The sequence below is a fragment of the Hordeum vulgare genome, chromosome 4H, assembly GCF_904849725.1.
Source record: "Hordeum vulgare subsp. vulgare chromosome 4H, MorexV3_pseudomolecules_assembly, whole genome shotgun sequence".
NCBI lineage: Eukaryota > Viridiplantae > Streptophyta > Magnoliopsida > Poales > Poaceae > Hordeum > Hordeum vulgare.
The window spans coordinates 516,881,708-516,953,796 of NC_058521.1; the positions used below are offsets into that span (position 1 = coordinate 516,881,708).

The window sequence follows — 72,089 nt, forward strand, 5'->3', positions numbered from 1 at the left end:
TGTTGGAAATATGCCCTAGAGGCAATAATAAATTGGTTATTATTATATTTCCATGTTCATGATAATCGTTTATTATCAATGCTAGAATTGTATTGATTGGAAACTCAAATACATGTGTGGATACATAGACAACACACTGTCCCTAGTGAGCCTCTAGTTGACTAGCCCGTTGATCAAATATGGTCAAGGTTTCCTGGCCATAGACAAGTGTTGTCACTTGATAACGGGATCACATCATTAGGAGAATGATGTGATGGACAAGACCCAAACTATGAACGTAGCATATGATCGTGTCAGTTTATTGCTATTGTTTTCTGCATGTCAATGTATCTGTTCCTATGACCATGAGATCATGCAACTCCCGGACACCGGAGGAATACCTTGTGTGTACAAAATGTCACAACGTTACTGGGTGACTATAAAGGTGCTATACAGGTATCTCTGAAGGTGTCTGTTGGGTTGTCATGGATCAAGACTGGGATTTGTCACTCTGTGTGACGGAGAGGTATCTCGGGGCCCACTCGGTAATACAACATCACAACAAGCCTTGCAAGCAATGTGACTAAGGATTTAGTCACGGGATCTTGTATTACGGAACAAGTAAAGAGACTTGCTGATAACGAGATTGAATTAGGTATAGAGATACCGACGATCGAATCTCGATCACGTAACATACTGAGCGACAAACGGAAGAGCATACGGGATTAACTGAATCGTTGACATAGAGGTTCAACCGATAGAGATATTCATAGAATATGTAGGAGCCAATATGGACATCCAAGTCCCGCTATTGGTTATTGATCGGGGAGTGTCTCAGTTCATTTCTACATAGTTCTCGAACCCGCACGGTCTGCACACTTAAGGTTGAGTGGCATTTCGGTATAGTTGAGTTACAGGTGTTGGTGACCAAAGGTTTCTCGAAGTCCCAGATGAGATCCTGAATGTCACGAGGAGCTCCGTCATGGTCCATATGTAAATAATGATATATAGAAAGTCCTGTTTTGGTCACCGAAAAAGTTTCGGGCTCATCCGTAGTGTACGGGAGTGCCGGGAAGGTGTGAGGAACCACCAGGAGGGGTGTGACAGCCTAAGAGCCTTATGGGCTGTGAGAGGAGGTGGACGAGCCCCTGGTGGGCTGGCCTAAGCCTCTCTCAAAAGCCCATGCGTCTAGGAGTGGAGATAAAAGGCAAAAGTCCTTTAAAAGGAAAGGAAGGAGGAGTCCTCCCAAAGTAGCCCCACCTCCCTTGTGGGAAGGTGGACTCTTCCTTTAGGGTTCGGCCGACCCCTTCTCCATGGAGTAGGGGCCAAGGCTGCCTCCTCTCCCCTCCTCCTATATATACTATAGGTTTTGAGGGTTTTGAAACACATAAATTAACCACGGCTACCTCTCTCTCTCTAGATCTGTTTCTCCTCTAGTCTAGTTCGGTAGTGCTTAGGCGAAGCCCTGATGGATTGGACACCACAACCACCACACCACCGTGCTGGAGAACTCATCTACTTCTCCGCCCCTCTTGTTGGATTAAGAAGGCGGAGATCTCATGGAGCTGTACGTGTGTTGAACGCGGAGGTGCCGTTCGTTCGGCACTAGATCGGGATGGATCGTGATGGGATCGGGGGACTGATCGCGATGAGATCGCGGGACGGGCTGCGATTTGGATCGCGAAGATGTTCCACTACATCAACCGCGTTACATATGCTTCCGCTTAGCGATCTACAAGGGTATGTAGATTCACTCTCCCCTCCCGTAGATGATCATCACCATGGATAGGTATTGCGTGTGCGTAGGAATTTTTTTGTTTCCCATGCAACATTCCCCAACAGTGGTATCAGAGCTAGGTTCATGCATATATGATATCTCGAGTAGAACACAAAAGAGCTTGTGTGTGTTGATGTTCAATTTGCTTCCCTCCTTAGTATTTTCTTGATTCAGCAATATTTTTGGATTGAAGCGGCCCGGACCAACATTACTCGTACGCTTACGAGAGACCAGCTTCATTGACTAACATGCAACTTGTTGCATAAAGATGACTGGCAGGTGTCTGTTTCTTTAACTTTAGTTGAATCAGATTTGACCAAGGAGGTCCTTGGAGAAGTTTAAATAGCAACTTGCATATCACCGTTGTGATTTTTCGTAAGTAAGATGTGATCATACTAGATACCCATAGCAGCCATGTAAAACATGCAACAACAAATTAGAGGACGCTAACTTGTTTTTGCAGGGCATGCTTGTGATATGATATGGCCAATGACATGATATGATATATTGGATGTATGAGATGATCATGTTGTAATAGTTAAATATCGACTTGCACGTCGATGCTACGGCAACCAACAGGAGCCATAGGGTTGTCTTTAAATTATTTTGTGCTTGCACATGCTATTGATATATCGCTAGGCAGTAGCTTTAGTAGTAACAACACAGATAGTGCGATAACCTCGATGGCAGCACGATGATGGAGATCATGATAATGGAGATCATGTTGCGGCGCCGGTGACGATGAAGATCATGCCGGTGCTTTGGTGATGGAGATCAAGAAGCACAAGTTCATGGCCATATCATGTCACTTATGATTTGCATGTGATGTTAATCCTTTTATGCACCTTATTTTTCTTAGGACGACGGTAGCATTATAAGGTGATGCCTCACTAAAATTTCAAGGTAAAAATGTGTTCTCCCTGACTGTGTACCATTGCGACAGGTCGTCATTTCGATACACCACGTGATGATCGGGTGTGATAGACTCAACGTTCACATACAACGGGTGTAAAATAGTTGCACACGTGGAACACTCGGGTTAAACTTGACGAGCCTAGCATGTACAGACATGGCCTCGGAACACAAGAGACCGAAAGGTCGAGCATGAATCATATAGTTGATATGATCAACATGGAGATGTTCACCATTGAAACTAATCTCAACTCACGTGATGATCGGACTTGAGTTAGTGGATTTGGATCATGCACCACTCGAATGACTAGAGGAATGTCTAATTGAGTGGGAGTTCTTAAGTAATATGATTAATTGAACTCATTATCATGAACATAGTCAAAAGTTCTTTGCAAATTATGTTGTAGCTTGCGTTGTAGCTCTACTATTTGAAATATGTTCCTAGAGGAAATTTAGTTGAAAGTTGATAGTAGCAGTTATGCGGACCGGGTCCGTAAACTGAGGACTGTCCTCATTGTTGTGCAGAAGGTTTATCTCCTTAATGCACCGCTTGGTGTGCTGAACCTCGAGCGGCGTCTGTGGATGTTGCGAACATCTGACATACACGTTTTTTATGACTATGTGATAGTTCGGTGTGTAATGCTTAACGGCTTAGAGTTGAGGCGCCGAAGACGTTTTGAACGTCACGGAACATATGAGATGTTCCAAGAGATGAAATTGGGATTTCATGCTCGTGCCCTTGTTGAGAGGTATGAGACCTCCGACAAGATTCTTTGTCTACAAAGTAAGGGGGGAAACCTCAATCGTTGAGCATGTGCTCAGATTGTCTGAGTGCTACAATCGCTTGAATCAAGTGGGAGTTAATCTTCCAGATGAGATAGTGATGGTTCTCCAAAGTCACTGTCACCAAGCTACTAGAGCTTTGTGATGAACTATAACATATCAGGGATAGATATGATGATCCTTGAGCTATTCGCGATGTTTGGCACCGTGAAAGTAGAAATCAAAAAGGAGCATCAATTATTGATGGTTAGTAAAACTACTAGTTTCAAGAAGGGCAAGGGAAAGAAGGGATACTTCATGAAACGGCAAACTAGTTGCTGCTCTAGTGAAGAGACCCAAGGTTGAAGCCAAACTCGAGACTAAGTGCTTCTGTAATGAGGGGAATAGTCACTGAAGAGGAACTACCCTAGATACTTGGTAGATGAGAAGGCAGGCAAAGTCGACAAATGTATATTGGATATACATGATATTGATGTGTACTTTACTAGTACTCCTAGTAGCACCAGGGTATTATATATCAGCTCGGTTGCTAAGTGTTAGTAACTCGAAATAAAAGCTACGGAATAAACGGAGACTAGCTAAAGGCGAGGTGACGATATGTGTTGGAAGTGTTTCCAAGGTTGATGTGATCAAATATCGCACACTTCCTCTACCATCGGGATTAGTGTTAAACCTAAATAATTGTTATTTGGTGTTTGCGTTGAGCATAGACATGATTAGATTGTGTTTATTGCAACACAATTATTCATTTAAAGAGAATAATGCTTACTCTGTTTATTTGAATAGTACCTTCAATGGTCTTGCACCTAAAATGAATGGTTTATTTAATCTCGATCATAGTGATACACATGTTCATAATATTGTTGCCAAAATATACAAAGTAGTAATGATAGTACCACTTACTTGTGGCACTGCCGCTTGAGTCATATTGGTGTAAAACGCATGAAGAAGCTCCATACTGATGGATCTTTGGACTCACTCGTTTTTGAATCGTTTGAGACATGAGACCATGCCTATTAGTGTAAACGCATGAAGAAACTCCATGCAGATGGATTGTTTAGACTCACTTGATTTTTAATCACTTGAGACATGCAAATCATGCCACTCAGGCAAGATGACCGAAGGCCTCGTTTTCAGTGAGATGGAACAAGAAAGTAACTTATTGGAAGTAATACATTTTGATGTATGCAGTCCAATGAGTACTGAGGCACATAGTGGATATTGTTATGATCTAACTTCACAGATGAATTGAGTAGATACTAGTGTATTTGCTTGATAAAACGCATGTCTGAATTATTGAAAGTTTCAAGTAATTTCCTAGTGAAGTTGAAGATCGTCGTGACAAGAGGATAAATGTCTATGATATGATCATAGAGATGAATATCTGAGTAGCGAGTTGATACGTCTCCAACGTATCTATAATTTTTGATGGTTCCATGCTATTATCATGTCAACTTTGGATGTTTTGTATGCATGAATATGCTATTTTATATCTTTTTTGGGCCTAACCTATTAACTTAGTGCCAAGTGCCAGTTTCTGTTTTTCCGTGTTTTTGACCTTTTTTAGAGGAGAATATTAAACGGAGTCCAAACGGAATAAAACCTGCGGAATGATTTTTTCCATAATAGAAGATGCGCACGAGACTTGAGAACCAAGGCAAAGGACCTCGGGGGAGGTCACAAGCCCCCTAGCCCCGACCTAGGGGGGGGCCTAGCAGTCTTGTGGGCTCCCCGTGGCTCCTCTGCCCTACTTCTTCCGCCTATAACTTCTCTAAAAATCCAAAACCACCAGAGAGAGCCACGAAAATACTTTTCCGCCGCCGCAAGCTTCTGTCTCCGCAAGATCCCATATGGGGACCATTCTGGTGCCCTGTCGGAGGGGGGATTCGGACACGGAGGGCTTCTTCATCAACACCATTGCCTCTCCGATGATGCGTGAGTAGTTCACCACAGACCTTCGGGTCCATAGCTAGTAGCTAGATGGCTTCTTCTCTCTCTTGGATCTTCAATACAAAGTTCTCCATGATCTTCATGGAGATCTATCCGATGTAACCTTCTTTTGCGGTGTGTTTGTCGAGATCCGATGAATTGTGGATTTATGATCACATTATCTATGAATATTATTTGAGTCTCCTCTGATCTCTTATATGCATGATTTCGTATCCTTGTAATTCTCTTCGAGTTGTGGGTCTCGTTTGGCCAACTTGATCTATAATTCTTGCAATGGGAGAAGTGCTTGGTTTTGGGTTCATACCGTGTGGTGTCCTCACCTAGTGACAGAAGTGGTAGCAAGGCACGCATCGTGTTGTTGCCATCAAGGGTAAAAAGATGGGGATTATATCATATTGCATGAATTTATCGCTCTACATCATGTCATCTTGCTCAAGGCGTTACTCCGTTTGTTATGAACTTAATACACTAGATGCATGCTGGATAGCGATCGATGTGTGGAGTAATAGTAGTAGATGCAGACAATATCGGTCTACTTGTCTCGGACGTGATGCCTATATGTATGATCATTGCCTTAGATATCATCATGACTTTGCGCGGTTCTATAAATTGCTCGACAGTAATTCGTTCACCCACCGTAATACTTGTTATCATGAGAGAAGCCTCTAGTGAGCACTATGGCCCCCGGGTCTAGTTCACATCATATTTTCAGATCTACACTTTTACTTTGTTGCACTTTCCACCTTCAGATCTCACCTTGCAAATAATCGTGAAGGGATTGACAACCCCTTTATAGCGTTGGGTGCAAGTTTGTTTGTTTTTGCGCAGGTACATTGGTGCCTCATCTTGATACTCCTACTGGATTGATACCTTGGTTCTCAAACTGAGGGAAATACTTACTGCTATTGTGCTGCATAACCCTTTCCTCTTCAAGGGAAAAAACCAATGCAAGTTCCAGAGGTAGCAAGAAGAATTTCTGGCGCCGTTACCGGGGAGTATCAAGTCAAGAATAGTCTCCCGTCAACGTGCCAATTTCTGGCGCCATTGTCGGGGAGTATTCTAAGTGAAGCATATCCAAGTAACTATCGCAAACTCATCTCTTGCATTTTCCTTTTTTTTGCCTTTTGGCTCTCATTTTCCTCTCCCCCACTTCTGAAAAACAAAAAATACAAAAATATTTGCCTTTTTCGTTCGCCCTTTTCTTTCACTTGCTTTCTGTTCGCTTGTGTGCTTGTCTGCTTGCTGAGTCACCGTGACTGAAAACACCAAATTGTGATACTTCTCAAATACTAATAATAATGATTTTATTAGTACTCCGATTGCTCCTGCCACTAGTGCAGAATCATATGAAATCAATGCTGCCTTGATGAATCTTGTTATGAAAGAGCAATTTTCCAGCCTTCCTAGTGAAGATGCCACATCCCATTTTAATACCTTCATTGAGTTATGCGATATGCAAAAGAAGAAAGATGTGGATAATGATGTGATTAAATTGAAGCTATTTCCGTTCTCACTACGAGATCGAGCAAAAACTTGGTTTTCATCTTTACCCAAAAATAGCATTGATTCTTGGAACAAGTGTAAAGATGCTTATATATCCAAGTATTTTCCACCGGCTAAGATTATCTCTCTCCGTGATGATATCATGAATTTTAAGCAACTATATCATGAACATGTTGCACAATCTTGGGAGAGAATGAAATTGATGATTAGAAATCGTCCCGCTCATGGCTTGAGTCTTTGGATGATTATACAAATCTTCTATGTTGGTTTGAATTTTGCTTCTAGAAATATCTTGGATTCCGCCTCCGGTGGAACTTTCATGGAAATAACATTAGGAGAAGCCACAAAACTCCTAGATAATATCATGACAAACTATTCTCAATGGCACACTAAAAGGTCACCTACTAGTAAAAAAGTGCATGCTATAGAAGAAATTAACTCTTTGAGTGCTAAGATGGATGAGTTAATGAAATTGTTTGCTAGTAAAGGTGCTCCTCTAGATCCAAATGATATGCCTTTGTCTTCCTTGATTGAGAATAGCAATGAGAGCTTGGATGTTAATTTTGTTGGTAGGAATAATTTTGGCAACAACAATGCTTATAGAGGTAACTTTATTCCTAGGCCTTTTCCTAGTAATCCCTCTAATAACTTTGGCAATTCCTACAACAATGCTCATGGAAATTACAATAAATTACCTCTGGTCTTGAGAGTAATATTAAAGAGTTTATCAACTCGCAAAAGATTTTCAATGCGTCCATAGAAGAAAAACTGCTCAAAATTGATGACTTGGCTAGGACCGTTGATAGAATGTCTCTTGATATTGATGCTTTGAAATTGAGATGTGCTCCTCCCAAGATTAATATGGATGAAACTTTGAAAGCTATGCGTGTTTCCATGAATGAGAGTAAAGAAAGAACCGCCCAAATTCGTGCTAGACATGAATGGCTTAAGAAGGCGTGTTCTCGTGATGAGAATCACGAAGATCTTAAAGTGCTTGGTGTGACTCCCATTGAATCCTTGTTTCCTAATGTCAATCCTAATGATGATGGGGCTGGATATGAATCCACTTTGATTGATAAACTCCCCAATGATTTAGAGTCTATTTGTCTTGATGCTAAAAGCACTAGAAGTGGAGTAGAGGATATCAAAACTTTGAGTAGTGATGAAATTACTACTTTGGATTTCAAGGAATTCAATTATGATAGTTTCTCTTTGATTGAATGTATTTCCTTGATGCAATCCATGCTAAACTCTCCACACGCTTATAGCCAAAATAAGGCCTTTACCGATCATATCGTTGATGCTATGATGAAATATCTTGAAGAGAAACTTGAGTTGGAGATATCTATTCCTAGAAAACTTCATGATGAGTGGGAACCTACTATCAAAATCAAGATTAAAAAATATGAATGCAATGCTTTGTGTGATTTGGGTGCTAGTGTTTCCGCTATTCCAAAGTCTTTAATAGGGCACCACGTAATTCTATTGAGATGACACTGTATGAACTATGGTATGGTGAAACCTAAGCTGTCGTTTCTTAAAAGTTTGGGCAGCGACGCTTATGTGAAAAAGTTTCAGCGTGATAAGATCGAACCCAAAGGGAATAAATGCATCTTCATAGGATACCCAAAACAGTTGGGTACATCTCCTATCTCAGATCCGGAAGCAAAGTGTTTGTTTCTTGAAACGGGTCCTTTCTCGAGAAATTGTTTCTCTCGAATGAATTGAGTGGGATCATGGTGGAAACTTGATGAGGTTATTGAACCGTCACTTCAACCGGTGTGTAGCAGGGCGCAGGATGTTGTTCCTATGGCGCCTACGCCAATTGAAGTGGAAGCTGATGATAGTGATCATGAACCTTCGTCTCAAGTTACTACAAACCTCATAGGTCGACAAGGTCATGTATTGCTTCAGAGTGGTACAGTAACCCTGTCTTGGAGGTCATGTTGTCGGACAACAATGAACCTACAAACTATGGAGAAGTGATGGTGGGCCCAGATTCCGACAAATGGGTGGAGGCCATGAAATCCGGGAGAGGATCCATATATGAAAACAAAGTGTAGTCTTTGGAAGAACTACTTGATGGTCGCAAGACTGTTAAGTACAAATGGATCTTTAAAAGGAAGACACATGATGATGGTGAAAAGTCACCATTAAGAAAGCTCGACTTGTCGCAAAGATGTTTCCAACAAGTTCAAAGACTTTACTATGATGAGACTTTCTCACTCGTAGCGATGCTAAAAGTCTGTTGGAATTATGTTAGCAGTTGTTGCATTATTTATGAACTCTTGCAGGTAGGATGTCAAAACATTGTTTCCTCAATGGTTTCCTTGAGGAAAGGTTGTATGTGATACAACCAAAAGGTTTTGTCGATCCTAAGGATGCTAACAAGCATGCAAGCTCCAGCGATCCTTCTATGGACCGGAGCAAGCATCTCAGAGTTGGAATATATGCTTTGATGAGATGATCAAAGATTTTGGGTTTATACAAGGTTTGTGAGAAACTTGTATTTCCAAAGAAGTGAGTGGGAGCACTATATAATTTCTGATTAGAATATGTGATTGACATATTGTTGATCGAAAATATTGTAGATTTTCTGGAAAGCATAAAGGGTTGTTTGAAAGGAGTTGTTCAAAGGAAAACCTGGATAGAGCTACTTGAACATTGAGCATCAGGATCTATAGAGATAGATCAAAATGCTTAATAGAACTTTAAATGAAATGAATGCCTTGATAAGTTTTTGAAGGAGTTCAAAATAGATTAGTAAAGGAGTTCTTAGCTGTGTTGTAAGGTGTGAATTGGAGTAAGACTCAAAGCCCGACCACGGTAGAAGAAAGATAAAGGACGAAGGTCGTCCCGTATGCATTAGCCGTAGGCTATGCTGTGTACCGCACCTGATGTGTGCCTTGCCAATGAATCTATCAAGGGGGTACAAAAGTGATCGAGGAGTGGATTACTGGACAGCGCTCAAAGGTTATCCTTAGTAACTAGTGGACTAAGGAATTTTTCTCAATTATGGAGGTGATAAAAGAGTTCGTCGTAAAGGGTTACGTCGAATCAAGCTTTGACACTAATCCGGATGACTCTGAGTAGTAAACCACATTCGTATGGTGGAGCAGTCATTTGGAATAGTTCCAAATGGCGCGTGGTAGCAACATTTATAGGATCACATAGAGATTTGTAAAGAACACTTGGATCTGAAAGGTTCGGACCCGTTGACTAAAAACCTCTCTCACAAGCAAGACATGATCGAACCCCAGAACTGTATGGGTGTTAGATTCATTACAATCACATAGTGATGTCAAATAGAATATTGACTCTAGTGCAAGTGGGAGACTGTTGGAAATATGCCCTAGAGGCAATAATAAATTGGTTACTATTATATTTCCTTGTTCATGATAATCGTTTATTATCCATGCTAGAATTGTATTGATTGGAAACTCAAATACATGTGTGGATACATAGACAACACACTGTCCCTAGTGAGCCTCTAGTTGACTAGCTCGTTGATCGAAGATGGTCAAGGTTTCCTGACCATAGACAAGTGTTGTCACTTGATAAAGGGATCACATCATTAGGACAATGATGTGATGGACAAGACCCAAACTATGAACGTAGCATATGATCGTGTCAGTTTATTGCTACTGTTTTCTGTATGTCAATGTATCTGTTCCTATGACCATGAGATCATGCAACTCCCAGACACCGGAGGAATACCTTGTGTGTATAAAACATCGCAACGTTACTGGGTGACTATAAAGTTTCTCTACAGGTATCTCTGAAGGTGTATGTTGGGTTGGCGTGGATCAAGACTGGGGTTTATCACTCCGTGTGACAGAGAGGTATCTTGGGGCCCACTATGTAATACAACATCACAACAAGCCTTGCAAGCAATGTGACTAAGGAGTTAGTCACGGGATCTTGTATTACAGAACGATTAAAGAGACTTTCCATTAATGAGATTGAACTAGGTATAGAGGTACCGACGATCGAATCTCGGGCAAGTAACATACCGAAGAACAAACGGAACAACATACGGGATTAACTGAATCCTTGACATAGAGGTTCAACCAATAGAGATCTTCGTAGAATATGTAGGATCCAATATGGACATCCAGGTCCCGCTATTGGTTATTGACCGGGGAGTGTCTCAGGTCATGTCTACATAGTTCTCAAACCCGTTGGGTCTGCACACTTAAGGTTCGGTGGCATTTCAGTGTAGTTGAGTTATAGGTGTTGGTGAACAAAGGTTGTTTAGAGTCCCGGATGAGATCTTGGATGTCACGAGGAGCTCTGGAATGGTCCGGAGGTAAAGATTGATATATAGGAAGTCCTGTTTTGGTCATCGGAAAAGTTTCGGGCTCATCGGTAGTGTACCGGGAGTGCCGAGGGACCACCGGGATGGGTGTGACGACCCAAGAGCCTTATGGGCTGTGAGAGGAGGTGGACCAGGCCCTGGTGGGCTGTCCGAAGCCTCTCTCAAAAGCCCATGCGGCTAGGAGTGAAGATAAAAGGCAAAAGTCCTTTAAAAGGAAAGGAAGGAGGAGTCCTCCCAAAGTAGTCCACCTCCCTTGTGGGAAGGTGGACTCTTCCTTTAGGTTGGACCGACCCCTTCTCCTTGGAGTAGGGGCCAAGTCTGCCTTCTCTCCCCTCCTCCTATATATAATAAAGGTTTTGAGGGTTTTGAGACACAGAAATTAGCCACGGCTGCCTCTCTCTTTAGATATGTTTCTCCTCTAGTCTAGTTTGGCAGTGCTTAGGTGAAGCCCTGCTGGATTAGTTCACCACCACAAGCACCACACCGTCGTGCTGGAGAACTCATCTACTTCTCCGCCCCTCTTACTGGATCAAGAAGGCGAATGTCGTCATCGAGTTGTACGTGTGCTGAACGAGGAGGTGTCGTCCGTTCGGCACTAGATCGGGATGGATTGTGATGGGATCGTGGGACGGATCGTGATGAGATCGTGGGACGGGCTGCGATTTGGATCGCGAAGATGTTCCACTACATCAACCGCGATATATACGCTTTCGCTTAGCAATCTACAAGGGTATGTAGATTCACTCTCCCCTCGCGTAGATGATCATCACCATGGATAGGTATTGCGTGTGCATAGGAAATTTTTTGTTTCCCATGCAACGTTCCCCAACACATATATCTTCCTCAAAATAGCTACCATACCTACCTATCATAGCATTTCCATAGACATTCCAAGATATATTGCCATGCAACTTCCACCATGATAATCCCCAAGTGCAAGGAATCATTATAGCACTTTCCAAATATGGAAGTGATAAGTATGGAGTGTCGAACCCACAAGAAGCTAAAAGCTAAGATCAATATTCTCTTGAGTCTTATATGCCATTGATATGACTCTACATACACCAACCGTCTGCTTCTATCTAGTAATGACAATTAAAACTGCGTTGTGGGTATACAGAGGAAGTAATGACAAATAACTAGATAGAACATGCATAATCTAGTAATTGTGAAGAGGATAGCTTCGTCTTCACAATCGATCAACCACAATATTCACAATACTTCACAATTCTTCACAATTACTAAATTGTGAAGTATAGGGAAGTATTTTGAATATTGATCTAGTAATTGTGAAGAATTGTGAAGAGGATAGCTTCGCATGATATCTAGTATGCAGAACGTCTGCACAATTCTTCACAATTGTCGAACCCAAAATTCTATCTAGTTAATCGAGCGTGTTGGGTCAGTTTGTGCACCCCTGCAGGGAAGTATATCTATTCGAATAGCCGTGTCCACAGTAACGGACGCTCAGGGAGTATCCTGATCTTTTATAACTAGAACTGGATACTTGTGATTTTAAATTGAAATGTTGGCTCCGAGATTGCTTTCTCCTACGGAGTCAAGGAAGGTTCTCTGGGCGTTTTTAAATAAATTTGTTGCAACATATTTATTACATATGTGTTGCTGATCTACACTCTTCTAATGTTGCAAGACCCTAAAGATGCTAGTCTTTGATATGACTAGGTCTTCCTCCTCGATTCTAGCATTTCTGCAGTTCAGTCCAAAGATATAGCCCCATTCCTTTGATATTGATGCATACTTAGCATAGTTCGTATGTTAGTCTTGCGAGTACTTTGGATGAGTACTCATCATTGTTTTTCTCCCCTTTTCCCCCTTGATACGATTGCCACGACTAGATGACGGAGTCCAGGAGCCAGTTGAGCTCGCTGATGACTACTAGTACCACGACAACATATTACTACGTGGAGGCTATTGAGTAGTTAGGAGGATCCGTTGCTTATGTTTGCGCTAGCCTTCTTAAGGCAAACTTCTTTACTTATGTCTGTACTTAGATATTATTTGCTTCCATTGACTCGTGTGTATTCGAGCTTATGTATTCGATCCCTCAAGGCCCTGGCTTGTAATATGAAGCTTGCATGACTTTAATTTGTGTCCAGAGTTGTGTTGTGATATCTTCTCGTGAGTCCCTAATCTTGGTCGTATGCATTTGCGCGTATGATTAGCGTACGATCAAAATGGGGCATCAGAGCCACCACCCCCTGGGCGCACCTTGTTGGCTTGTGGGGCCCTCGTGTGGCCCCCGACCTTCTCCCCAAACTTTCAGGTCTTCTTTTGGTCTAAAAAAATCATCAAAAAGTCTCATGGTATTTGGACCCCGTTTGGTACTGTAAACCTGAAAAGCCAAAAACATGTAGAAAACAACAACCGACACTTGGCACTAGGTTAATAGGTTAATGCTAAAAATAATATGAATCAACAAATAAAATGCCCAAAGAGTATCCTAGAATAATAATATTATAGCATGGAACAATAAAAAATTATAGATATGTTGGAGACGTATCGAAAGGAGAAGGGGAGGAGTAGGAGGCGGGGACGACGTGCTAGTGCGGCCGCCGATGATGGCTAGCTGCTCACGGTCTCCCATGGACCGAGCAGAGGAGAGGGAGCTAGGGGCTACGGGCTGGTTGAACGGGAGTTGTTGCTCCTGTTGGCACGGGGGTGCAGGTAGGAGAGCGATCGCGTGAGGGGATTGATGGTGGCGCAGTGGAGGTTAGGTGTGCTCGGGAGTGTGGTGGCTTGCATGGTCGCGAGGTGGCTGTTGTGGTATGTCGATGTATTGGTCATGAGGGAAATTTAAGGAGCAGACCAGGTGAAGGTTTTCAGCTGGTTCGAGAGGGACCCCGAGAGAGAATAGAGTGGGTGGTGACATGACGAGATGGAAGGGACAAGAGCCCTGGAAATTAGGGTTCGGCTATTTAAATAGGTAGAGTGGCTAGTTAGGGGCTAAAAGGAACCATTCGATTTAGATCAGACGGTCAAGATAAATAGGATAGGGGACTCCAATAGAGAAATGGAAGATGTTTGGAAAAGGTCGGGGTTGATGCGGACCCATTGGTCGTGACCGTCGGGTTTGGGTCCGGGGGGAGTTTTCGGGCTAGGATGCGCGTGGGTCTATGAATTGTTCATAGAGGCTCAGTTTGAGATGTGAGGGACAACGGGCAGCCCGACAACAAGTTTTAGAACATGGTATATGTGTGACGTTTTACAGACTATAGTGTTGCTATAGGTTTAACCGTTCGGGTATCAAACGACATTCGAATGCGACAAAATTTGGTAGACGGTCTAACTACAATATATTAAGACCGCACTCCAACTTTCAAACCATTCCTTAAATGTTTTATTCCCACTTTAAAAATAATATTTAGAGATGTTGCGGGCGCGTGTGAGTGTGTTTTCTCTCGAAACCGTCAACAACGAGAACAAAGAGAACATGCAACTACGAACAGATGCATGTTTTAGAAAAAATAATGACAATGGAGTGCTGATGTAATGAAAATGTTGCGACGATGAACGTGACAATCGAATAAATAACACGATGATAATGGAATACATAAAAGGCATGTGGAGCGTCGGTCTCGGGTTGTTATACTCAATGTCTTAAGTTCAAGTCCTAGCTTCACAATTTATCCAAAATTATTGTTTCCCCCCTTTGCCCACATATATGCCTCTTGAGCCATATCTTCGAGTCTATCCATGTGTTGATTTTTCACATCACATGTAAGAGGGGGTGAAGTGTATATGTGAATTTTCTAGCCCTTCTCACGAGTTTAGAATTTTGGTTGCGTTGGCTAGTGCACGAAGCTTAAAACAATATCCGAGATCCAAGATCTTGAGTTCAAGTTTTGTCTTTCACATTTTATCAAAAAATTGTCGTTGCCCCCTTTGTCCACGTATAGGCCTCGTGAGTTTTAAATCTAAGTCTATCTACATGTTGACTTTCACGTCACACTTGAAAGGGATGTTGAAATGTTGAAATGTACATGTTGATTGCCTAGTCTTTTTATCAGTTTAGACTTTTGTTGCATTGGCTAGTTCATGAAGCTTAAAAATAATAAATCCCCATGCAACCAAGTTTGTCTTATATTGTAATGATACAGGAGATACTAAACTCAAAGGTCTCAAAAGATATGAAATCAAATGTATCTACCCCCTTTGTTCTATTAAGAGTAGAGAACCACCTCGAGTGAAAACATACCACTGTTTGCAAAAATAAACAATTGTGTTAGTGAGAAGTTGTGTTTTTATATTTAAAGTTAAGGAGGGGCAATGAACCAAGCTTTTCCCACTAATGCGAGAGCTAATCAACAACATTTTACTCATACTACAAATTTCATCTATGGGTCTCCACTAATAGCAACATTATGAGCAAGATACATATTTGAGCGATCTGCACTATCTAGTGTACTGACTTCTAAGATTTCAATACCATCAATCTTGTCATTTATATCACCATTATCGCTGCTAAGGAGGGACTGAATTGAGATATCATGGCTTCCACACTCAAAGCGTCGAAGCACCTGTCAAGTTTCTGTTTCTCGCGACAAACAATTCACCCTTTCTCCTTTTGATCACAATGTCGAGCGATTCAAGCAAGAGACCCGCTTTAAAATTTCCGTCGACGTTGAGCTTCACCCAACCCTTGGGAGGACGACTCCATCCGTCTCTCTTTGCTAATGTTTTTGGGAAACAAGCAAAAGTGCAGTTCATCGCTAGCACTTGGACAAACATCGCAATCATGTTCACATTTTATGTCAATTCCCCATTAGTTAATGTTCTTCTCCTCCACCAGAGACACCAAGCACGTGTCCTCGTTGTCTTATGGAAACTTGGAACGTCCATGATTGTTGTTTCCTATGGTGGAATGTTGATCCAATGTGTGAGAGCCACTTCATCCACATGATCCAAATCGCATGCTTGGTCAATAATATTCTTCTTTTCAAGGATTTCCCGTACGTCCTTAACTTTTTGGCAGCGAAAGACACTGTGTTTAACATTGTCTGATGTGCCCGGTTGCTAAAATCTCTCAACAAAGAAGGCTTTCTATGTAGAAGCTTCATAGAAAAAAATACTCTTGTACCCTCACGATATTAGTATATATTATTTATCGAAAAAAGAAAAAAAATACTCCCTCCTTCTTAATACTGCCTCCCTCTTTTTTTTCCAGTCGAGATGCCTCCCTCGTACGACGACGCCTGTAACAAACAACGTGCTAATTTTTCTGTGAAATCCTAATACGCCGAGCAAGTACAATAAGATGATGTAGTCGGGCTATAAGATTTAAAATAATGTACTTACAAACTAACGTAATACATGCCCCTAGACACTTTGTGAGATAAGATGATAAGCCTTATATCAATAAAGCAATGCTTATTTACATCTACCTATTATACTTGTCGATTATAAGCTTGGTTATAGATAACATATCAACATCATATAGTCAACAAGTGTACTATTAACCATACTCTAAGATATGGGAAATGAGGGAGTATCTTAGAACGGCAATGCAGTTTTCAAAGTTTCAGTGTGATAGTTAGTGAAGACATGACATGTAAAAATGGCGAGCAAAGAGATCAACGACAAAACCATTCGATTTTGAATAAGATACTTCCTGTATCTTAAAATAAGTGACTCTATTTTGTATTAAAGTTAATACAAAACTTAATCATTTTTAAGTCACTTATTTTCGGACGGATGAAGTATTTTTTTAGTAAAATTTCACAAATTTCATGATTCGAGCGGCATCCCATAAAATGTATGTAGTACTCCAATTTCCCACTTCGCATCCTTTTTCCCCTGAAGAATTAATCCACGACCCAACGGCGCTACCAGCCAACAGCAGGACGCAGGATACGAGTCCCTGTTCTCCCATCCTCTTCAGCTTTCTTCCTCCTCTCTCGCCTCTTTCTTTGTCCCGGATCCTTCCTTCGTTCCGCCAATTTCAGAAAATTTTGGCAGCCGGGCAAAAAATTGCTAGTGTGCTCAAACTTGAGGATCGGTAGCGGGGATAGGAGATGATCACGCGAGCAAAGCTGGTCGAACAGCTGCGGGAGCACCAGATCCGGTCGGCGCAGTCATACTCCGCGGCCCTCGCCGTCTTCTCCCCCAACCCCCACATCGCCTCCAGGTCCGGTTCCCCTCTTCTTGATTTCTTGTTTATGCTATCATCTGTTGCGATGCTCTTCAAATCCACGCGGTTTGGTTTCAACTGAATGACCCTTTTGGGCGCATCTTCGATTGAAAATGAGGATTGGTCGGATTCTCGCGGTATAGATTGCAGCTCATGTTGTGTAGTTTTGCTTTCTTGATCATACAGATCTTCTCTGATCTGTATAGCTCGTGGTCGCATTTTATTTCTTGGTTAGTTCTTGCCGGTGACGACAGGAAGGGATTTTAATTACCTTTATTATTTGGGAATTGTGTAATGTGGTCATGAGCAGATATTAATTGAGTGGGAAATACATAATCTTTTCTGCTAATTAGAGGTAAAAGCGTTCGGTTCTTGAGATACTCTGATTTCGGTGGTGAACCCGAAAGGCCCCAAACCCTCCTGCAACCCCTGCGTGGCCTTCCCTGGCGGCGGTGGTGGAACCCTAGCCGCGCCACGGAGGCCCCTTCCCCACCCCGCCCCACCTCCTCGCCGCCACCGTAGGAGTGGCCGGCGAAGCCGCGCCGGCTCCCAGGAAGGTGGCGGCAGGGCACCGCAGCTGGCCGGGCTCCATGCCGCCCCCCTCCCCCCCCTTTCCCATCAACCTCCTCCGCGCACCGGTGCCGGCGTGCCTCCGGCGGGTCCCCACCCCCTCCGCCCCCCGACCCTCGCCCGCCCCCTTCCTGTCGGGTTCCGGCTGCTCCTGGACTTCGTTGGCACGTCCTTCCCACTCCTCCCTTCTGTGCCAGATCCATGGCGACCGCCAGCACCCCTGCTGCCGGCGCCGGATCCCGGGAGGGCGGCGGTGGGGGTCCCCACCCCCTTTCGCCCCCGGCCCTTGCCCGCCCCCTTCCCGTCGAGCTCCGGCTGCTCCTGGACTTTGTTGGCACGTCCTTCCCACTCCCCCTTCCGCGCCAGATCCATGGCGACTGCCAGCACCCCTGCTGTTGCTGGCGCCGGATCCCGGGAGGGCGGGGCCGGGGCTTCTTGGCCGGCCTGGCTGGTCCTAGGGGCGCCGCGGTGGCGCTCTTCCCCCCGCGGGCTGCGACCATGGCTTCGGGCGGCAGTTCATCTCGGTGGTTGCCCGACGGCGGCTGCCTCCTGCAACTCGCTGGCCGGGTGTGTGGCATGCCCGTGAGCTCCCTTCACCGCCCCATACCTTGTAGGTGCGGCTTCGGCCCCGACGGCCATGGAGGACCCGCACCCTCCTCTGGTGTCCATGGTTGGCCGGTGCGGCTCCAGATCCGACACTCCCCGTGACCTAGCTGCATCTACTTCTGGCTCATCCGGCTTGTCGGTGTCTCGGCGACTCTGCAAACACCCCTTGCAGGCGTCCGTGGTTGTCCGACATCCACCCCAGTGTGGCTTCGACTCCGGTGTGCCTCTGGAGCTGCGTCCCTTCAAGCTCCTTCGGCTCGCTGGCGTCCCTGCAGCTCCAATCCCGGCGGCCCAGATCTGTGCTCCTCTTCAGATCTTGGCTCGTTCGGGTCTTCGGCCATCGTCGCACCCCTGCGTCCTTCTTCCCGGCTGCCCAACCCCGTCCACCTCCGTGTTTCGTTCGCCCTTCAACATGTTGGCTAGCTCATTCTTCCGGTAGCGCCCGATGCCTCCTTCGAGGCCAGGCGTTGCTCCCCTTCCTGCCATGGCGGTTCCGGCCTCCGACTCGACTTCCTCCTCCTCGACTATTGCTCCGACGGCTTGGGATCGCCCAGACTTGGGCAGGGCGAAATCCTTGCTCGACCTTTCGATGCTGGCAGCGGCGATACCCGCGGGTGCCTTTTCCTTGGAAGCGCTGCCATGGCCGTTTTCTGTGCCCCTCTTCGAGCATCAGGGGAAACCCTAGATCCTGGTTTGCGGATCGGATGACGATGGCGCCTCGGCGTCGTTCCCCTTCATGAAGGCGTCGTCTTGTATGCTCGTGGTGTCCTCAGTGGTAGTTTCGATGATGTTGTTCGTCTTGTTGGTTTGGTTTGGGCTGCGTCCCTGGGTGGCGAGCTTAGCCATGGTTCTTTTCTGTTTGGGCTGAGCATCCCATGTCCCTATGCTCCGGTAGCCATGTTCACGCCGCCTGCGTTTGTGTCATGTGTTGTACCACCCCTGTATTCACTCTTAACTTCTTCTATCAATGGAATGATACGCAAGATTTGCGTATTCGCGAAAAAATAGAGGTAAAAGCGTTCAGTTGGAGGCATAATAGCAAACAAAAGGCAGTGAATTCGAGGTTTTGTGAAGATCTGCTTTGAGTACTAGTGCTGCTGAAAAGTGCGCGCAATGACTGATGCCATCCTGGGGCATCATCTGCAGAGCTATAAGTTTATACAAGGCTTTACACGCATCAAGACGATTGCAAAGCTACTGTGCTTAGTTAGCATCTGGATAGAATTTGTGAATTGGAGAGGGGGGGGGGGCTTGAGCCTCTTGAAGCACCCCCCTTAGATTCGCCACTGCTCTCAAAGATGGAGTATAAACAGCAACACTGTTGAATAAGAACTTTCTGTAGGGTTTACATTGTTTGTCGGGTTTCTGTTGCTGAGCCAACAATGCTGCAATGGATGGATAAAAGGAAGAATAAGCTGAGTGCCTTCACTATCATAACTATATGAGTAAAACTTGGCACCGCCTGCATCAGACACACCTGCCCTAAGTCAAGGTTTGGTCTAAATCACTAGTTGTCCTCACTTGGCTGCTAACAGTCCTTGAACCTAGGTACTGTCCTGGCCCTAAATCGAAGGTCAAGCCGAGCCCAAGTCGCTTTACCGTGGGCTAGGCCATGCTAAGTTTCTGAAGTCTAACTTGCACCACTTACCCACTTAGATGCATCATGCATAGATTTCGAAATGTGCCTATTATGTTGGAATGCTGCATTGCTTAGCACTGCTTGCCTGTCTTTTATTTGAAGTGTACAGAGAGTGTGTAGGAGGGTATGACTGCGTTAAGTAACATACTGCAGTTCATACAGACTGCCAGAGCACATTATCTCAGGTTATGGCCTGTTGCCTTTGATACTCAGGGCTACTGAACTGTGGAATGGCTGTAAAACCACGTTCTCTAAAAGTAGAAAACCCTCTGCTGCTGTGATAAGATCAAAGAAAATGAGGAACTAATGCTTTCGAGCGCCATGAACCAGGATGCCTGGTAGCATGGGTGTGCAATGTCCAAATATTTGGGTTGCTACCTTTCTTTAGTACTCACTTATGCGGTTATGCCATTGTTCTCTATCTCATCTGTTTATTCCTTTATTGCTTGCTTACATTTTCTTTACTTTAGTACCTTGCTTGCGTTCTCCACTTCTTGGCATGTCATTTCCTTTTTTCCTGGCCGCCTTTCTGCTTTTCTAAACCTAACTTTTATATTTTGGACCGGCAGGTCCTTTTTTGAGTATAAAGGTAGAGTGATCTCTACCTTAATTAAAAAAAATCATACAACCCATTTTTGAAGCATGTTTGATTACATCACATGTTACACAGCATGGCAGCGACTCAGTGTCTACATGACATTTCACATAGTCCCCTATGCCAGGCCTAGATGACAGCCATGTTACTTTTCCATTACTACCTAATTGATGGATGGATTAAAATGGCACAGATCACATCGTGCATACTTAGTGGTCCGCCCAAAATAAGTTGTTGCTTGACCTAAGCAGGAATGTGATACAATTTAGAGACATTTAATCAATTTCTTTCCACGCAGGACATAACAACACCTTTTGTACTGTTGGATAACCAGAAATACGGGTCCTGAATTGGGGTTTTAATTTAGAGGGGTCATAAGTTACAAGTCATAAAGTGAACGGCTCATAACCAGGGTTTAATCTGGAGAAGCCATTTCTGTCCTTGTCTATTCTTTGAAAGAAATTCAAGTAGTGAACTTGAAATTGGCATTAGAAGGAACTTGAAATACTCCTATTTGAAGGAAGAGGACATGTCTATTCCTATTGTCTGTGGTAATATGTTTTGTTTGGTAGAATGAGACTTTGCTAGTGGCCCCCTCACTCCTGTTTCATAATCGCATATCTGTAGAAATATTGGTCCTTTCTATTAAATAAGTTGCCATGAGTTAATGTTGCTGGCAAGGGTGGGAAGTTGGTAATTGGCATTACTAGCAAAGCTAGTTCTGACTGAGCATGACACAAGTTTGACAGCAATCTAGCTAGGCATAAACAGCCATGGCGCCATGTAAAGTCAGCTAGGTTAAATACTGCAAGAATGCGAGTCCCATGATCAGTCTGAACCTGTGAGGAAAGTGCACTATCTAGAATAACAGATAATTATTGCTCAAGAGAATAAGCATACTTTGTTATATTAGCATGAAAGAAGTCTCTAGTAAAGAAAGAAAAGGTTAATGGTTTTATGAATGTTTATTTCTTCTCAGTTCTTTTTTCTTTTTCACTAAGTTTTGACATGGTCTACCGTCCTATAGAATTTTAAGTGAGTAAATCACGCTGCATAAAAAGCTCAATGCAAATTTGGTGACTTGGCAATTGTTCAATATGGCCTTACAAAACATGATACAAGAGGGTAGCAGCTCAGAAGTCGTTACAAATCTTATGCTTGGAATATTGCTGCTTTCATGCATGTCTCTTTAATTGAAAATTGCAGGCTTCGATTATTTTTAACTTTAGACCCCTCAGGTACAATTGGACTAAATTAGGAACATTATTTCAGCACAAGTAACTTCACACGGTCTGCATTTGATGGCATTTGCTTACACTTTAGCATCAAAGTACAAATGTTTGTGCTTTCGTTGCAAGTAAGCTCAATACACATTTTATTTTTTTCGGGAAAACGCAAAGATTTGCGTTCCTTTTCATTGAAAAGGGAGAGGATTTGAACAGTACACGCCTTCGAGAAGGAGGCTACAGGGGCTCAAAAAAAGGACTACCCAAGACTAGTGAACATCCCAGGTTAGTGGCATGATCGCCCCAAGGCCAGTGGCCCCAGCCCGAACCCAAAGGGAGGCTTCCTCTCTGATCTTTGCCGAAAGCATGGCAGTGGAGGGCTGCTCGCCGTCAAACACACAGGAGTTGCGATGCTTCCAAAGCATCCATGCCGTGAGGAGGGTTGCCGTGGCGAGGCCCTTGCGCATAGCTTTAGGCGTGTCTAGCTTGATTTGCATCCACCAGTCATTCAGGGAGGCCTCTTGGTCTGGCGTCCGGCATGTCAAACGTAGCCAGGAGAGCTAAAACTAATACACATTTTATGAATAAATGTTTCATATCTACTTGAATGGGAAGCACTAACCTTCTAGTTCCAATGGTTCACCAAAGCTAAAACTAAAATTTGAATTTGGAACGTGTCCAAACAAAATACTGTACTGATCTGCATGTAAAATTGGATTGACAAATGGTTGTAACCACAAGCATCCCATAAAGTACATCAGGTTTGAAGTTCAAAATCTGGACAGATTCATGACACACCCCATACTTAGTCCATACTTTGCTATGTCACCTATTTCTATTTGTTACTTAGTTTTATCTAATTGATGCCTATGACTTAATAAACCATTTTAAATTTCTACATTTGTGGCATTTTGACACATGGATTTTTCACTGTCTATGCATTCTATTAAGGCTCATAACTTTTTCAAAAGTTAGTGGTGGTGCTAACATATGGTTTGCTAGGTATAGCCATCTCATTTGGCGCACCACATTATTTACACACGTATAGTTCCATTCCAGTTGCCATTCCGGTTCGGTGTTTGGAACGGAACGTTTTGGTACTGGAGCATTCCAGTATTCCGTTCTGGTTTCAAAATTTGTATGTATATACTTTTATATATGCATACATGAGGCACACATACCGTAAAAAACAATGGAAAAAATATGGGCGAAGGGATAAATGGTTGTTTGGTGCCTTGCCCTTTGCATCAAACTAGTGTGCATACCGTCCCCTTGCAAGGGCAACAGGTCTATAGGCCCAATATTTGCAAAGGATGACAGGCCCAATATTCCCTGCCCTTTTCTGGCTATTATTACAACGTGGAACCTCCCAGGCGATAGTACCACATTGCTACGCGAAGAAGAGTCAGTGAAGCCTTATGCCTTAATAAAGAAACATCAGCAGAGCTGTCTGTATGGACCGGTACCAGTACAGCCGGCCGGAATGGCTAGAATTTTGTCTGGTATGGGGATGTAGGATTCTGCATACCGTTTTGGTCATGAATTCCGGCGATTTCAGCTGGGACTGAATGGAACTAATAAGTTTGATTATTAGGCCATGTGGTTTGCATTCCAACTAATCATGTAATGTTAGCTGAAATAAAGAATCATGTGATTATTCAGAATAAGCTTATTTTGTTGATCATCTGGGACTGAATGGAACTAATAAGTTTGATTATTAGGCCATGTGGTTTGCATTCCAACTAATCATGTAATGTTAGATGAAACAAAGAATCATGTGATTATTCAGAATAAGCTTGTTTTGTTGATCATAACTGCATTTGGATTAATCACTAAAATGGAGTAGTTCCATTGTAACAGTGCATCCCTTATCTCCTAGAATGAACATTGAACAGTATCAGATTAAACCAAATTTATAATGATATCTGAACTTAGCTCATGGTAGGATGAAGGAAAGAAAAGTTGAATTGAAAGAAGTGCAGTTTCATTTAACGAGCCTGGGGATATGCAATTTGCAACCCTGGCTGATTTCAAACAGCAACACTAGCATACAGAGAGTAGTATCTGCAAAATTTCAATAGCTGCTAAGTTCCAACTAGCATACAGAGAGTAGTATCTGCAAAATTTAAATCCTAGCAACTATGGGCCTGTTCTGAAACTCTCCCAACTCCACCGAATCCACAACTTTAGCCTCTTGAGCGAGCTTTTCGCTTCACCCAGCGATGGAAAACCGTGTGGGAGCGATGATGGCTTCTCCCAGTGTTGCAGCCCAGCTGGGAGGCAAGAGGCCCGTTGGGCGCCCCTCCCTTTGGGTTGGCTGGAGGCAGCCCAGGAGAGGGAAAACGATTCGATCGAGAGGGAAGTCTTGGTCCTGTGCGCGAGTGTGGGTGTTCGAGGAAGGGCTCAGCGCGATACGTTTTCCTTGGCGGTGGCAAAATCTTTTAAATAGAGGGAACTCCAGATTCTGTTAAATGCGGAGCTTGGTTTTCGTTGCTTCTCAAAAAATGCACTACGGCCCAAAACAGCTTTGTGGATTTAGCTTTGAGGAGCTAATCCGCTCGGCTGCATTTTGACTTTGGAGTTTGTGAAGCTGAGAGGTGGATAGTTTCGGAACAGGCACTAAGTTGATGCAGATGCGCTCTATGTATCTGCAAAATTTGAATCGAGCTACTAAGTTCAAACTAGCCTAAAGGCAGTAGTATTTTTAATGAAATTTGCTCTAGATATTTGCAGTTCTGAAATACTACCTCGGTTCCAGAATATAAGGTGTACCGATATTCGTGCAAGTCAAATTTGTGTATGTTTGACCAAGATTATAGAATAAATATTGACATTTACAATACCAACCAACAACCAACAACCAAGCCTTTCAGTCCCAAACATGTTGGGTTAGGCTAGAGTTGAAACCCATAAGATCTCGAAGCCAAGTCATGGCTCTGGAACGTGGATAGCTAACTTTCACACACCCCTGTCCATGGCTAAGTCTTTGTCGATATTCCAAACCTTCAGGTCTCTCTTAACGGACTCCTCCCATGTTAAGTTTGGTCTACCACGACCCCTCTTAACATTCTCAGCACGCTTTATCCGTCCGCTATGCACCGGCGCTTCCGGTGGCCTCCGTTGAATATGTCCAAACCATCTGAGACGATGCTGGACCAACTTCTCTTCAATCGGTGCTACCCCAAGTCTCTCTCGTATATCGTCATTCCGTACCCGATCCTTCCTTGTGTGGCCACATATCCATCTCAACATGCGCATCTCTGCTACACCTAACTGTTGGATATGTCGTGATGTATCTAATGAAAATACTTTTCGTGATGTATCTAATGATGCAAATCTGGTATTGTAGATATTGATATTTTTCCTTAAAACTTGGCCAAAAATGCACATGTTTGACTTTTGAAAAACTAACACACCTTATATTTTGGAACAGAGGAACGGAGAAGCTAATCTCATTTGGTTATTAAAAATGCTCCATGTGCCTATCCTGTTTATGCTCTAGTTAAAGACCAGCCTACTTGCTTATTCCCATTTGATTCAGTTTTACTTAATTCCTGTGTTCTTTCTTCTTTCAGGCGGGACCTGCGGGTTGCTCTCCTCTATGCTCTGCTGTTTTGTTGTCTCATGGTTTCGTGCTATGCCGCGCTTTACCTGAAATGGTTTAAACTCTCATCCCTCTTTGTAATTCTCGGAATCCTTCTTCCAGTAAGTCTCAAAGTCTCTAGGCATAGAAGGCTTAAAAGGAAAAGGGAGCGAAGATTGCTGTTGCCCTTGTCCATGTGAATATCTTTCTGATACCCTGTAAAATTTTAGTGAAGTGGCTCAACTACAATGAGGAAAAATCCTGGGTTTACTCATTTTTCCGGCCCTCGAGTATGTTGTATGCATTACATATTTTCCATGCATGCACATACATACATATGCGTCACCGCTCATCTCAGCTTTTGCCTTCTTTTCAAACTCGTGTCAATTGCAAAGTAATGACGTCTTTAGAAACTTATGAAAGCGGATCTCTTCAGATCCTGGTGCATTTGGTTGTGGATGCAATCATGTGAAATATCTGGTCAATTGTCGCATCAGTCGGTCTGGTGTGCCAAGCGAGCCGCTTTAGCATTATTTAGCATGCCAAGTGCGAATATAATCGCCCATCTCAGGCTTCCAGCTTCTCTGTTGCAGTTCACCTAGATCAAATTTCTTTCCTGTGTTGCTATTGTCGGCAGATCGTCCACTGCACGGCGTTGCTATTTCAAATTCTCGATCCTTTGACGCACACTGTTTCAAGTAGTATATCCTGCTTGCCGCCTGGGTTTCTTGAGCCCGTTATGCCTGGTAAATGCATCACCAGGATAACTAGTCCTAGTCGGAGCAGAAATAGTGCGGTTCAGGCGCGCCGCTGCTGCTTATATTGTTTGTGACCTTGAGGCGCCTGGCATCTGGTCTTTTAGGTTCAAGTTTATCCTTGGTACGGCACAGAAGCAGTAACAATGTTATATATCTGGTGCACGTTTCGTGATCTGACAAAGGGATCTTGTGCGTTGTCGCAACACCATCGGTCATAGACAGGTCAGGCAAGGGCTTAGGGTTTAGGGGTGCAAGCGGCCCTTTTTTTTCTTTTTTCTTTTCTTGTAAAGCCTTTAAACCTCCATTCGGAAATAACTGACGTGGTTTTAGCTCAAGGGAGTAGCTCATAATTTGGCGTGGCCGCGTCGCCCAGCACTTAGCCGGCCCACGCGCGCTACTGCTCCGTTTGACGCCCATACTCTAGCTTGGGTCAGTGCTGTGGCCGCGCCTGTACTGTACGTGGTGCTCCAGATGTGTGCTGTGCCCGCTGCCAAGTTGTAGACAGTAGACACCATCGACCATGTTCCCAAATCTACTCAGCCCTCCATTATCGCCACATTCATTCCTGTGGTCATTTGCGCTTGATCACAAGTGGACGGGTTTGTCGTCTACCGCGGGAGGGAACCATCGTCCAGTATCTATCTCGCTCGGACCGCCGGGTTGGAGTTCATCATCACAGCTTCAGACCAGACGGCACCAAATATCCGTGCCACTCGAAATTTCAGCACATGCTTGCACAATTTGCCACCTTTGAGTGCTTCCGTATTTTGACTGCCCAGCTGCTTCATGTGCGTGCGTGCGTGCACTCGGCCGTCGAGTAGCCTATCCCTATCTATCTATATCTATCTATCTATCATCCGAGCATGTGTGTTCAAGTAGCTCGGCCGCTCGCGATTTCTGCGTTTAGTGGGCAAATGCATGTGTCCACTCACACGCACACACAGTGCTCCAAGGTGGGCCGATCGAAAAGCCATTCATAGCTTAGCTTATATATAGGGCCTTCCCTCCGTCTTTTACCAGAAAGGCCCGCACCTTGCAGGGCCACGTACGTCGTGGCGTTGCACGAGCGAGCGCCTCTCCTAGGATACCTACCATATCCAGCGACAACAATTTCACTATATCAGTGTGTCGTTGACCACTAACCAGACCTGGTTCGATTGGCATCATCTGCGCTACCTGCATGCATGCCGATCGAGTAGTACAAACCCTAGCTTTTTCTCGTCACTTGATAAAAATTCTACGTGTCTTTCGCTGTCGCGAGAGCCCCTGCATTTGCGTCTTCTTCAGGTAGTCTTTTTTTTTTCTTTGGTTGCGAGGTGAGCTTTACGCGGCAAAATAGGGGAAAGCAAGAGAGCATTTCATGTCTGTGTCCCCGCGAGTGCCCAACGGGGCGATAAGCCGCGACGTTGCGGCCAAGGGGGCGGTGACAAGTGGCCGTGACAAATGATGGCTAGCCCATTTAGGATCTGAGGCAGCAGCCCAATTCAACACACTTCAGCATGCACTACTCACCCTTTTCCATCTAACCTGGTCAGTTCTTGGGGACATCAATCTGATGCTAAGCTCATCAAGTGGCCCTTTGATCTTAACAGCCTCTTTGTCTCTCGAGCAGTCGACACATCCTTGTGCACTTGCGTTCGCGCTTTTTAGTTTTTTTATATGGGTAAAAGTATATGCTGTAAATATATATATATATATATAGCGAGAGAGTCTAATGTATGGAGGCCTTTCTTTCTTTTCGCCCCCGCATCATCTTTTTGTTCATGCACGTTCGTGAATCATGGTGTCGAGGGACATCAAAACATCTTTCCCGAGACTACTTGCTGTTCTACTTCCCTTTCCCTTTTTTAACCTGCTGATGATGGCTGGCACAGGGTCTGCCGACACGTCTTCTAGTGAAATGAGGTCAAATCAGCGCTCACTCGAAAAGTGTATTAGGTTCCATATGTACTACATGACATATGGTTAATTTGTTACTATCAGGCTTCAGGAAAGCTGCAGGCCAGCCAGAACAGGCTGAGCTAACTGCCCAACAGATAATTCTGTCATCAAATAGTAGTAGTAATCGCACAGTGCTCTTCGGTGGTTGCCTTGTTTTTTTCTTTCTTTCGACGTGCCTGCCAATCAACAACAAGCCGACGATAAGCACTGTTGCAACTTGCAAGGGGCTTGGTGTGACTCATGAGTAGCGGAATGGGCTGGGGTCATGCAATGCAATATGCAAAGGCAAAGCCCATGCATGCATGCAGCACGCATCCTCTTTTTCTACCAGTCAAAGGCTTTTTTTCCAGCCCTCCTACGCTTAGCACTGTGCGAGCTTTCTGGTGGCAATGGCATGGCCATGCCTGTTGTAGGAGCCCCGTAATCATGCTGCACGGGCCATTGCAAAAGGAGGAAAGATATCACCCCCAAAAGAAACGGCCAAAAGTGCGGCCACGAAAGAACTGTTGCATAGTTCGAGAAATGGAACTGACTAGACTAGAACATGCACGACAGGGTTACCGAAAGTTCTTCACAACGTATCTTCTGGGAAATTGTACTAGCGCTTTCCCGTAAAGTTCATACGGCGCTCAGGCCGTGAGCCTGCGACTCACGCATGTTGTCGACGTGTTTGATGGACGCCCACCGTTTCGTCTTGCGTGCCGCTGGGACGTGTGAACTGTTCCTGATTCTTGTATACGTAGTATGCGTTGGTTGAGTATTATTTCATGTGAAGTTTCTCATTTCCCAGGGGTACCGGTGGCTCAGCTGATCGATCTGCATGGTACTATATATCATGCACGAAACCCTCATTGAAACTGTTATAGCACACATTCATGCTACCGTGTTGATAAACGTGTGTAAACAAAAGAGAAAATAAATAACTAAGCATTAGCGAAATAATGGTCCAGCCCCACCCGATCGATCGATCGCCCGCCGATGGAACAGTGAACAGCGTCGAAGAAGGAAACCCGTACCATAAGTACTAGTACTACCTCAGCTAGCATATATACCATGCTCCTACAAAAGAATTCAAATGGCAGAGAAGAGGTCGCCCCACATTAATCTGCAAACTTTTTAGTCCCGTCAGTCAGCGACCCCAGCTAGCTGCAGGCCAGCAGCTGAGAAAAAAAAATGGCGAATAAATAAGCCTCGACGCGGCGGGACAAAGAGACGTACGCGATCCATCCCGTTGGTACGGCCGTCGGGACCGTCGCCGTCGCCGTCCACATGTTAGCGTGCGATCGATCCCCTGTGCATGCACCCGACCCGACCCAAATATCCGGTCCGTGATCGACCGAGCTAAGCTACGACCACCCATGGATGGACGATCGATCGATCCATCGTCCACGCAGGCTTCTTCTTCCGAACAGTGGGCTGCAGCTGTGCGGTCTTAATGGTGGATCGCGCGGGAGATCCATGGGCACACACGCACACCCACCCACCCACACTGCGCTCGACTCCAAGGTGCAAGGCCTTCCAACCCCGGGGGGGCCCGTCCCAATGATATGCAGGACCATGAATAGTGCGTGCGTGCGCCAGCTAGGGTCGTCACTGTCACTCCCGCCCGCCCGCGAGATATGCAATCTGGTGTGCAGTGATGCGCGCATGTGTAGCTCGCCGCCAGCCGCGTCGTGGTGACCAGGCCGGCCTGACAGCGGCGGGGGAGGGCGACGTACGGCGGATGGGGCCGGGCTGCGGGCCGTACGGCGCTGGACCGTGCGCGGAGGCGGGGGTTCGCCCGTCGGGGTCGCCGTGGCTGTTGGCCCGTTCATGCATGGGGGACCGGTCGGTGTAGTTCGGGCGCGTACGCGTTCGTCCGATCGGTCGGCACGGCACGGACGGCGCTCTCCTTCCCTGGCATGTCCGGGGTCACGTGCGTCAGCGAGTGCGTGCGCGCCCGACGCCGACGCCCCGCGCGACGGCGACGCCGGTGATGCGGTGTGCCGTGCGACCGACGCATAGCGGCAGCGGGAAGAGAAGACCACTGTTTTTCCGTGGCCGCCCACCGCCACCACCTTGCCCCGCCCGTCCGTGCGCTTGATTTTGCAGCTTGGCTGCTGGGCCTGGGCTGGCCAGTCCATCGTCCAACGGTCGGTCGTTGGGTTCCATCCAGCCTTGCTCGGCTGTTGGAATCAATTGATGCTTGACAGGATTAGGATCGGGTCGTGTTTAGCTGGCTAGCTGCTGACACGACTCATGATCCCTAAGTTCTTCTTTTTCCTTTTCAGCTGGTGGTTGCTAATTACATTCACCAGATCGGACGATGCGTGTCGTCATGCATATGCATATGGGCGTGCATGCATGCATGGATGGCGGCTGGTAAAGCGTGTGCGTAAGTTGTGCATTTTAGGTGTGCTGTATCGGCTGTTGTTCTCGATACGTTATGTGGATGAATTGAAAACAACACCGGTATTAGATATGTGAAGTAAGAGCACTTTACATTATCGAGTTTGTAGGTGTGAGGGGTGGCTTTGGATGGATTAATGTATACTTTTGTTAAATCTTTATGGAATAATTAATAAGATGGCTGCACCGAAAGTTTAACTTTTTTTTTAAAAAAAAAGCATGCATGCATGGAACCGTCTCGTAGCCGTCGCGCCTGTGCCGGCTGAGAAGGGCCAAGGGTCACGTTGGCCCCACCGTTGGCCCGAGGAACAATTGCTCTACTCCTGGTTGTGGACCTTGTGGTTGTGGAACGCTGTACTACTGCGGATCTGAACTGTTCACACGAGTATACTCTGTTGAGTTCTACCCAATGCGGCGTTTGCATGACCTGCGCGCAGAGCTGTAGATCGGCATGCAAGCAACAGGCTGAGCACGTGAAGAGTCGAGCAGTCCTACTAAGCTGCGGCGGCACCAAAGAGTCGTGTATCGATTACACCGTACGATTAATCATGCGTGCGCTGTATGTATTCGTGTCTACAAAACCTGCGGCGAGATCGGCAAACAGTCGCTTGGAATGTCAGTTCGCATGTGCCGCCCGCATATACAAAATCTAATTCGCACCCTTTGCCGTAAACGAGGCTGGTTGAAGCACGGGAGAAGTACATGCAAGACTACAAAACTAAGATATATATTACTCCTTCGGTTTTTATTTACTCCTCCTATTAATTTTGACCGGAGTCAAATTTTATACAGTTTGATCAAGTTTATAAAAAACAGTGTAGACTTTTACAGTAATAAATTTATATGATCCGAAAATATATGCAATGATTCAGCGGTATTGATTTGATGATGTATATATTACTATATTTTCTACAAACTTGTTATATAAACCTAACATGCGAAGAAATGAAAACAAGGAAAGTATGAAAACGTTTTATACCGGCCAGACTCCATATTCATGACGTATTGTTTCAATAAAAGCAATACGAGTAGCCATAGTGGAAACATAAGCCTCGTAGTTGTAGTGAGAAGTATCATACTCATGCATCATAGATGACTTTATTTATTATTGTGCATAATACATAGCAGCTCATCATTTAATACAATATTGATATAAAACATGATTCTTAACCTTTTCTTTCTTTGCTTAATTTGATGTCATCTCATTAGAATTGTCTAGTTAACATGCATGATAATACTAGCTATGACACACTATTACAGATAGCCTAAGTGATAACATCACACATATCTAGACAAAATAGATATTTTGAAAAGTAATCAATGAAGAAAGAGAAGCTCGTGGTACTCCCTTCAGTCTGGTGTATTGAACTTGCTAGGAAGAGCTTTATGACCAAGGCATGAGGTAAGTGGGCAAGGGGTGTTAGTCCCTTCATAATTTTTAGCCAATAAGATCGTAACTTATCATCTCTTTAAAGCAGCCATTAAAAAGGCCATCAAAACGACTTCCTGATGACCCACAAGTGTAGGAGATCTATCATAGTCCTTTCGATAAGTAAGAGTGCCGAACCCAACGAGAAGCAGAAGGAAATGACAAGCGGTTTTCAGTAAGGTATTCTCTGCAAGCACTGAAATTATCGGTAACAGATAGTTTTGTGATAAGGTAATTCGTAAAGGTAGCAAGTAACAAATGTAACAAAAGGTGCATCAAAGTTGCCCAATCCTTTTTGTAGCAAAGGACAAGCCTGGACAAACTCTTATATAAAGCAAAGCGCTCCCGAGGACACATGGGAATTTCTGTCAAGCTAGTTTTCATCATGCTCATATGATTCACGTTTGTTACTTTGATAATTTGGTATGTGGGTGGACCCGTGCTTGGGTGCTGCCCTTATTTGGAGAAACATCCCACTTATGATTAACCTCTCTCGCAAGCATCTGCAACCACGAAAGAAGAATTAAGATAAATCTAACCATAGCATGAAACATATGGATCCAAATCAGCCCCTTACGAAGCAACGCATAAACTAGGGTTTAAGCTTCTGTCACTCTAGCAACCCACCATCTACTTATTACTTCCCAATTCCTTCCCCTAGGCCCAAATAATGGTGAAGCGTCATGTAGTCGACGTTCACATGACACCACTAGAGGAGAGACGACATACATCTCATCAAAATATCAAACTAATACCAAATTCACATGATTACTTATAGCAAGACTTATCACATGTCCTCAGGAACAAACGTAATTACTCACAAACATATTCATGTTCATAATCATAGGAGTATTAATAATCATTAAGGATCTGAACATATGACCTTCCTCCAAGTAAACCATCTAGCATCAATTACAAGGAGTAATCAACACTACTAGCAACCCCCAGGTACCAATATGAGGTTTTGAGACAAAGATTGGATATAAGAGATGAACTAGGGTTTGAAGAGGAGTTGGTGCTGATGAAGATGTTGATGGATATTGACCCCCTCTCGATGAGAGGATCGTTGGTGATTACGATGGTTTCGATTTCCTCCTCCGGGAGGGAAGTTTGCCCAGCAGAATAGCTCCGCCGGAGCTCTAGATTGGTTCTGCCGAAGTTCCGCCTCGAGACGACGACGCTTCGTCCCGAATGTTATGATATGATTTTTTCGAGGTCAAAACCCTTCATATAGAAGAAGATGGGCACCAAAGGCCTGCCAGGGGGCCCACAAGCCTGCAGGGCGTGCCGGGGGGGGGGGGGGGGGGAGGTCGCGCCCCTGGCTTGTGGCCACCTGCTGGGTCCCTTGATATATTTCTTTCGCCCAACGTTTTTATATATTCCAAAATAATTCTCGGTAATTTTTCAGGACTTCTGGAGTTGTGCAGAATAGGTCTCTCATATTTGCTCCTTTTCTGGTCCAGAATTCTAGCTGCCGGCATTCTCCTTCTTCATGTAAACCTTGTAAAATAAGAGAGAAAAGACATAAGTATTGTACCATAATGTGTATTAACGACCCATAATGCAATAAATATCGATATAAAAGCATGATGCAAAATGGACGTATCATTTCCCACTAGCCAATTAGAAAAGACATACATCATATTTAAGCAGAAGTGCATGCAGACAGGAGCATTATACGAAGAGACTTAAATCAAATTTAGTGTTAACCAGGCCTTAGAGAGAGAATGCATTGGATGGCCTGGTGGAAGATGTGTCTCCCAAAAGAACAAGGAGGGATGGGTTTCAGAGATATACACTGTTTCAACCTCACACTGTTAGCAAAACAAGCGTGGCATCTGATTGACAACCCTAACTCCTTATGTGATGTTATCTTGAGAGCAAAATAGTTTTCGGATGGCAATTTAATAAGTGCAACCTTAGAAAAGGGTTCTTCTTTCACTTGGCAAAGTATTATGGCGGGAGTGAATTGTCTAAAAAATGGATATATCTCGCAAGTTGGTAATGGGCATAATATTAATATTTGGCGAGATGCTTGGATCCCGAACTGTGCGAATAGGAAAATTATTACTCCTAGGAGGGGACATCTTCTATCAAAGGTGAGTGATCTTATTGACCGAGTCACAACTCATGGGATGAAGATTTGGTGGAACAAACGTCGTGCCCAATTGTTGCTCAAAGGGTACTTGCAATTCCATTGCCCATGAATAATATGATGGATTTTATTGCTTGGAGCTATACAAAAAATGGAATGTTCACTGCTCGTTCGACTTATTTGAAAGGATGGAGCAAGCAACATGGAGAAAACTTACAACATGCAAATGGAATGGGTAGAACTAATGTCAATCCTATCCGTGGAAAGATTTGGGAATTATCCTATCCAGCAAAGGTATTTTTTTTCATATGGCATACACCGCATGGAACCGTATCATGCCGAGTGACACTCGCTAATAGATACATGAAAATTTCACCAATCAATCCATCATGCTTGAAAGGTCCGAAAGATATAAAACATGTTCTATTTCAATGCTAGAAGGCGAAAGAAGTTTGGAAAAATAGGCGTGTATGATGTCATCAATAAAGCATGTGTTGTTGATAGGGCGGGAGAGATGGTTCTAGAATTCTTACTCCTTATGCAAGATCAGGAACTAACTATTCTGGGCATCCAGAACGCACGTGAGTTGAGCGCTATAACAGCTTGGTATTTGTGGTGGTACAAACAGAAATTGGTTCACGAAGGAAAGATCCTAGATGCAAATCAAACTTCAATGGGAGCGTGGGCCATAACGACAAATTTCGTCAATGCATATTCTCTCAAAGCAACCAAAAAGATTGGGGGATGGAGTATCCCTCGTAGGGGTTTTGTGAAGAAGAACATTGATGCCCCTTTTGATCACGACTTGCTCCAAGGGACGACTGGGGCGGTCATTCGAGATGATAAGGGAAATTTTGTTGTTGGTGGAAAATGGAGAATCGATTGGTCTACTGATGTCTTAACAGCAGAAGCTTTGGCTCTAAAGTTTGGACTATTTCTAGCATAGAAGGCGGGTTGCAATCGCTTGATAGTAAACTGGGACAAGTTGGAAGTGATTGATACAATGAATAATGGAGGACAATCGATGGGACCGACAGCGACAGTTTTTGATGGCTGCTATTTTTTGGCTTGTAATTACCCTCAAATTAGTTTTGAACATTGTAATAGGAAAGCCAATAAGATGGCTCATGAAATTGCTATGATAGCGAAATTTCCACCCACTAGAAATTGGTTTGAGGAGCCAATGAATGATATTGTATCTTTTCTTTTGGACAATGTAACTATTTTTTCTAATTAATAAAGTGGAAGTTTTATTTCAAAAAAGGTGTTATAGAGAGGGTAAAATGTAACAAATAGAAATTGTCACTGAGTCTAACATATCGGACCGGAGGGAGTAACATAATAAGTCTACATGCTATGAAGTGTTGCATGCCACTAAACATAAGTTATTATCCATTATGGATGTAATGACATATATAAGTAATATATGCATGTTACTAGTCTAAGTTACTCCCCACTATAACCATCCTAACACTACTTGAGTAATGCGTAGTAGTGGTGGGCGACAAAATCTCAGTAGTGTCGGGCAAGGCTCTCAGGGACGCGCGCCACTAACCTGTCGCCAATGCTATCATGACATCAGTGGTGGGAGCCCGCTCGCCAACGGTAGATTGATTGGAGTGGCGAGCGTTATTTACTACCCGCCACAAGAGTTTGTCGTCACCGCCACTCGTGCCATGTTAACAGCGGTGATTGTGCCGCAAAGCCTGCCACTGGCGGTCTAGGCTCCACAGAGAACCCCATGTGTTGGCATTGCACAATGACGCACATTAATTCAAAAAGGTTAATTCAAAAAGCCATAAAATTCTCAACATAACAGAACCCGGCTAAATCCATTTTGTAAACAAACAACAAACTTATTAAGCAAAACTTCAAATTTGTTCCACTTAAATAACAAATATCAATGTATCACATCCATCTTAACATACTAACTAATAGTTCATCGTTTTATTCATGACTTGGACCTTGTTTGTAAATATGGTCAACGCTACTTGTAAATTGCGTTGGAATTTTCCCCGAAGAGGAGAGTATATACAACACAATAGAGATAATTATTTCCCTCAGTGAGAACCAAGATTATCGAACCAATATGATTATTAAGAAAGCTCTCGTCATGAGCACCTGCACGCATAGAACCAAACACATGCACCCAGCGCGGGCAAGAGGGTTGTCAAGCCCCTTGAACTCGTTACTTGCAAAGATTAACTACTGATAGATAGATAATATAAATATAAAAGTAAATAGCAGAAAATAAACGACAACAATATTTATGTGATTTTTGTAATACAACTTGAGTAGACCTCGGGGCCATAGTTTTCACTAGAGATTTCTCTCTTGAAGATAGCATACGGTGGGTAGACAAATTACTATTGGGAACTTTATAGAATAGTGCATAGTTCTCACATATTATTCAAGGCAATGATATTGTATATGGGCATCGGGCCATAAACAAGTAGACCGACTCCTTCCTGCATCTACTGTTGAAAATATGCCCTAAAGGCAATAATAAATCAGTTATTATTATATTTCCTTGTTCATGATAATCGTTTAGTATCCATGCTATAATTGCATTAATTGGAAACTCAAATACACGTGTGGATACATAGACAACAAAGTGCCCCTAGTAAGCCTCTACTAGACTAGATCGTTGATCAAAGATGGTTAAGGTTTCCTAGCCATAAACATGAGTTGTCATTTGATAATGGGATCACATCATTAGGAGAAGGATGTGATGGACAAGATCCAAACCGTAAGCATATCATTTCATCGTATGACTAAGTTTATTGCTATTGCTTTCTGCATGTGAATGCATCTGCTCCTATGACCATGAGATCATGCAATTCCCTGACACTGGAGAAATGCCTTGTGTGTATCAAACGTCACGATGTAACTGAGTGATTATAAATATGCTCTACATGTATCTCTCAGGGTGTCTGTTGGGTTGGCATGGATCGAGACTTGGATTTCTCACTGTGTGACGGTGAGATATCTCTGGGCCCACTTGGTAATACAACATCACAAGAAGCTTGCAATCAATGTGACTAAGGAGTTAGTCACAGGATATTGTATTACGAAATGAGTAAAGAGACTTGCCACTAACGATATTGGACTAGGTGTGGAGATACAGATGATCGAGTCTTGGGCAAGTAACATATCGCTGGACAAAGGGAACCGCATACGGGATTTGACTGAATCCTTGACATCGTGGTTAGACCTATAATGATCTTCATGGAATATGTGGGAACCAATATGGGCATCCATGTCCCGCTATTGGTTATTGACCAGAGAGGTGTCTCGGCCACGTCCACATGATTCTCGAACCCACAGGGTCCACACGCTTAACGCTCGAGTGCCGCTAGAGTAGTATTGGGATATGTACGTTGGTGACCAAATGTTGTTTGGAGTCGTGGATGAGATCCCGGACGTCATGAGGAGTTTTGGAATGGTTCGTATATAAATATTGATGTATGGGAAGTCCTACTTTCCCTACCGGAAAAAGCTTCGGGCATTACCGTTAGTGTACCGGGTGCCGAAAGGGTTCAGGGGTCCACCGAGGGGTCCACATGCCCCGTGGGCCCATATGGGTCGTAGGGGTGGCACCCTAGCTACCCTAGGTGAGGGGCACCGACCTCTAGAGGTGAAATTGGCTTGGGGGCAAGAGTCCCAAAGGGACAAGGCAGGCCGGAGGTGCCTTGGAGGAGTGGCACTCCTCCCTTCCTTCTAGAGGGAGGACTTCACCCTAGTCGTCGGCCCTCCTTGGAGGAAGGGCCAAGGGCTGCGATGTGAGCCTGCCCCTTGCCTCCTATATATAGTATAGGAGAGGGGGAGGTCTAGATACAACAATTCCCACGCCCTGCGGCCTCTCGTCTCTCCCATTCTTCCTCATTCGCAGTTCTAGAGGCGCTTGGCGAAGCCGTGCTGGGGTTGCTCCACCACCATCTTCGCCACACTGTCGTGTTGGTTGAGATCCCATCTGCTTCTCCTCCCTCTCTTGATGGATCAAGGAGGAGACATCATTGCTGCCTCTTGAGCTTGCGTTGGTTTTTTCCTTGAAGAGGAAAGGGTGATGCAACACAGGAGCAGTAAGTATTTCCCTCAAATTGAGAACCAAGGTATCAATCCAGTAGGAGAATCAAGCCAAGTGTCCAGAGTACCTACGCAAACACAAACGAGCTTGCACCCAACGCTATAAAGGGGTTGTCAATCCCTTCAAGATTGATTGCAAAGTGAGATCCGAAGGCAGAAAGTGCAACGAAGTAAAAGTGAAAGGCTGAAAATATGGTGTGAAGTAGACCCAGGGGCCATAGTGTTCACTAGAGGCTTCTCTCAAAATAGCAAATATCACGGTGGTGAACAAATTACTGTCGAGCAATTGATAGAACCGCGCAAAGTCATGACGATATCTAAGGCAATGATCATACATATAGGCATCACATCCGAGACAAGTAGACCGATACTGTCTACATCTACTACTATTACTCCACACATCGACCGCTATCCAGCATGCATCTAGTGTATTGAGTTCATGATGAACAGAGTAACGCCTTAAGAAAGATGACATGATGTAGAGGGATAAACTCAAGCCAATGATGTAAACCCCATCTTTTTACCCTTGATGGAAACAATACGATGCGTGCCTCGCTACCCCTTCTGTCACTCGGTGAGGTCACCGCACGGTATGAACCCCAAACCAAGCACTTCTCCCATTACAAGAGTCATAGATCAAGTTGGCCAAACAAAACCCATAACTCGAAGAGAATTACAAGGATATGAAATCATGCATATAAGAGATCAGAACAAACTCAAATAAGATTCATAGATAATCTGATCATAAATCCACAATTCATCGGATCTCGACAAACACACCGCAAAAGAAGATTACATCGGATAGATCTCCATCAAGATCATGGAGAACTTTGTATTGAAGATCCAAGAGAGCGAAGAAGCCATCTAGCTACTAGCTATGGACCCGAAGGTCTATGGTGAACTACTCACGCATCATCGGAGAGGTCATGGTGTTGATGAAGAAGCCCTCCGTATCCGAATCCCCCCTCAGGCAGGGCACCAGAACGTGCCCCATATGGGATCTTGCAGAGATAGAAGCTTGCGGCGGCTTTAAAGTATTTTCGTGGATCTCTCTCGCACTTTTGGATTTTTCAGGAATTTATAGGCGGAAGAGGTAGGGCAGACGAGCCACAGGGGACCGACAAGCCTGCTAGGCGCGGGCCCCCTGGCCGCGCCTAGGGGGCTTGTGGCGTCCCCTGGTGGCTTCTGCCTTGGTTCTCACGTCTCGTGCGTATCTTCTGTTCCGGAAAAAATCTTTTCGGAAGTTTTATTCCGTTTGGACACCGTTTAAAATTCTCCTCTGAAAAGGGTCAAAACACGGAAAAAACAGGAACTGGCACTTGGCACTGAGTTAATAAGTTAGTCCCAAAAAAGATATAAAAGTGATACAAAACATCCAAAGTTTGACAAGATAATAGCATGGAACCATAAAAAATTATAGATACGTTGGAGACGTATCAAGCATCCCCAAGCTTAACTCCTGCTCGTCCTCGAGTAGGGAAGTGATAAAGACTGAATTTTTGATGTGGAATGCTACCTAGTAGTTGTCCTTTGTAACTTCTTTCATGTGACATGAATGTTTAGATCTGTAAGATTCAAAACAATAGTTTGCTATTAACATGAAAACAATAATACTTCAAGCAAACTAGCAAGGTAATCATGAACTTTCGAAATAACAAGGCCAAAGAAAGTTATCCCTACAAAATCATATAGTATGGCTACGCTCCATCATCCCCACACAACTAATTTAAATCATGCACAACTCCGGTATTGGCCAAGTAATTGTTTTCGCACTCTTACTTTCTCAAATCTTTTTCAACTCTCATGCAATACATGAGCGTGAGCCATGGATATATCACTATAGGTGGAATAGAGTGTGGTGGAAGTTGTGAGACAAAGAGGAGGAGATGGTCACATTGACTCGGCGTATCAAAGGATAATGGAGATGTCCATTAATAGATATCAATGTGAATGAGTAGGGATTGCCATACAACGGATGCACTAGAGCTATAAGTATGTGAAAGCTCAAAAGGAGAACTAGTGGGTGTGCATCCAACTTGCTTTCTCACGAAGACCTAGGGCAATTTTGAGGAAGCCCATCATTGGAATATACAAGCCAAGTTATATAATAAAGATTCCCACTAGTATATGGTGTGACAAAACGAGAGGCTCTCAATCATGAAGAACATGGTGCTAATATGAAGCACAAGTGTGGAAAGATAGTAGCATTGTCCCTTCTCTCTTTTTCTCTTTTTTTGTTTGGGCTCTTTGGCCTCTCTTTTTTTCTTTTCTCGTTTTTGTGTGGGAAACTTTGGCCTTTTATTTATTTATTTATTTCCTCACATGCGACATTGCTCTAATAATGATGATCATCACACTTTTATTTACTCACAGCTCAAAGCTTAGAACGATGATGACTCTATAGGAAATGCCTCCGGCAGTGTACCGGGATGTGCAACGATCTAGCTTGGTGTATGACGTTGAAACATCTCGCTAGCTATCTTACGATCATGCAATGGCAATATGATAGTGACGGCACAAGTCATGAGACGGAACGGTGGGAGTTGCATGGCAATATATCTCGGAATGGCTATGAAAATGCCATAGTGGGTAGGTATGGTGGTTGTTTTGAGGAAGGCATGTGGTGGGTTTGTGCACCGGCGAAAATTACGCGGTACTAGAGAGGCTAGCAATGGTGGAAGGTGAAAGTGCATCTATACCATGGACTCACATTAGTCATGATGTTCCCGAAAGGCAACCGGGCAAGGCAACAACAACATAGGTCTTCGGTGATGTTCCTGAAAGGCAACCGGGCAAGGCAACAACAACATCAGGCAACGCTATAGACAACAGCGGCAAGCTACATCAAGCATGAAGCAACAACAACTAACAACAACATGCATCGGCGCAGGCAAGCTACATAGCAACGGCAACATCATGCATCAGCGACGACAGGCAAGCACAACAGCAACTGCGACAACAACCTAGCGGCATCGACGGCAAGCAGCAGCCAGCAGCAACTACAACAACTAGCTTTGGCTTGCTACAACAACTAGCAGGCAAGCATAGCAGCACGAGCAAATCAACTAGCCTAGCATGCATCGGTGTAGGATAGCTACAGCTAGCAACAACATACCCAACAACTAGCAAGCAACACGGCATGGCACGCAGCAGCATGGCAGCAACAGCAAGCACAACAACATCGGCTAGCAGCAAAATGCGACAACAACAACATCAAACTCGACAGGAGGAGGCCGGGGTCCTGGAGGTCTTGGCGGCGGCGCGGCGGGGGGAACAGCAGCACGGCGGGCGCAGGGCAGAGCAGCCCGGCTGCTGCCCAGGGCGACGGCAGCGACGCGCAGAGGCCTGGGGCCGGCCGGGAACTGGAGGCGGCGCAGGGGAACGACGAGGCGAAGCGGTGAGGGGAGCAGCAAGGCGAGCTGGCGGCCATGGCGAGGTCAGGCACTGGCGGGGCGCCATGGGGCTAGGCGATGCGGGGAGAAGCGCTGGCGGGGCCTGCCGGCGACAGCACGGGATGAGCACCGACGGGGGAGCACGGGGACTGGAGGCTAGCAGCGCAGGGCATGGGGAGGCCGGCGAGCGGCGGCGGGGCAGGAGGAGGCTGCGAGATGGGACGAGGGAGCACGGGAGGAGGGATTGGGCGAGGCCTCGAGGGGAGGAGCAGGAGGCACGACACGAGGAGGACGGGGAGAGAAGGGAATCGGGCAGAGAGGGAAACAAACGAGAGCGAGGGCGAGGGGGAGGATGACAACGCTGCGGGGGACGAGGAAATCGGGAGGCAGGGCTCCGCGCTAGGGTTGGAGGGGGCGCTGGGCCCTGGGTCGGCTGGCACAACTGGGCCTTTCTCCTCTCTCCCTACTACTAGTTTTTCTCTTCTTTTAAAACAGAAAACACACAAAAAATAGAATTTAACAAAATAAAATAAAATAAAATAAAATACTTTTGACTCCTTTAAAACATACCCCAACTATAAGAAACACATTGGGCATTTTTAAAAGAATAAAAATGAAACCTTTTTTTGAAGAATAAAATAAAGCCCCTTTTATAAATAAAATGAGACCCTAGTTTTGAAAATAAACAAAAGGAAAAAATAAAGGAAACCCAAGGGATTGCCTCCATATTTAATAAAAGGATTTTAAAAAGAAGACGAACCTTTTTTAATAGGGGTTAAAACCGAAATCTTTAAAGCAGCCACAAAACAAAATAAGAGGGGAGAGAAGGGGAGTTACTATCGCACCAAAGACTCGGAGAGCACTTGGAGCACACACATTCAAAACACCACACACAACAGATGATGCAAGATGCCATGATGCAAACTACATGATGATGCAACAAACAAAATATACCACACGACGGAAACGGAAATAAAGGGGAATCTTCTGGAACGTCGGCATCGGGCTGTCACAACTCTCCTACAGTACAAGAGGATCTCGCCCCGAGATCCAAGAATGAAAGGGGGAGAGGATGAGAAAGAACAAGTGGTAAAATTTAGTCGCTTCTTGACAAACGAGTGAAACCAATGATCTTTGAAGGTAGCGAAGCGATGAGGAATGATATGAGAAACAAGCAAGAATTCACGGAAAATTTCGGCAGCACTTCGATAGGAAAATGGGACAATTTTTTTTCCCGAAAAGATGGGAGAAATAGACAATATACATAAAAAACAACTAAATATAACAAGGGAACACCACTATCTTGACAGAACAAGAAGCTAGACCCAAAAGAGTAACATCACAATGCCTCCGGAACAAGAGAATATGAACTAGCTCAAGCGGAAGAAGAGAATGAAGAAAAGAATGACAACTATCATCACAATAGAATTGAAGAGCCTCCGAACAGAGAATTGACGTAGTAGTTGGAAAACCTACGACGAAAAGAACAAGATAGAAGTGGGCTTATGGACACCTTTTCAAATTAATGAAGTGACAACCAGCCACTAACAGAAACAAGGATAGATTGGGAGCAACAAGATATGAACACTTCTTTCACCAAGAGGATACATTGAGAACTTGGATTAACGACAAGCACCATGATAGCGCAATCCATAGGAAAAGCTTTAGGTGAAATCCAAACCAAGATAGCTCAATGAAGAAATCATGGGTTGAAAATATCTCATGATCATAGAATTGGTGGATTTAATTATCTCATTCTTGAAAGGAAAACTCTTCGAGGCTCCTACACTAACAAGAATGCTATAATACCACCTCAAAGGATGAAGGAGAACAAACGCATTGGAAATGCAAGAAAAGAAAACTTTAGGTTCTCCATTTAGAATATTGAAGAACACTTCAGAATGAATGAAATCTTGACGGACCACCATGAAGGACCTCCGTATACAACTGAATGATGCAACAAATATGAAGGTAGAAAAGAATAAGATTATGACCTCGCCAAGATTTAGATGAAGCTTCACAAAGAGATACTTGAGAAAACTTGTAACTCCGGAAAAGAAAAGATAACAACACTTGATAAAAAGGAATTGATATTATGAGGCACTCCGTAAGAAGAATTCAGATCATTTGATGAAACAAGAATAAGAGTTATGTTATGCTTATCCTTCATCAAGTTTAATTGATGACAAGCAACGGATTTAGCGTAGCACTTATTATTCTAGAAATGATTGAGGAGAGATATGAGAACAAACTAGAAGAAATGTTGCAAGAAACACCGATAAGAATTGAAATAAATGAGGTAACCAAGAATGAATGGAGATACATGAGAATGAAGAGATCATGAGCCACCTGAGAGAAAACTAGAACAAGGCACCGGATAAACGAGAGACGAACGAAGAGACAACATTTGAGAAGAATTAGAGAACGAAGAAGTCTTCTGAAATGAAGGCCTTCGAAGGATCGAGAATGAAAACAACTCAGAAAAGCACCAGATAGCAAGAAAGGGATTACTCATGATTGACAACAACTAAGATGATGGCACAAAGCTGAAATGATGAATCTCCAGGAGAATGGACCAAGATTTGAGGGAAACACTCCTTCAGAGTTCAAAGCTGAAATGAGGAGGAGAAGAACGCCAAGAATAACCGAGACACTCCGGAATAAGGAAGAATGAAAGTTGAGCCAAATATGAGAAACAATTTGAATAGATCTTGAAGAAGTAATATGACTGATGAAATCATTCATACGTCACATTGAAAAAAATAAGAGGACTCTGGAAAAATTAGAAGAGACATATAAGATCCTGGGAAAGACCTGTGGGTTATGGGCCCACTCAAAGAAACCACCGTTAGAAAAGATTGCTTAGAAGAGAGATATTGCACCGGTATGAAGAGAACTAGATGAGGTTAGCACCTCGAAATAATTAAAAGAATTGAAAACACGAAACTCAGAGATATCTTTAGCACTCCGGATAGGAAAGAGATGAATGAATAACAGGATAGGCTGATAAGAATTCCCAACATAGGAAAGAATTGAAAGATGAATAGGATATGATGATATGGATAGCGGAATTAAATTCACCGGTAAGGATGACAAGAATGAACAAATATGACACGAATCTCCTGAGAATCTTCACAATGAATCATCGGGTAAGAGAGAAAAGAACAAACAACGGAAGCACCATGAAAAGAAAACTCTTGGATGAAAACTAATCACTGAAGAAAAGGGTGGGAGGGCGGGAAAAACAAAGACAACTTGAGACAGATGAGACAAACTCCGGAAAGAATTGAGAGAATGATCTGCAAAAACTTAGAGAGGATTGAATTCACTGAAGAGAAGCACACCGGTTGGAAAAGAATAGATATGACAACTCCGGTTGACAAGAATTGATATGACAATTTGAATGAACAAAAGAGTTTGCATTCACATAAAAATATGAGAACACTACTTAGGAAAGATCTGAAACCACCACTTGACATTGAAGCAACTTGAATTACCAAACTCCAACAAAACAAAGAGATGATGCTTACAATTAGCCAGAACAAAGTCATGAGAAAGACTTCGTCCGATACTTTCGTGGACAGGATCGCACGGGCTCGAACCTTACAGTAGACATCAAGTGCAAGGCAGTGCACCCGACATACGAAGCGTCCCCGAGTCGTAGCAAGCTACAAGGACTCTTTAAGACACAACGAGAACCACTGTAAGTCGACCGTCAACAACCGAATCCACTAGATGTCGAACCCCAACCTAACATCATGCATTTGTTGGAAGATTGTCCTATAAGTAACTACTTGGATTCCCACCTAAGAATTCCCGAAATTTCTGGTCATGCAATCTGGTACACAGATACAAGGAGTAATAATCACACAACTCCTATACTAACCCGTCACCTGTATCACATCCGTCAACACACAACCAGAATCTCGGACCTTCATCTACAAGAGACCCTCGTGATCACAACGATACAAAGTATGGCAGTACTCCCGAACAATCTGCATCAGTACTGGGGACATCGGGGTTATCTCGCCACTACTAGTATTGAAGCAATTAGAACATCCTTCGTCCCGAGATACTAAGAAATCTGAATGATAACGATGTGCTCAAGAATCCCCTGGAGCTCAACTCCCCGGAAGAAATCAAGTCAGACAAGAGGCACCAAGACAGAACTCCGTCACATCAGCATCATATAGATTCCAAAAATATCCGCGTGATCCTAATTTTTTTTGAGTGAGAAGAGGAGTAGAATTAAAATATTATGTCAAGATTCCTCACCAGAGCATAGAAGAGGAGAAAAAAGAATCCTACTCTCCGATATATAACTAGACTCAAAGCAATTTTTCACTAGACTCGACTCGGCCAAGTTCGATCAATCAAGGGGGCTCCTAGGTCGGTACTGCTCTGATACCAACTTGTCACGCCCAAGATGCGACCCTATCCTCAATTTGGCACGAGGGCCTCGTCAGGGATAGAAGCGCATCTCGTCGTGTCGCAAGAATGGATATCATTACAAGTACATGTACTGAAAAGAAGATATATATATATATATATATATATATATAGAGAGAGAGAGAGAGAGAGAATTGGCTTACACTCGCCACAAGCTACATCAGAGTCACATCAGTACAATACATCAACATCATGAAGAAGAGCAGGGTCCAACTACGGACGAAAACAAACGAGAAAAGAAGAACGACGTCCATCCTTGCTATCCTAGGCTGCCGGCCTGGAACCCATCCTAGATCAAAGAAGAAGAAGAAGAAGAAGAAGAAGAAGAAGCAACTCCAAATGAACAATCAACGTGCTCGCGTCAATAACCTTTACCTGTATGTGCAACTGGTGGTGTAGTAATCTGTGAGCCACATGGGACTCAACAATCTCAAATCCAGAGGTATCAAGACTAGCAAAGCTTATTAGGTGAGGTATGGTTAAGTAGTGAGGTTGCAGCAGCGGCTAAGCATATATTTGGTGGCTAACTTACGAGTACAAGAAATAAGAGAGGGAAGATCTACGTGTAACAGACGTGAACTACTGATGATCAAATGAATGATCCTGAACACCTACCTACATCAGACATAACCCCACCGTGTCCTCGATCGGAGAAGGAACTCACGAAAGAGACAGTCACGGTTACGCACACAGTTGGCATATTTTAATTAAATTAACTTCAAGTTATCTAGAACCAGTGTTAAACAAAGTTTCCACGTTGCCAAAAAACCGTAGGCACGGCTTTCCGAAAAGATTTAACCCTCAGGGGTGCTCCAACTAGTCGATCACAAATTACCACAAGCCGCATAGAAATCCTCAATCACAAAGCTCACGATCTCGTCGAATTCCCTAGTGGAAAACCTCAACTCTGAGATTACCCAAAGCATCACTGGAATCTTGATGCACAAGATATTCCGTCAAAGGTAAAACTAATCCGGCAAGGCCGCCCGACGTGTCGACGATCCCAATAGGAGCCGCGTATCTCGTTCTCAGGACACGGCGGATAACCGAGCGTACGGTGGCCTGATAGAAATCACACAAGTTGCCATGGGTTGGCCTCGCACAGTGCTCTGGGTTGGACCAACACTCACGAGGAGCACTGGCCCGGGGGTTGATTAAATTTTCCTCGGGTTAATTACTCCCTATGCAGTTCATTAGTTATTAGGCAAATGTAAAACCAAAGTTGGGCCTTTCCAGACCAGCTTTAATCTAAAACGAATTATCAAGGGGGTCCCCATAACAACCCCAATCGTGTTAGGAGCGCTCATTTATGGAACATAACACCGATAGCCGAAACTAAGGGGGCAAAGGTGGAACAAAACACGAGGCTAGAAAGGCCGAGCCTTCCACCTTTTACCAAGTATATAGGTGCACTAAATTAAATAGCATTTATATATGGTGATATAAGAAGGAACCCATGTTATCACAGGGAAGCAACTGCACCTACAACTAGCAACGCTAACACATGGTTAAGCAAGCGGTAACATAGCCAATCAGTGGTTTGCTAGGTCGAACAGGTTGAAGGTTATCATGGCATTGTAGAGAGGCTGTTATTTAACATGTGGTAGGCAATGAGACATAAATGCTAGAAACGGTAAAACTAGCATGGCAATGATAGTAATGGTATCTGGGAAATGGTCATCTTGCCTGAGATCCCTCTTGGAAGAAGAATGACTCCGTGAAGTCGGCAAACCAACATAGTCGAACGGGTCCTCACATTCCGACACGCTTGCGGAACTCTATCGAGACGGAGCAAACCAAAAACAAACATCAACACAGATATTCACCACACGATGCACAACATGATGCACACCCTACTATGATGCATGATCAGTTCAATGATGCAAGGCATGTCATGTCAATTCACCTCACCCAACACTACACATTAAGTGAAGCTTGATATGCAACAAGTTGCATATCGATGAAACTCCACATTAGTTGTTTAGTTCACTCCCGTTAATTAACACGACAATATTAAATTGTTGTTAACATGGCAAGGGGTGAAGCGGGTGATTCTACATGACATCCTAATCGGTTAACACACGGGACTTAGAACGGAGCTACGTTACAAGAAACATGCAACACAAGATATCATGCCATGAATGCGTCATGCATGCAAGTTACAACAACACTGGCAAGAAGAGATAGAAACATGTGTCGCCACGGCGAGCGAAAGGGAACCATGGCGGCAAGACGGAAACGAAGCCACGACAACGTTCCTATCCCGATAACTCAACGAGATATCGGTGCCAACGAATAGGGAGCGCGTGCGTGTCAAACCAAATAATGTTGGGGTGATCCCGGTTACCGGGTTCCCATGTGTCGAGGGCACTACGAAAAGGAAGACAACGTGCAACGGGAAAACATATGGTACATATCATACATCACATGCACATGGTACACGACACGTTCCATCGATATACCTTTGAAGCGTGCATACGGGCGGATCGGATCGTAGCGGTGAAAACATAGGTCGTCGTGGTCGTCGTGGAAGTAGTGGTACTCGGGTCTCGTCGACGGTAGTCGTACTCTTGGCGTCGGTACACGGGTCTTCGGTGACGTTCCCGAAAGGCAACCGGGCAAGGCAACAGCAACATCAGGCAACGCTACAGACAACAGCGGCAAGCTACATCAAGCATCAAGCAACAACAACTAACGTCAACGTGCATCGGCGCAGGCAAGCTACATAGCAACGACAACATCATGCATCGGCGACGACAGGCAAGCACAGCAGCAACTGCGGCAGCAACCTAGCGGCATCGACGGCAAGCAGCAGCCAGCAGCAACTACAACAACTAGCTTAGGCTTGCTACAACAACTAGCAGGCAAGCTTAGCAGCAGGAGCAAAGCAACTAGCCTAGCATGCATCGGTGCAGGCTAGCTACAGCTAGCAGCAACATACCCAACAACTAGCAAGCAACATGGCATGGCACGCAGCAGCATGGCAGCAACAGCAAGCACAACAACAGCGGCTGGGAGTAAAACGCGGCAACATCAACATCAAACTCGGCAGGAGGAGGCCGGGGTCCTGGAGGTCTTGGCGGTGGCGTGGCGATGGGGAACAACAACATGGCGGGCGAGGGGCAGAGCAGCCCGGCTGCTGCCCAGGGCGACGGCGGCGATGCGCAGAGGCCTCGGGAAGCTGGGTACTTGAGGTGGCGCAGGGGAACGGCGAGGCGAGGCGGCGAGGGGAGCAGCGAGGCGAGCTGGTGGCCATGGCGAGGTCGGGCACCGGCGGGGCGCCATGGGGCTCGGCGATGCGGGAAGGAGCGCTGGCGGGGCCTGCCGGCAACAGCACGGGACGAGCGCCGGCGGGGGGAGCACGAGGACTGGAGGCTAGCAGCGCGGGGCATGGGGAGGCCGATGAGCGGCGGCGGGGCAGGAGGAGGCTGCGAGATGGGACGAGGGAGCACGGGAGGAGGGATCGGGCGAAGCCTCGAGGGGAGGAGGAGGAGGCACGGCACGAGGAGGACGGGGAGAGAAGGGAAACGGACAGAGGGGGAAACAAACAAGAGCGAGGGCGATGGGGAGGATGACGGCGCTGGGGGGACGAGGGAATTGGGAGGGTGGGCTCCGCGCAAGGGTTGGAGGGGGAGCTGGGCCCTCGGCCGGCTGGCACAGCTGGGCCTTTCTCCTCTCTCCCTACTACTAGTTTTTCTCTTCTTTGAAAATAGAAAACACACACAACAAAAAAAATAGAATTTAACAAAATAAAAAAAATAAAAAAAAAACTTTTGACTCCTTTAAAACATACCCCAACTATAAGAAACACATTGGGCATTTTTAAAAGAATAAAAATGAAACCTTCTTTTGAACAATAAAATAAAGCCCCTTTTATAAATAAAATGAGACCCTAGTTTTGAAAATAAAAGAACGAAAAAATAAAGGAAACCCAAGGGATTGCCTCCACATTTAATAAAAGGATTTTTAAAAGAAGACGAACCTTTTCTAATAGGGGTTAAAACCGAAATCTTTAAAGCAGCCACAAAACAAAATAAGAGGGGAGAGAAGGGGAGTTACTATCGCACCAAAGACTCGGAGGGCACTTGGAGCACACACACTCAAAACACCACACGCAACAGATGATGCAAGATGCCATGATGCAAACTACATGATGATGCAACAAACAAAATATACCATACGACGGAAACGGAAATAAAGGGGAATCTTCTGGAACGTCGGCATCGGGCTGTCACAACTCTCCTACAGTACAAGAGGATCTCGCCCCGAGATCCAAGAATGAAAGGGGGAGAGGATGAGAAAGAACAAGTGGTAAAAATAGGTGCAGTTATCAAGGCCTTCTTAAGTATTTCAAATGCTTCCTCACAATCATCATCAAAAACAAATGGAATATCCTTTTTCAAGAGATTGGTGAGAGGCCTAGAAATCTTAGAGAAGTCTTTAATGAACCTTCTATGGAAACCAGCATGACCAAGGAAACTTCTTATACCTTTAATGTCTGTAGGGCATGGCATTTTCTCGGTCGCATCAACCATAGCCTTATCGACTTCAATACCTCTTTCAGAAATTTTATGTCCTAAGACGATGTCTTCATTAACCATAAAGTGGCACTTCTCCCAATTCAAGACAAGGTTGGTATCTTTACATCTCTGCAAAACTCGATCAAGGTTGCTGAGGCAATCATCAAAAGAAGACCCGTAAACGGAGAAGTCATCCATGAAAACCTTGTTGGGGAACGTCGCATGGGAAACAAAAAATTTCCTACGCGCACGAAGACCTATCATGGTGATGTCCATCTATGAGAGGGGATATTCGATCTACGTACCCTTGTAGACCGCACAGCATAAGCGTTAGTGAACGCGGTTGATGTAGTGGAACGTCCTCACGTCCCCCGATCCGCCCCGCGAACCGTCCCGCGATTAGTCCCACGATCTAGTGCCGAACGGACAACACCTCCGCGTTCAGCACACGTACTGCTCGACGATGATCTCGGCCTTCTTGATCCAGCAAGAGAGACGGAGAGGTAGATGAGTTCTCCGGCAGCGTGACGGCGCTCCGGAGGTTGGTAATGATCTTATCTCAGCAGGGCTCCGCCCGAGCTCCGCAGAAACGCGATCTAGAGGTAAAACCGTGGAGATATGTGGTCGGGCTGCCGTGGCAAAGTTGTCTCAAATCAGCCCTAAAACCTCCGTATATATAGGGGGAAGAGGGGGAGCCTTGCCTTGGGGTCCAAGGACCCTCAAGGGGTTCGGCCAAGCCAAGGGGGGCAACCCTCCCCTTCCAAACCGAGTCCAACTAGGTTTGGAAGGAGGAGTCCTTCCCCCTTTTCCCACCTCCTCTTTTTTTTTTCTCTTTGATTTTCTTCCTATGGCGCATAGGGCCTTCTTGGGCTGTCCCATCATCCCACTAAGGGCTGGTGCGCCACCCCCAAGGCCTATGGGCTTCCCCGGGGTGGGTTGCCCCCCCGGTGAACACCCGGAACCCATTCGTCATTCCCGGTACATTCCCGGTAACTCTGAAAACCTTCCGGTAATCAAATGAGCTCATCCTATATATCAATCTTCATTTCCGGACCATTCCGGAAACCCTCGTGACGTCTGTGATCTCATCCGGGACTCCGAACAACATTCGGAAACCAACCATATAACTCAAATACGCATAAAATAACGTCGGACCTTAAGTGTGCAGACCCTGCGTGTTCGAGAACTATGTAGACATGACCCGAGAGACTCCTCGGTCAATATCCAATAGCGGGACCCGGATGCCCATATTGGATCCTACATATTCTACGAAGATCTTATCGTTTGAACCTCAGTGCCAAGGATTCATATAATCCCGTATGTCATTCCCTTTGTCCTTCGGTATGTTACTTGCCCGAGATTCGATCGTCAGTATCCGCATACCTATTTCAATCTCGTTTACCGGCAAGTCTCTTTACTCGTTCTGTAATACAAGATCCCGCAACTTACACTAAGTCACATTGCTTGCAAGGCTTGTGTGTGATGTTGTATTACCGAGCGGGCCCCGAGATACCTCTCTGTCACATGGAGTGACAAATCCCAGTCTCGATCCATACTAACTCAACGAACACCTTCGGAGATACCTGTAGAGCATCTTTATAGTCACCCAGTTACGTTGCGACGTTTGATACACACAAAGCATTCCTCCGGTGTCAGTGAGTTATATGATCTCATGGTCATAGGAACAAATACTTGACACGCAGAAAACAGTAGCAACAAAATGACACGATCAATATGCTACGTCTATTAGTTTGGGTCTAGTCCATCACGTGATTCTCCTAATGACGTGATCCAGTTATCAAGCAACAACACCTTGTTCATAATCAGAAGACCCTGACTATCTTTGATCAACTGGCTAGCCAACTAGAGGCTTGCTAGGGACAGTGTTTTGTCTATGTATCCACACATGTATATAAGTCTTCATTCAATACAATTATAGCATGGATAATAAATGATTATCTTGATACAGGAATTATAATAAAAACTATATTTATTATTGCCTCTAGGGAATAATTCCAACAGTCTCCCACTTGCACTAGAGTCAATAATCTAGGCCTCACATCATCATGTGAATTACATTGTAATAAATCTAACACCCATATTGTTCTGGTGTTGATCATGCTTTGCCCGTGGAAGAGGTTTAGTCAGCGGGTCTGCTACATTCAGATCCGTGTGCACTTTGCATATATTTACGTCCTGCCCTTCGATGTAGTCGCGGATGAGGTTGAAGCGTCGTTTGATGTGTCTGGACTTCTTGTGAAACCATGGTTCCTTTGCTAGGGCAATGGCACCCGTGTTGTCACAGAACAAGGTTATTGGATTCAGTGCGCTTGGCACTACTCCAAGATCCGTCATGAACTGATTCATCCAGACACCCTCCTTAGCCGCCTCCGAGGCAGCCATGTACTCCGCTTCACATGTAGAATCTACTACGATGCTTTGCTTGGAACTGCACCAGCTTACCGCACCCCCATTAAGAATAAATATGTATCCGGTCTGCGACTTAGAGTCGTTCGGATCTGTGTCAAAGCTTGCATCGACGTAACCCTTTACGGCGAGCTCTTCGTCACCTCCATACACGAGAAACATCTCCTTAGTCCTTTCCAGGTACTTCAGGATATTCTTGACCGCCGTCTAGTGATCCACTCCTGGATTACTCTAGAACCTGCCTGCCATACTTCACAGAAGTGAATATCATGCCGACAACAACATGCCTATGTTTGTCTCTAGCTTGAGGTTTAGCAATTCTAGCACCATCTTCACAGAAGTGAATATCATGGCCATCAACATTGTCGGACAGGAGATCTTTGATAATAGCAATGCTAGGTTCAACTCTAATTTTCTCAGGGGGTGTAGGTGTTCTAATGTAGCCCCTACGTATCACATTTGAAGCTTTAGAATGATCCTTAATTCTAACAGGGAAAGGTGGTTTCTCAACGTAAGCACTACGAACAATAGGATCATTATAAGCAATGACTTTCTCTTCAACTCGATTGGGTTTAACTACATTGACTTCTAAAGGAGGATGATATTTAAACCACTTCTCTTTAGGTAGATTAATATGAGCAGCAAATGATTCACATAATGAAGCTACTATCTCAGAGTCAAGTCCATGTTTAGCGCTAAAATCACAAAAAGTATTTGTTTCAACAAAGGATTTAACGCAATCGAACTTAAGATTCATACTCGACTCCTTACCTTCATCAAAATCCCAATCTTCAGACTTGCGTTTAATTATTTCCAATAAATTCCATTTGAAGTCAATATCTCTCTTCATAAAAGAACTGGTACAAGAAGTGTCAAGCATGGTGTGATTATCATGAGAAAGCCGAGCATAAAAGTTCTGAATGATAATTTCTCTCGAGAGATCATGGTTGGGGCATGAATATAACATTGACTTAAGCCTCCCCCAAGCTTGAATGATGCTTTCTCTATCACGAGGCCAAAAATTATAGATATAATTCCGATCACGATGTACCAGATGCATAGGATAAAACTTTTGATGAAATTCCAATTTCAATCGGTTGTAGTTCCATGATCCAGTATCATCACATAGCCTATACCATGTCAATGCTTTATCCCTAAAAGATAAGGGAAAGACCTTATTCTTGACGTCATCCTTGAGCAAACTTGTAAGCTTAAATAAACCACAAACTTCATCTACATAGATTCGATGCAAGTCGGGATGTGATGTTCCATCTCCTGTAAAAAGATTAGCCAACAGTTTCTCTAGCATACCCAAAGGAATTTCATTACAAATATTTTGAGTAGGTGCAGCAGGTTGAGGAGCAACTACCTGTGCTTCCATTCGAGGTGAAAATACCCCGAACAAGCTCCTCAAAGGATTAGTTTCCATAGTGACAAGTGACAATAAATTTCAGCACACTATATAAATGTTTCCTTACCAAATTCCACTTACCAAAGGCGCTTCACTCCCCGGCAACAGCGCCAGAAAAGAGTCCTGATGACCCAAGTGTAGGGGATCTATCGTAGTCCTTCCAATAAGTAAGATTGTCGAACCCAACGAGGAGCAGAAGGAACTAACAAGTGGTTTTCAGCAAGGTATTCTCTGCAGGCACTGAAATTATCGGTAATAGATAGTTGTGTGATAAGATGATTCGTAGCAAGTAGCAAGTAACAATAGTAAAAAAGGTGCAACAAAGTGGCCCAATCCCTTTTGTAGCAAGGGACAAGCCTGGAAAAACTCTTATATGAGGTAAAGCGCTCCCGAGGACACATGGGAATTTCTGTCAAGCTAGTTTTCGTCATGTTCATATGATTCGCGTTCGCTACTTTGATAGTTTGATATGTGGGTGGACCGGTTCTTGGGTGCTGCCCTTACTTGGACAAACATCCCACTTATGATTAACCTCTCTCGCAAGCATCCGCAACTACGAAAGAAGAATTAATACTAAGTCTAACCATAGCATTAAACTAGTGGATCCAAATCAGCCCCTTACGAAGCAACACATAAACTAGGGTTTAAGCTTTTGTTACTCTAGCAACCCATCATCTACTTATTACTTCCCAATGCCTTCCTCTAGGCCCAAATAATGGTGAAGTGTAACGTATTCGACGTTCACATAAGACCACTAGAGGAAAAACAACATACAACGCATCAAAATATCGAACGAATACCAAATTCACATGACTACTTATAGCAAGACTTATCCCATGTCCTCAGGAACAAAAGTGACTACTCAAAAAGCATAATTATGTTCATGACCAGAGAGGTATTGAATAGAATTAGAGATCTGAACATATCATCTTCCACCGAGTAATCCAACTAGCATCAACTACAAAGAGTAATTAACACTACTAGCAACCTTACAAGTACCAATCGGAGTCGCAAGATGGAGATTGGTTACAAGAGATGAACTAGGGTTTGGAGATGAGATGGTGCTGATGAAGATGTTGATGGAGATGAGTCCCCTCCGATGAGAGGAGTGTTGGTGATGACGATGGCGACAATTTCCCCCTCAGAGAGGGAAGTTTCCCCGGCAGGACGGCCCTACCGGAGCTCTAGATTGGTTCTGCTCAAGTTCCGCCTCATGGCGATGGCGATTCCTCCTGAAAGCCTCCTCTTGATTTTTTCTAGAATGAAACCCCCCTTATAGCAAAAGATGGGAGCCAGAGGGGGAACAGGGGGCCCACAAGCCACCCAGACGCGGCCAGGGGGTAGGCCGCGCCTGGCAGGCTTGTGGCCTCCTGGTGGCTCCCCTCCGGTACTTCTTCCGCCCAGTATTTTTTATAAAATCCAAAATAATTCCTCGTTGATTTTCACGGCTTTTGGAGTTGCGCAGAATAGGTATCTCAAACTTGCTCCTTTTTCGGACCAGAATTCCAGCTGTCGGCATTCTCCCTCTTCATGTAAACCTTATAAAATAAGAGAGAAAAGGCATAAGTATTGTATCGTAAAGTGTAATAACAGCTCATAAATCTATAAATATCAACATAAAAGCATGATGCAAAATGGACGTATCAGTTTTATAAACTGAGGATTGTCCTCATTGGTGCATAGAAGGCCTATGTCCTTGACGCACCGCTCGGTGTGACACCCCCTCAAGTGTCATATGTGGATGTTGTGAACATATGATAGAAAAGCTTTTCATGACTACTTGACAGTTGAGTGCGTCCTACTTTATAGCTTTGAATTGAGGCTCCAAAGATGTTTTGAACGTCACAGAGCATATGAGATGTTCCATGAGCTGAAATTGGGATTTCAGGATTGTACTCGTGTTGAGAGGTAAGAGACCCCCGCCAAGACTCTTTTCCTGAAAGTTGAAGGAGAGTAGATCAATCATTGAGCATGTGCTCAGATTGCTTGGGTGCTACAATTGCTTGAATCTAGTGGGAGTTGATCTTCTAGATAAGATAGTGATTGACATAGTTCTCCAAGTCACTGCCACCAAGCTACTAGAGCTTCATGATGAACTATAACATGCCAGGGATGGAGATAATGATCCTTGAGCTATTCGAAATGTTTTACAACGCGAAGGTAGAAATCAAGAAGGAGCATCAAGTGTCGATGGTTAGTAAGACCACTAGTTTCAAGAAGGGCAAGGGCAAGAAGGGAAACTTCGAGAATGGCTAGTCAGTTGTTGCTCCAATGAAGAAACCCAAGGTTGAACCCAAACCCGAGACTGGGTGCTTCTGTTGTGAGGGGAACGATCAGTGAGAGCGGAACTACCCCAAATGATTGGAAGATAAGAAGGCTGGCAATGTCAACAAAAGTATATTTGATATACATGTTATTGACATGTGCCTTACTAGTGCTCGTTGTAGCTCCTGGATATTTGATACCGGTTCAGTTGCTAATATTAGTAACTCGGAATATGAGTTGTGGAATAAAACAGAGACTAGCTAAGGGCGAGGTGTTGATGTGTGTTGGAAGTGTTTCCAAGGTTGATGTGATCACCATCACACACACCCATCTACCTTCGAGATTAGTGATAAACCTAAATAAATGTTATTTGGTGTCTTCATTGAGCATGAGAGTTATATTGATTTTGTTTATTGCGAGACAATTATTCACGTAAGTCAAAGAATAATAGGTTATTCTGTTTACATGAATAATATATTTTATGATTATGCACCCAATGTGAATGGTTTATTGAATCTCAATCTTAGTTATACACACATTCATAGTGTTGATGCCAAAAGATGTAAAGTTAGTAATGATAGTACCACTTACTTGTGGCACTACCGCTTAGGTCATATTGGTCTAAAACGCATGAAGAAACTCCATGCTGATGGATCTTTGGACTCTCTTGATTTTTGAATTGCTTGAGACATGCGAACCATGCCTCTTGGGAAAGATGGCTAAGACCCATTTTCCAATGAGATGGAGCGGGCAAGTGACTTATTGGAAATAATACATTTTGATGTATGCAGTCCAATGAGTGTTGAAGCACGCAATGTATTTCATTATTTTCTTACTTCACACATGATTTGAGTAGATACGGGTATATTTACTTGATGAATCACAAGTCTAAAATGTTGAAAAGTTCAAGCAACTTCAGAGTGAAGTTGAAGATCGTCGTGACAAGAGGATAAAATGTTTACGATGTGATCGTGGAGGTGAATATCCGAGTTGCGAGTTTGGTATACATTTAATACAATTTTGAAATTGTTTCACAACTCATGCCACCTAGAGCACCATAGTGTGATGGTGTGTCTGTACATCGTAGTTGTGCCCTATTGGATATGGTGCGTACTATGATGTATCTTACCAATTTGCCACTATCATTTTGGGGTTATGCATTAGAGACAACCACATTCACTTTAAATATGGCACCAGATAATTCTTTTGAGATAACACAGTATGAACTATGGTTTGGCAAGAAACCTAAGCTATTGTTTCTTAAAGTTTGGGGCTGCGATGCTTATGTCCAAAGGCTTTAGCCTGATAAGCTCGAACCCAAAGCGGTTATATGCATCTTCATAGGATACCCAAAGGAAACATTTGGGTATACCTCCTATCTCAGATCCGAAAGCAATGTGTTTGTTGCTAAGAACGAGTCATTTCTCGAGAAAGAGTTTCTCTCGAAAGAATTGACTGGGAGGATGGTAGAACTTGATGAAGTTACTGGACCATCACTTCAACCAGAGAGTAGCAGGGCGCAGGAAGAAGTTCATGTGGTGCCTACACTAGTTGAAGAGGAAGCTAATGATGGTGATCATGAAGCTTCAGATCAAGTTACTACCAAACCTCGTAGGCCGACAATGACACGTACTACTCCAGAGTGGTAAGGTAATCCTATCTTGGAGGTCCTGTTGTTGGACAACAATGAACCTACAAGCTATGGATAAGCGATGGTGGGACCGGATTCAGACAAATGGTTTGAGGCCATGAAATTCGAGATAGGATTGTAAGAAAACAAAGTTTGGACTATGGAAGAACTACTTGATGGTCATAAGGCTATTAAGTACAAATGGAACTTAGAAAAAAGAGAGACGATGATGGTAAATGTCACCATTTAGAAAGCTCGAATTGTCGCAAAGAGATTTCCGACAAGTTCAAGGAGTTGAATACGTTGAGACTTTATCACTCGTAGCAATGCTAAAGTTTTTTGGAATTATGTTAGCAATTGCTGCATTTTTCAATTATGAAATATCACAGATGGATGTCAAAACATTGTTTCCTTAACGGTTTCCTTGAGGAAAGGTTGTATGTGATACAACTAGAAGGTTTTGTCGATCCTAAGGATGCTAAAAGGCATGCGACCTCCAGTGATCCATTTATAGACTGGTACAAGCGTCTCGGAGTTGGAATAAGCGCTTTGATGAGTGATCAAGTTTTTGGTTTATACAATGTTTATGAAGAAACTTGTATTTACAAGAAAGTGAGTGGGAGCACTATAAAATTTCTGATAAGTATATGTGGTTTACATATTGTTGATCGGAAATAATGTAGAATTTCTGGAAAGCATAAAGGGTTGTTTGAAAAGAGTTTTTCAAAGGAAAACCTGGATAAAGGTACTTAAAATATTGGGCATCAAGATCTATAGAGATAGATGAGGACGCTTGATAAAACTTTCAATAAAGACATACCTTGACAACATTTTGAGGGAGTTCAAAATGGATTAGTCAAAGAAGGAGTTCTTGACTATATTGTAAGGTTTGAGTTTGAGTAAGACTCAAAGCCCGACCACGACAGAAGAAAGAGAAAGGATGAAGGTCGTCCCCTATGCCTTAGCCGTAGGCTCTATAATATGCCATGATGTGTACTGCACCTGGTGTGTGCCTTGCCATGAGTCTGTCAAGGGGTACAAGAGTGATCCAGGAGTGGATCACTGGACAACTATCAAAGTTATCCTTAGTAACTAGAGTACTAAGGAAATGTTTCTTGATTAAGGAGGTGATAAAAGAGTTCATCATACATGGTTACGTCGATGCAAGCTTTGACACCAATCCGAATGACCGTGAGTAGAAAGCCGGATTCATAGAGTGGATGAGTCATTTGGAATAGCTCCAAGTGGAGCGTGGTAGCAGCATCTACATTATGACACAGAGATTTGCAAAGTACACAAGAATCTAAATGTTCTAAATTCATTGACTAAAACCTCTCCCACAAGCAAAACATGATAAAACCCCAAAACTCATTGGGTGTTAATCACATGTCAATGTGAGCTGGATTATTGATTCTAGTGCAAGTGGAGACTGTTGGAAATATGCCCTAGAGGCAATAATAAATTGGTTATTATCATATTTTCTTGTTGATGATAATCATTTATTATCCGTTCTATAATTGTATTGATTGGAAACTCAAATACATGTGTGGATACATAGACAACAAAGTGTCCCTAGAAAGCCTCTACTAGACTAACTCGTTGATCAAAGATGGTTAAGGTTTCCTAGCCATATACTTGAGTTTTCATTTGTTAACGAGATCACATCATTAAGAGAATGATGTGATGGATAAGACCCAAACCGTAAGCATAGCATTTGATCGTATGGCTAAGTTTATTGCTATGCTTTCTGCATGTCAATGTATCTATTATTATGACTGTGATATCATGCAACTCCCTTCCACTGGAGGAATGTCTTGTGTGTATCAAAAATCACAATGTAACTGTGTGATTATAAATACGCTCTATAGGTATCTCCGAGGGTATTTGTTGGGTTGGCATGGATCGAGACTGGGATTTGTCACTCCGTATGATGGAGAGGTATCCTTGGGCCCACTCGATAATACAACATCACAAGAAGCTTGCAAGCAATGTGACTAAGGAGTTAGTCACAAGATATTGTATTATAAAACGAGTAAAGAGACTTGCCAGTAACGAGATTGAACGAAGTATGGAGACATCGACGATCGAGTCTTGAGCAAGTAACATACCGCTGGACAAAGGCAATTGCATACGGATGACGGAATCCTTGACATCGTGATTCGACCGATAATGATCTTTGTGGAATATGTGGGAACCAATATGGGCATCTAGGTCCCGCTATTGGTTATTGACCGGAGATGTGTCTTGGTCATGTCCACATGATTCTCGAACCCGTAGGGTCCGCACGCTTAACGCTCGATTGATGCTGGAGTAGTATTGGGATATGTACGTTGGTGACCGAATGTTGTTCGCAGTCCTGGATGGGATCCTGGATGTCACGAGGAGTTCTAGAATGGTCCGGAGGTAAATATTTATATATGAGAAGTCCTATTTTTCCCACCAAAAAAGTTTCGGGTAGTGTACCGGGGTACCGAAAGGGTTTAGGGGGTCCATCGGGGGGTCCACTTTCCCCGTGGGCCCACATGGGCTGTAGGGGTGGCCCCCTATACACCCTAGGCCACGGGAACCACCCCTAGAGGCCAAATTGGCTTGGGGGCAAGAGTCCCAATGGGACAGGGCACCCCAGAGGTGCCTTGGAGGAGGGAGCTCCTCCCTACCTTGTGGAGGGAGGACTCCACCCTAGCCGCTGACCCTCCTTGGAGGAGGGGCCAAGGGGTGCGACCTGAACCTGACCATTTTCTCCTATACAGAGTAGAGGAGAGGGGGAGGGCTGGATACAACAATTCCCACGCCCTACGACCTCCCCTCTTTCCCGTTCTTCCTCGTTTGCAGTTCCGGAGGCGCTTGGCGAAGCCGTGCTGGAATTGCTCCACCACCATCTCCACCACATCGTCGTGCTGGTTGAGATCCCATATGGTTCTCCTTCCTCTCTTGTTGGATCAAGAAGGATGAGACATCCTCGAGCCACATGTGTGCTGAACAGGGAGGTGTCGTCCGTTCGGCGCTAGATCGGATTGGATCGCGATTGGATAGTGAAGAGTATGACTACATCAACCACGTTATATGCGCTTCCGCTTAGCGATCTATAAGGGTATGTAGATGCACTCCGCTCTCACAGATGTTGATCTCCATAGATAGATCTTGGGTGCTCGTAGGAAATTTTTTGTGTCCCATGCAACATTCCCCAATATCTACTACTATTACTCCATTCATCGACCGCTAGCCAACACACATCTAGAGTTTTAAGTATGAAACAGAGTAATGCTTGGGATAAGATGACATGATATAGACAAAGTAAACTGAAGCAATATGAATAAACCGCATCGTTTTATCCTTAATGGTAGCAATATAAGTATGTGTCATGTCCCTTTCCATTACTGGGATTGAGCACCGCAAGATTGAACCAATCACAATGCACCACTCCCGCTGAAGATAAATCAATCTAGTTGGCCAAACCAAACCAATAGATCGGAGATAAATACAAAGCTACAATAATCATGGATAAAAGAATTCATAGAATACTCAATTAATAATCATGAATAATATGATCATAAACCCACAATTCATCGGATCCCAACAAACACACCACAAAGAATATTACATCAAATAGATCACTGCAGGAATCGCGGTGAACTTTGTATTGAACATCAAAGAGAGAGAAGAAGCCATCTAAGTACTAGCTATGGACCCATAGGTTTGTGGTATACTACTCACATAACATCAGGGAGGAAACAAGGTTGATGTAGATGACCTTCGTGATCGATTTCCCCTCCGACAGGACATCCACAAAGGTCTCCAGATGGCCTCCCATAAAAAAAGTCTTGCGGCAGCAGGCAAAGTGTTTCGGGTGGCTCTGTGATGTTTTCCCAATATTTGAGAATTTTTAAGGGTGGAATTAGGTTAGAGGGAGCTATGAGGGCCTCATAAGGTGACATGGTGCATCTCCCCCTAGGTGCACCCTATTGCCTTGTTGTCTCCTCGTGCAACCTCTGGCCTCCTTCTGAAGCTTCTATGTCCTCTTTTGTCTAGAAAAAAATGTTCAAAAACTTTTGAAGCGTTTGGAATCCTTTTGACACTAGTTTCTTGAAAAACCAAAATCACGCAGAAAACATCAACTGGTACTTGGCACTGAGTTAATAGGTTTGTTTCCAAAAATGATACAAAACAACATATACATGCATATGAAGCATCCAATATTGATAATATAATAGCATGTAACAATCAAAAATTATAGATACGTTGGAGACGTATCAGCATCCCCAAGCTTAATTCATGCTCGTCCTCGAGTAGGTAAATGTTAAAAATAGAATTTTTGATGTGACACGCCACTCAACATGTAATATCTTTTGGGTATGATATTGAGAAACGATGAACTAATTGATATCAACATATTAATATCGATAAACATAAACAACATAATCATTCATATTCAAAATATACAATCCTTAAAGAATGTTATTCCCTACTCATTTTATCATATAAGCATGGCATGACTCCGTCCTCGTCGGGTAAGTACAAATCATGAGCACCTCGGCGTCAAGTGAGGTAACTGGATCGTACTTCTAACGCGATTCAACATTTTCAATCTTGCTCAATACATGAGCGTGAACCACGTATATGGCACATGGGTGGAATGGAGTATGGTAGCAGGGATCAAAAGGAGTCAAAGTGGAAAGAAAGTCTCACATCAACTAGGTGGACCAATGGGCTATGGAGATGCCCATAAATCTATATTGATGTGAGGAGTAGGGATTGCCATGCAATGGTTGCAGTAGATCTATAAGTGTATCAAAGCTCAACGGAAGCTAAGTGGGTGTGCATCCAACTTTCTTGCTCAGGAAGACCTCGGGCATTTGAGAAAGCCCGCAATCGTAATATACAAGCCAAGTTCTATAATGAAAAATTCCCACTAGCATATGAAAATGACAAATCATGAGACTCTCTACATGAAGAACATGGTGCTCCCTCTAAGCATAAGTGTGGAAAAAGAAGATAGTAGCACTGCCCCTTCTCTCTTTTCTCTTTTTTTTCTTTTTTTCTTTTTTCTTATTTTTTCTTTTATCTCATTTTTTCGTCCGGATTCTCATCCTGGCTTGTGGGGGAATCATAGTCTCCATCATCCTTTCCTCACAGGGACAATGCTCTAATAATGAGGATCATCACACTTTTAATTACTTACAACTTGATATAAAAAAACTATTATACAAGATGACTCTATATGAATGCCTTTGGTAGTGTACCTAGATGTGCAATCATCCAACATAACATGTAAGTAATGATTAATGGTGTTTTTGCCACAAATACCGTGTCAGCTACATGATCATGCAAAGCAATATGATGATGAACACACAAGTCATGAGACGGAACGGTGGAAGTTGCATGGCAACATATCTCGGAATGGCTATGGAAATGCCATGATAAGTAGGTATGGTGGATGTTTTTAGGAAGATATAGGGTGGCTTATGTGTGATAGAGGATATCATATCACGAGGTTTGATTGAACCATGAAGGCTGCACCGATCCTCGAGGTGAGAATGGGCAATGCACGATATCGAAGAGGCTAGCAATTATGGAAAGGTGAGAGTGCACATATCCATGGATTCACATTAGTCATAAAGAACTCATATAATTATTGTAAAGCCTATTAGTTCTCTCGAAGCAAGGTACTACCACATACCCCTAGGAGAAGGTTGGTAGGAGTTAACTATCGCGCACCTCCGACCTAAACAACACATAGGATTTCCTTCAGACATTAGAATGCTCACACATCATCATCATGCCATAACCAATATTTAGATAAGTAATTAAGAACATGCTTTAATACCTATATTTCTACTAACAAATAATCATGTATTCAATTCTTTTCATATTACTACATCAATATAATTAACCCATAGTTCCCTTTTAGTGCGCTACATGATTTTTGTTATTATATCCTCCTTGAATACCTATATTTTTGGTCTAGTATTATGACCCGAACATATTGCCATCACTTACTTTTCATACTCTCAAAAAAATTTAATTGAAGCATGAGAGTACAATTATTTCTATAAAATCTACATGTCACCATGCTCTAAAAGATATAAGTGTAGCACTAGAGCAACTGCCTAGCTCAAAAGATATAAGTGAAACACATAGAGTATTCTAACAAATTATGATGAAAATGTGTCTCTCTCAAATAGGTGTGTCTGACAAACAATGATTGTGTCAAAATAAAATAAAATAAAACTATAATACACGATGATGCAAGCAAAACACATATCTTGTGATGAATAAAAATGTAGCTCCAAGTGGCATACTGATATAATGGAGACGAAAGAGGGGTTGCCTTCCGGGACACTCCCAACCTTAGTCGCTTGGTTATTGCTTGAATATTACCTTGGGTCCCTTGGGTATCCCCAATCTTATGGTCTTGCCACTCCTTATTCCTTCATCCATCATTGTCTCACCCAAAATTTGAAAAATTCACCACACAAAACTCAAGAGAAACCTCGTGAGATCCCTTAGTATAATAAGAAAAATTAGAAAGTCAGGTACTATTATAAATTGATCAATATTTAGTTAATGCATAAGGTGTTGTATTCTAACTTCTCCATGACTTATCACCCCCTACATAATCCATATCATCATCAAAACATGCAAACTATGCAAGCAAAAAACATAATCTGTCTAAAACAGAGAAATTTGTAATGATATGCACTACAACCATCCTTCTGTAAGTTGTAAAATTCTAAAAAAATAGTAAAAAATGGGAAATTTGTCAATAAAATCCATGTAAAAATATTTAGATAAAAAATAATTCCTAGTAAAATCAGAGAAATTATGCATTGGCCATAAAAGTTTTTGTTTCTAGATAGGATCAAATCTACTATCATCCAAATCATCCCAAAAGCTTTACTTGGCACAAACACTAACCAAAACATACAAACACAATAATTACTGTAGAAATAATCATGTAAACACAAAATAAAAGAAAATAAAACATTTTAAAGATAATTATTGGGTTGCCTCCCAACAAGCGTTATCATTTTTTGCCCTTAGATAGGCACAATGCATAATATCAAGTGATATCATATTTGACATTCAGTCCCTAAGTGTCCCTCGTGATAGATTCAAAAGGTGTTTTACTTCTATTTCTATGGAAGAGTTCCATCCCTTTATTTAGTGGGAATTGGAATCTTATGTTTCCTTTCTTCATATGAAGAATAGGCCTATAGTTCGTAAGAAAGGCCTACCAAGTATTATTGGACAAGACGGATTGGATTCAATATCAAGTACAATGAAATCTATAGGCACATAATATCTATTATCAAGAATAATCACATCATTTATTCTACACAGAGGGTTCTTAATAGTGGAATCGACAAGATGCAAGTTAATGGAACACTCATGTATATCGGCGAGACCTACTATATCACATAGAGATTTAGGTATAGTACAAACACTAGCACCAAGGTCACGCAAAGAATTAAATTAATAATATTTAATTACATTCATAATATTTAATCTTAATTTTAATAATAGTTTCCCATTCATCATGCAATTTTCTAGGTATTGAAACCTCTAGTTTAAGTTTCTCCTCATGAGCTTTTACCATCACTTCTACGATATGTTCAGTAAAAGCCTTATTTTGTTCATAGGAATTGGGTGAGATAATTATGGATTGAAACAAGGAAATACATTCAATTAAATAAAAACTTTCATAATTAAGTTCCTTGGAATCCAAAATAGTAGGCACATCACTAGCTAAAGTTTGATCTCTTCAAACCCACTTTTTCATTTTTATAATTAAGATCATCACCCTCCGAACAAGTGGGACACCTTCTAGCTAAAGTTGACTTATATCCAGTCCCTTTATCATAAATTTTCAGATTAGTAAATAAATATTCAATAGGAGAAACACCAATCATTTTAACATCTTCATCATGATTACGGTAAAAACTGGGTGGAAGAGCTTTTTCTAGGAATTCTCGCTTAGCTCTCAACCTAGCAGTCCTCTCATTGCATTCATTAATAGCTATTTGAATGGATTTAATTGACTCATTAATATCATGTTTATGAGTAAACACTTTACTTTTAAGATCGTCAACATCAAGAGCAACCGTTAGAGCATATATCTCCATATGTGGTTTTGGTAATTGATGACAATTCCTATGGACTAATGGTTGCCTTAAGTTACATTTATAGGATTTGTCCATAGGCACTTCTTGAAGTCCATCTGTTGGGTTCAAGGAGTTTATATGATGACCAAGATGGTATTCAAGGTATTATCCAAAGAATGGTCATAGAGACACATGGTTGATCAAGATCTCAGACAAAGAGTAAATCAAGATGATCAACACACAAAGCGTACAAGATGTACCGAGAGGGATCAAGTGATCCCATGGTATGGTAAGCATTGTCCATTACGTATTTGTGTACTAACCCATGGTCTTCGTGAGAGTTCTATGTGGGGGTTAGGTGTGTTTCCATGGGCTTGCGTCAAAGGGAAGATCTCATACAACCCATGAGCAAATCAAGATGATCAACACACAAAGCGTACAAGATGTACCGAGAGGGATCAAGTGATCCCATGGTATGGTAAGCATTGTCCATTATGTATTTGTGTACTAACCCATGGTCTTCGTGAGAGTTCTATGTGGGGGTTAGGTGTGTTTCCATGGGCTTGCGTCAAAGGGAAGATCTCATACAACCGATGAAGTATGACGTCAAGTTGTGATCGTCATCAAGATTGCGATGTGCAAGTTCAAGTGGATCAACACGAAGATATCATGCTTGAAGCTTGCCGTCCATTGTGGTGGCAATGGACTTGTGAAGATATGCTGAAGAGTGGCTCACCCATAGTGAGTATGGGGGAGCAATCAACTAGTCTTCATCAAGCCAACACAATCAAGAAAGGTGGTCCATCTTGAGGAAGCCAAGATCATCATCATCTAGCTCAAGAGGACGAGGTGCAAGGTATAGGTTTGCCCTTGATAGGTTTTCTGTTTAGGATAGATTGCTGTACTATCAAGGGGGCTCTCAAGTGAGTAGCTTGATCGTATCATTCGTTGAGAGCTCAAACCATTTGCATCCTTGCATCATACTTCTTGGTTCTTGTTTGGTGTTTCTCTTTGTGAGTTTTAGAGCTTATGGTCATCTTCGTGACAAGCTCGAGTTCATCGAAAACGGAGTCCATATGCATCTACTATGATGTTTTCGATGTTGGAGTTTTTGCCGGTTCTTCATTCATAGAGGACTCACATCTCTATATCTTTGACATTTTCATAACTGCTGTTTGGATAGCCCTTGTCGTCCTAATTCCAACAAGCTTGGGTTTGCTCGATTCGGAGCTCGTATGCGAAAGTTATGGCTGTTTCAGTGGCGAGCGGTAGTACCGCTGGACCTAGCGGTAGTACCGCTAGAGTTGGCGGTAGTACCGCTGGCCCTAGCGGTAGTACTGCTGGCTGGCGGTAGTACCGCCCTTGGTCAGCGGTAGTACCGCTCCAGGAGCTTAGTACCGCCTGCCTAGCGGTTGTTCGTGGACGGACCTTTTTGCGAAGACTTTCTTGGCGGTGGTAGTGCCGTTGGACTACCAGGGGCCTAGCGGTAGTACCGTTGGGGCCAGCGGTAGTACCGCTGGAGTGCCAGCAGTAGTACCGCTGCAGCCAGCGGTAGTACCGCTGGAGCTCGGGCAGAAAGTGGGGATAACGGTCTGATTCCTTCCCCCACTATATAAAGGGGGTCTTCTTCCCCCTTGGTTTCATCTATCTGTTGAGCTCTTGTTCTACCTCCATTGTTGACATTCTTAGAGCTTGATTACTCTCAATCCCTCCAATGATTCTTGCTTGTTCTTGAGGGAAAAGAGAGAGGAGATCTAGATCCACATCTCCACCAATCACTTTCTCCTCTATGTGAGGGGAACCCCTTGGATCTTGATCTTGGAGTTCTTTGTGAGCTCCTTGTTCTTCCTGTCATATTTCTCCATAGCTTTTGTTGTTGTGGAGGGATTTGAGTGTGAGGGACTTGACCACTTCGTTTGTTCTTGCCATTGCATTAGTTGCATCGGTTTGAGTTCTCCACGGTGATACGTGGAAGTGAGAAGTTGAGAAGCTTACTACCTTTGGTACTTAGTACCCTTGATATTGTTCTTCGTGGATGCTTTGGCGTCCTAGAAGCTTGGTGGTGTCTCGGAGCTCAATCATTGTGGTGTGAAGCTTCGGGAAGCGTCGGGGTCTCCAATTAGGTTGTGGAGATTGCCCCGAGCAATTTGTACGGGTACCGGTAACCGCCCCCAAGGGTTGCCACGTGTACGGGTTCGGTGACCGCCCCCAAGGGTTGCCATTTGTACGGGTTCGGTGACCGCCCTCAAGGGTCCCTTAGTGGAATCACGGCATCTTGCATTGTGCGAGGGCGTGAGGATATTACGGTGGCCTTAGTGGCATCTTGGGGAGCATTGTGCCTCCACACCGCTCTAACGGAGATTAGCATCCGCAAGGGTGTGAACTTCGGGATACATCATCGTCTCCCCGTGCCTCGGTTATCTCTTACCCGAACCCTTTACATATGCACTTTACTTTGTGATAGACATATTGTTTATTGTAATATATCTTGCTATCACTTAGTTGTTTATCTTGCTTAGCATAAGTTGTTGTTGCACATAGGTGAGCCTAGTTGTTTGTACGTTTTGTGCTTGACATATTAAACGTTAGTTTTATTCCGCATTTGTTCAAGCCTAAACCTTAACTATTTTAAAGCGCCTATTCACCCCCCTCTAGGCGAAATCCACGTCCTTTTCAGCAACCATATCCATGTTTCTAGCAATCTCGTCAACTTTATGTAGTTTTTCCTGTATCACAGTGTTGAAAATCTTTTGAGAACTAATAAATTCTTCAATGGTGTTCTCAATATCAGACGGTATCTGATACGTCTCCAATGTATCTATAATTTTTGATCGTTACATGTTGTTTTATTATCATTCTAGGATGTTTTATGATCATTGTATATCAACTTTATATAATTTTTTGGGACTAACATATTGACATAGTGCCTAGTGGTAGCTGTTGTTCTTTGATGTTTTTGTGTTTCATAGAAAATCGATATGAGATGAAGTCCAAATGCCACGAAACTTTACGGAGATTTTTTTGGACCAGAAGGAAACTTGGGAGCCAAGAAGGAGCACGAGAGGAGGCCCTAGCGGCCCACTAGACACGAGGACGCGTCGAGGGCCCCTCGCACGGCCTGGTGCCTAGTGGGTACCTCGAGCGTCTCCTCCACCGCCTTTAAGCTCAATAAATACCCCAATATTCAGAAAAGCCTAGAGGAGTCGATGAAAAATCGTTTCAGCCGTCACAAGTTCCAGAAGCCATGAAATTCAATCTAAAGCCCGTTCCAAAGAGGAACGAGATCACAGAGGGGTTCATCATCCTCATTGGTGCTCCTCCCATGATGTTTGAGTAGTTCATATCAGACTTATGGGTCTGTAGGTAGTTGCTAGATGGCTTTCTCTCTTGTTTTGTCTCTCAATACAATGGTCTCTTGGAGATGCATATGATGTATCTCTTTCTTTTGCGGTGTCTTTGTTGGGATCCGATGAATTGTGAGTTTATGATCAGATCTATGAAAACATATTCATGCTTGATTATTATAGCCTCGTATTTCTTCACCAATATTTCGTTTTTATCTAGCTAACTTGATCCTTTATCTTGCAATGGGAAGAGGTGCTTTGTGATGGGTTCGATCTTGCGGTGCTCAATCACAGTGAAAGAAAGAGACATGACACACATGTATCATTGTTGTCAAGGAAAAAACGATGGGGTCTATTCCTACATGAATATATATTGTATACATAGTGTCATCGTTCTTAAGGCATTACTCCGTTTCTCCATGAACTCAATACACCAGATGCATGCTGGATAGCGGTCGATGTGTGGAGTAACAGAAGGGGATGCAGGCAGAAGTCGGTCTACTTGTCTTGGACGTGATGCCTATATACATGATCATTGTCTTGAATATCGTCATAATTATTTTCTCTTCTATCAATTGCCTACAGTAATTTGTCTACCCACTATTAGCTATTTTCTTGAGAGAAGCCACTAGTGAAACCTACGCCCCCCGGGTCTACTTCACATCATCTATTTTGCAAGCTCTACTTTGCTATTCATGTTTCTATTTTATTTTATTTTTTATTTTTAGATCTATATTATTAGAAACCCCAACAATACGTTGCTACCTTTTATTTGCTATCACTCTTATTTGCATCTATCAATCTATCCTTACTTTACCCACGAGGGATTGACGATCCCTCCACGCGTTGGGTTGTGAGGATTTGCTATTTGTGTGCATGTGCCGCTTACATAGTCTTGTGAATATTCCTACTGGATTGATACCTTGGTTTCATAAGTGAGGGAAATACTTGCCATTGTGTGCTACATCATCCTTTAAGCTTGGAGGGTAAGCAATGCAATCACTGAGGAGTCAAGATTTCTCGCACCGTTGCCGATGAAGATCAATTCAAGATCTATAATGTTCCTACACACAAACTCTCATCTCCTTGCAATTAAATTATTTGCCATTTTCCTCTCGTTTTCCTCTCCCCCACTTCACAAGATTTTGCCTTCTTTCCATTTGCCTTTTTCTTGCTTGCTTGCTTCTATTGCCTCCATGTCAACACTCGAAAATAGAAAAATAAACAAGAAAAGTAAATACATATGGATTCTCATCCACTTGCCAATCTTTTCAAAAGATCTGATTATATTGAAGCAATTGTTAGTGAGTTGAGTGCTCTTGATTATTTTTCTGAAGTTTTGCTTGAAAATCGTGAATTTGAATATTGTGATGAAGTGTTAAAAGATGAAATTTATAAAGTGATTCATTATATCTCCTTGAATGAAAAGCATGATTGCAATGATGTTATTATAAATTCTATTAATGTCAATTGTGCTAATAATATGCAGAACCACAAGATTGGCGATGGCAATTTTGTCATGTCCACTACTCATTGTAATGATCATGATTGGGGTGATGCTTCTTATTATCTTGAAAAAAAAATTAATCCTCATGATGAATATGATATCTATAATAATGTTTGCGATAGTATTGAAAGTGGGTTTGGAAGAGTGTCAACTTTAGGTAATAATGATCCCAATATTTTGGAGAATTATCTATCTGTTGAATTTTTCGATAAAAGTGGGTTTGGAGAGGTCATGACTTTAGTTAATGTTAGTCCCACTACCTTGGAAGATTATAAGACTTTTGTTTATGTGGATCATGAAGAGAATGTTCTATGTGATTGATATATTGTTGAATTTGAATATGATCCTACATGTAATTATTATGAGAGAGGGAAATATGGTTATAGAAATATTCATGTTACTAAATTATCTCTCTTCATGTTGAGATTGCTATTTTTCATTCTTCTTCCATGCATATGTTAGATATTTATTTTCTTGATAATTTGTTTGCTTATGAAATGCCTATGCATAGGAAGTACGTTATACTTAAATGTGTTTGTATTATGCTACATGATGCTCTCATTGTGTTTCAACTACTATCTTTCATGTGAGCATCAATAAAATATCAAGCCTATCTTGATGGCTATAAAGAAAGAGCTTGTTGGGAGGCAACCCAATGAATAAAACTTATTTTTCATTTTTGATTTCTGTTATTTAGTGTTTGAGCAATTATTCTACTATGATAATTGTGTTTTTTGTGTTTTATTTACTGTTTGT

General features: G+C 43.4%; 1 protein-coding gene across 1 annotated transcript; it reads left to right on the forward strand.

The window, feature by feature from the left end:
* The first annotated feature begins 17,041 nt into the window (after window positions 1-17,041).
* LOC123449232 lies at window positions 17,042-25,863 on the forward strand. The gene is made up of 2 exons (XM_045126373.1): window positions 17,042-17,367; window positions 25,582-25,863. Exons 1-2 carry the CDS (start codon window positions 17,255-17,257, stop codon window positions 25,787-25,789), a joined length of 321 nt encoding a protein of 106 aa, XP_044982308.1. The 5' UTR covers window positions 17,042-17,254; the 3' UTR covers window positions 25,790-25,863.
* The last annotated feature ends 46,226 nt before the right edge of the window (window positions 25,864-72,089 follow it).

Excerpts from the sequence above, each read along its gene's own strand:
- LOC123449232 (XM_045126373.1), top strand. The coding sequence starts at position 17,255 with ATGATCACGCGAGCAAAGCTGGTCGAACAGCTGCGGGAGCACCAGATC. Across the intron at positions 17,368-25,581 it reads AACCCCCACATCGCCTCCAG|GCGGGACCTGCGGGTTGCTC; the intron begins GTCCGGTTCCCC and ends TTCTTCTTTCAG.